Source organism: Urocampus carinirostris, chromosome 5 (assembly GCF_059441175.1).
Source record: "Urocampus carinirostris isolate Australia breed hairy pipefish chromosome 5, RoL_Ucar_1.0, whole genome shotgun sequence".
NCBI lineage: Eukaryota > Metazoa > Chordata > Actinopteri > Syngnathiformes > Syngnathidae > Urocampus > Urocampus carinirostris.
This window is the reverse complement of record NC_142353.1, coordinates 4,167,450-4,239,538: the sequence shown is the minus strand read 5'-3', so window position 1 is coordinate 4,239,538 and position 72,089 is coordinate 4,167,450. Positions and strand designations below refer to the sequence as shown.

General features: G+C 39.2%; 2 protein-coding genes across 4 annotated transcripts; both read right to left on the bottom strand.

The window, feature by feature from the left end:
• Positions 1-27,932: 27,932 nt before the first annotated feature.
• Positions 27,933-63,106, bottom strand: gapvd1 (GTPase activating protein and VPS9 domains 1). 3 transcript variants are annotated; one of them, XM_088335409.1, is made up of 29 exons: positions 62,961-63,106; positions 57,112-57,336; positions 56,749-57,016; positions 56,082-56,654; positions 54,694-54,777; positions 54,484-54,618; positions 48,384-48,579; positions 47,740-47,820; positions 46,182-46,339; positions 45,875-46,004; positions 45,638-45,763; positions 44,572-44,745; positions 42,003-42,140; positions 40,489-40,623; positions 40,012-40,131; positions 39,700-39,777; positions 38,842-39,185; positions 37,859-37,946; positions 37,144-37,176; positions 35,922-35,993; positions 35,701-35,829; positions 33,224-33,350; positions 33,022-33,134; positions 32,572-32,731; positions 32,318-32,505; positions 32,003-32,216; positions 30,865-30,937; positions 29,984-30,181; positions 27,933-29,838 (listed from the first exon to the last, which is right to left on the bottom strand). In XM_088335409.1, exons 2-29 carry the CDS (start codon positions 57,294-57,296, stop codon positions 29,698-29,700), a joined length of 4,461 nt encoding a protein of 1,486 aa, XP_088191535.1. In that variant the 5' UTR covers positions 57,297-57,336; positions 62,961-63,106; the 3' UTR covers positions 27,933-29,697. The 3 variants fall into 3 exon arrangements, with proteins under 3 accessions (XP_088191535.1, XP_088191532.1, XP_088191533.1); XM_088335406.1 differs by lacking the exon at positions 37,144-37,176; XM_088335407.1 differs by lacking the exons at positions 37,144-37,176; positions 47,740-47,820.
• Positions 63,107-65,284: 2,178 nt separating this feature from the next.
• unm_hu7912 (un-named hu7912) lies at positions 65,285-71,258 on the bottom strand. The gene is made up of 2 exons (XM_088335405.1): positions 71,076-71,258; positions 65,285-69,644 (listed from the first exon to the last, which is right to left on the bottom strand). The coding sequence occupies exon 2, from the start codon at positions 69,595-69,597 to the stop codon at positions 66,412-66,414; it is 3,186 nt and encodes a 1,061-aa protein (XP_088191531.1). The 5' UTR covers positions 69,598-69,644; positions 71,076-71,258; the 3' UTR covers positions 65,285-66,411.
• Between the last annotated feature and the right edge of the window lie 831 nt (positions 71,259-72,089).

Genomic DNA, 72,089 nt, shown 5'->3' with positions numbered 1-72,089 from the left:
TAGTTGATTACGACTGACAGCTGCAGACACAGTCCGCAAACGAGTGTCAGCATGTGTTACTTTTATCTACTTAGTTACCCCGCGGTTTACCCCGCTTCATTGAATTTCTTCACTTAGACATTCAGAGCACTGGGCAGAAATCACATCGCGGCATCACCCTCTGCGGGCCCTCGCGATCCTTTGTTTTAATGAAACAGTCCATTTCCCCTCGTCTGCACCAGTTCTAAACCAGATGCTGGGTGCAGAATAGGGCAGGGAGCGTCAATGTGGGACCCTGGCATGCACCTAAGCTGGGGAGATCCATGGTAAGGGACAGGCACGTGTACAAAGTTGCTGTTGACACCTTTGCAACCATCCGCCCTGAAATTATTTTTGGGGGAAAGAATTATCTGCATCGTTTAGTTATCCGCAGGGTTAAAACAGGCATGTCAGAGTCATTTTGGCTCGGGATGCGGATCCAGACTTTATGTTCCCAGGTGGGCTAGATCAGTAAAAACCCCAGAACTCCAAATGTTTAGCTGTTTTTCAGCACTATGCTCTAATCATTCCACCGATATTTGTTGCTTAACCTACAAATTCTAATCGGGATCTCTTATTTACACAAAACATTTATTCACAATGAATGTATTTTTAATGTGTTTATTTTAACAGATAAATGAATGCAGCTTTAAATCTGAACCACCAACATGACAAACATAAAAAAACTCAAATAGTAGCTAAGAACAAAAATATGCTGCCCTCAATTGTCAAACTGCATTGAAATAGATAAAAGATAGAATCAAAATGAGAGGTTTAGCGGTGAATGGGTAAAAACACCTCATCAAACTACTACACTGGGCCTGCTGAAGATGAGAATATACTGTACAACATGGTCTTCAATGCCATTTTTTGCCATTTTGACTCATTTTTGAACGTCTATGGATATTTTTGTTCGGTAGCTATATAGATTTAGGACATATTTAAAAAAGAAGCTTCAACCCTCATTTTTCACCATTGTTCCCTGAAAATGCTCATTTCCAAGAAAACTGAGAAAAACAGCTTTTTGCGAAAGGATACCTTTCAAGCAGAACATTCTCTATGGTGCTTATTTTCATTTGAATACCTTTAATATCTGAACAATGCTTTCCGTAAAGACAGGGGCACTTTGCCTGAATAATGCATGAAATTTTCAGCGTCTGATGTTTCCAGTGACATGATCACACAATTCCAGGTCACTCGGGAAGCTGCCCACACTGGACTACAACTCCTGGATACAGGACGCAACACAAGGAAGTATGGGTTTGTCGATATGTGACAAAGATTTCCTCAAAGCCAACCCTGCCTTCTATTGGTGATTTATCATTCTGTAATCCTTCCCAGAGGTTTGATACTTACTGATCAGCAGCGCCAAACCCTTTAGCATAATTATGTTTTGGCAGTCAGGGACAAAGCTTCTGAAAACGTATTTATACAAAAATGGCACTAAATCAGTTAAAAGAAATCATAACTTTTGATAGAAATTAGACTTTGGACACCTGTTTTTTTTTATTTTGACATACTCAGAAATTTACAGCTGTCCGGATTAAATCATCTAACGGGCTGTATCTGATCCGCGGGCTATATGTTTGACATGCCTGGTTTAAAATATAGAAAAGTGTTTTCCGCAATTTATCTTATGTAAACAAAATAGATAGATAGATAGATAGATAGATAGATAGATAGATAGATAGATAGATAGATAGATAGATAGATAGATAGATAGATAGATAGATAGATAGATAGATAGATAGATAGATAGATAGATAGATAGATAGATAGATAGATAGATAGATAGATAGATAGATAGATAGATAGATAGATAGATAGATAGATAGATAGATAGATAGATAGATAGATAGATAGATAGATAGATAGATAGATAGATAGATAGATAGATAGATAGATAGATAGATAGATAGATAGATAGATAGATAGATAGATAGATAGATAGATAGATAGATACTTTATTCATCCCCGCAGGGAAATTCACATTTCCAGCAGCATCCCTGAGCTGAGAACAATACAATAATAAAGCAAAAAGAATACAATATACAAATACCCAATGTGACGTGCAAATGCCCACTGTGGTGTGTTATATAGAATATCTAAATAGTGCTACACAGAAAACATATTGTAATAAAATTCAGTAATATGCAATGTAGGGGGTGTGGTCTAATGTGGGCTTTTACTCTGCCGGGTAGAGTTAAAGAGCCTCATGGCATGAGTAAGAAAATATCTCTTCAGTCTGTCCGTAGTACAAGACAGTGACAGCAGTCTGTCGCTGAAACTGCTCTTCTGTCTGGAGATAATGCTGTGTAGTGGATGCGATGGATTGTCCATGATGCCCACAACAGAGCTCGCTTTCCTCACCAGTTTATTGAGAAGAGAGGCATCCTTCTTCTTGATGCTGCCTCCCCAACACGCTGCCGCATAGAAGAGGGCGCTTGCCACAACTGTCTCATTGAATAGTGAAACCAGATGTATAATGATACAAAGACTCATTCTTACCTGTTATAAGAATAGTTATAACCCTTCATTACTAATTTACAAAGTTCCCAATGAAATGTTAAGTGCAGAAACAAAGTTTAAATCCATACGATTTGAGTGCAATAAAACCAGCCGTTAATTGTGATCTGTCATGAAGCTTGAGTTAAACACTGGAGTGCAAGTCGCTCATTAGAGACGCCGGGGCCACTGGGCCCCAATGAGTGGCTGCGTAAAAGCTCTAAAAGGCAACTCAACAACCTCCTTGATAAGGCTGCGGCTTGCGTTGAGCTTGTTTGTGATGTGCAAGCCATCAGAGACAGAGGAAGCGGGTGGTCATTATTTTCCCTGCAATTACCTGAAGTCCTTGATAACGAGCAAAAAAAAAAAATGCCATATAATTACAAAAACACCAGCGACACCATTATTGTCAGGAGAATGCTGCGGTATAATGAAGCAATTATAAATGAGCCGCTTTGTGCTCGTCATTAATTTCTGCTTTTAAGGATGCGGCGACGAAGCATGGATGAGCAAAACTGGTTCAGATTATGTTTTGGGTGGGGGAAGGAACACTGGGCCAGGCTTTGTCTGGGAGTAGGGGCAAATTGCTGATGAGTCCAAGCCTCACCCCTCAGTGGACATACTGTGCTTTAAAGAGCTTCTATAATGCAGTCTTTTTTTTACAGTCTTGGGTTGCAATGAAAATATTTAGTTGCAGATATCCGACCTCCATTGTGGTGGATTATCGTATTTATTTGTGTAAAACGTGCTCCCCTCATATTTGATTAACTCATTCATTGCCATAACATATACATACATTTTCAGAAACATTTCCTTGAGTGCCAAAATTTAAATGCAAGTTTGTTTAAGTTTTTTTTGTTGTTGTTGTTGTTTTTGTCGTTTTGTAAAAACTATTCTAAAGGCTTTGGCACCGCTGATCAGAAAATATCCAGCTTCTGGGAAGGATTTCAGTATGATAAACCACCACTAGATGGCAGGACAGTCTACATAACTACATGGTCAATGGGGATTTTCATATAAATGAACTATGATGTCTCTATATACCTGTCAACCTGTACGGTTTTGCCGTACAAAGTACGTTTATTATGCATTTTAAGACGTGTACGACATCTGTGCGGAAAAACGAAAATTTCTTAATTATGGGTACCATCCGGTATATACCGACTATCACAAAACAGCAAATCAATCAAGTCAAACGAGTTCACCGCGGAGGCCTCTATCTCGGTATCGTTTTTTTTCGTTGCAAACGAAGCGAGCGGTTTGATATAGTGAAAGGTAATCCGTCTCTTTTTAGAGAACCGTCTTTTTCGGCTCAACTCATTAAACAGAGCCGGCTCTCAAACTTGATGCATTATTTTACAAATTATTATGTTGTATAAAGAAGTGAAGAAAAAAAGGAAGTATAAAAGGAGAAAATGAAAAAAGACAGGTTTATGGTTATCCCTTTAATCAGTATATTACCAAAAATAATTTAATGCAGAAAATGAATTAATAATTTGAATAAGAAAATGTATTATTCGACTTAATTATATTTGCAAGTATTTTTTCTTTCTACAGTGAACGTTCAAGCTACTAATGTCAGGAACCAGGAATGGTTACAGGAACCCAATTGCGTTAGTTTCTTCGTTTTATTGAGAAGGAGACGTAAGCTTGCACCCACGATTCAGTGATCGTTGATTGTGGGGAGCAGGTTGCTTGGGACGCGGAAGTGGCACTTTTCTGGAGAGCGTTAGCGGTGTCGAAGAGGGAAAAGCACGTCGGGTTGCCGGGGCGTAGGAGCAGAGACGTGATCAAACGGAAACGGGTCGAAGCCGGGAAACGCACGAGAGTCAAAAAATAGGGAGTCAGGTTCGGAAGTCTTGTCTTAGCGGGAGCTGAAGGTTCGCAACGATCGGACGCCGGTAACGGGGGGTCAGGGGGTTTAAAAATTGGCAAGGAGCCAATCAGCGACCAGGGCTGTTGGCGCCACCGGCGCAGCCGCAGGTGCCCCGAAGCAGTAATCATGACAACTTTAATTTTTGAACTTTTTTATAATAAACCTCATTCATGTCGAGCAACTCAAGATCTCACAACAAAATGTATATATATATATATATATATATATATATATATATATATATATATATATGTGTGTGTGTTACAATATATATGATAACAAAACACATGCACAATATAACATGTTAAACTACAAAAATAAACTCATTGAAAAAAAATATGGTGTAAGAATATTTTGTATTTTTGTAAGGGCATGGAGCCATGGAGGTTCGACAGGTATGTCTTTAGTTCACAGTCAAAGTAAAGATTACTGAAAATGTCATAGTAAAATATTGCTTTATTTATCTAATTACATTGGAATATACTTGTTTCAGTAGTTTCAGTTTGCGTCACTAAAATATATACACTCCATTTTAAAATGTTTCAAAACTTGATCAGTCTGGCCCTTGGGTTGTTGTCTAATTTTCTTATTTGTTCCATCCTCCTTGGACACCCCGATGTAAAGGATCAGTACAGGAAGTACTGGATAATTGGTTTGATGCCTTATGTCAATCAATAGACCCCTTTCCAGACTACATGATCACTTGGATCGCCACAGGAAGCGTTTGTATAGTTGATCCAAAGCAGTGGGAGTAGCAGTACGAGTTTGAAGGGAGTGAGAGAAGATTTGTATGTTGAGTCGCATTTTTTGGGTTGCAGTTTTCAAAAACAACATCCCCAGCTGTTGTGTGTTTGGGTGCACAAATTGCAATTTTAAGGAACATATATATACTTTTTTGCAGTTCCCAGAAGAAACATGCATTTTCAAAAGCCCTGTAGGCTGCAAGTACCTAAAACAACTGACTCAACCAAGGACATCACTAGGCATGTCTATGTTTCTGGTGTCAATATCACATCTGTTTAATTATCGTGGTGATCTGAAAGTCAAATGCCTTAGTCAGTTTAAGTAAGATGGGTGCCAGGGAATTGTAACTGTTTACTCCCAATGCCGACTAAGGACTGTAAGTTCACTACTTCTGGTAATAGTCAGTAGATATTTTCTAATAATAATTCTAACAATAAAATAAACATTATTATTAATTAATATTGTATATAATATATATTAAATAGGGCAGCACGGCGGCGCAGTGGTTAGCGCATGTGCGGCACAGTTCATGTCTTGGGAACCTCCTGCGTGGGTTCAAATCCAGCTCCAGACTTCCTGTGCGGAGTTTGTATGTTCTCCCTGTGCTTGCGTGGGTTTCCTCCGGGCACTCCCGTTTCCTCCCACATTCCAAAAACATGCATTTCAGGTGAATTGGCCGGTCCAAATTGTCCCTAGGTGTGAATGAGCGAGTGAGTTGTCTGTCCCTGTGTGCCCTGCGATTGGCTGGCAACCAGTTCAGGGTGTCCCCTGCCCACTGCCCGATGATTGCTGGGATGGGCTCCAGCACCCCCGCGACCCTACTGAGGATAAGCGGTGTAGCTAATGAGATGAGATGAGATATATTAAATATCAATACATTATATTGTAAATAATAATCATTATTGATTAACAGTACGTACTATTAGGGATATTATTATTTTTATTATCATTATTATTATTATTATTATTATTATTGATCCCACCAACAATTACAATGTATTTAAGTTGGATGCAAGCCAAGGAAACTCAAGTTTAACATTCGTGTGAACTAAGCAACTGTAAATATGAACTGGTCATATGAGTCACTATTTTCATCAATTTAACTTGCCGGCATAAAAAGGTATTATACTCGATATGGACGGCATTGTGTATATGAGGCGAAAAAGTCCCACACCAAAACTCATCAAAGTCTCCCACACAATCTATATGTAAAGCCGATCAAAATAGCGTTGTTTTTTGTTTCTTTGTTTTTTACTATGATCACTCAAATTAAATTGCTGTGTTGCCCTGACAGCCACTGTTTTCTGTAATAAACCAGTTACTGGGTTTAAAATGTAATAAAAGGCTAAAATGAGTGTAAGTTCATTAATAAGCGTTTTACATAGGGATGGTGTGTTTATTTGAGCTTTAAGTTAAAAAATATAGCGAAGTAATACTATTACAATGTTTTCTGCGTCACTTTCGGTTTTGAGATTGGTTGTCATCATGAGTCTATTAAAATGGTTGCATGTCTAATACATCTCCATCCATGTTGAAGTAACAAGGCATTGATGCAAGTTTCTTAAACTTTTTATTATGTCTAAACAATTATACCTTGTAATAGTTCAAACAGACATAAAGTTAATGGACTTTTGTTTTGTGAACTTATTGGCACATGTTCTCATTGCACTGCATTGTATTGTTGCAGGTTTCACCATCCAGAGAAGGCATAGCCTCAATTACACATCCCCTGTGGTCAGGGTCCTCCTTTGGTGGTTTAGTTTCGTATCATATGGATAACACGACAGACTATCCTGCTGCTTGCACATACTTTGTCCTTATTTGAGACACGACAATCTACAATACATGATCTTATTCTGTCAATTAGCTGGTATTAAATGATATGAATTCCACAGTTCTGGCTCAATATTGTGCATGCAGCTTGGTTATGTCACTTTTATTTACCAACGAGAAAAAGACTCTATAGTCTTGGAAGTGTTAGAATCTAAAAATATGAAATAGATACTATGATTTCACATAGCTTGTGTTTATCTGCATGTCCAAAATGGCATTGGATAAACACCACTTGACACATCTGTTATGGAATCATGTTTACTTGTCGTTAAATATGTTTGCACAACAACGTTTGGACTCACACCTTGGCATAATCCAGCGCAGCCTTCAACATCAACGTTGTGACCAGTGAACACGGACAGAGCTGACAGCAGATATTGCAGCAATGCGTACAATTCCGAGGTTTGTTCCTCAAAGGCATCAAAAAGACCAAAAGGAAGCACAAGGAATGCAGTTGAATGAGTGAAGTCCTTGTAAGTGGCATCCAGTGAGAGAGAAACTCCAAAGACTGTCCTCCTCAATTACAAACGCCGTCTTATTAATAGATCCTACAGCACACTTTATCACATTGTCTCGAGAAGGCTATTGTAAGGAAGGGCCAATTAGGACCCAGAAGATTGCCATTATTTTAGATTTTAATGACCACGCAACACACAGGCCGTGTACAAACGAGGGCTCCAACGCTACAATTATGCATAATCTGCCAGATCTTACTGCACTCCCTTGCCCCCCCATGCAAGCATTGTCCCAGCCTTGAATAAATTTACATGGGAATGCAATTCTGCCTAATTTATTCGAAAAAAATAGAATATACATTACAAATATTTTCATGGACGACATCGGCAACATGCGGGTGGAAATTTAATTAATTTTTTTCTCTATATGCGGCCTTGTGGATTCGTTTGGAGCAAGCTTTTGGGGAAGACAATTCATTGGAGTGAGATACAGTCATTTATGTATTACAGTTGCTTTTAGGGTGTTATGTGTAGAAAATAAGCCTGCTTTACTATTGAACGTTGCTGAATATTGCGTCTATCTGCATGAATAAATGGATGGATACACACAGGTGTTTGAATACAGTCTGCACACTAATTATTATTTTCCTATATTTTATCTCAAGATAACGGGAAAAAATGAATATCAACTATATGTATATGTTTACGGAATTTTGATTAGGAGATGGGATATAACCAATGCCAGCAATTGGGATCAGATTGATTCCCATCGTTATTGCTCTTGTATCATTACTCGAAACAGTTGCTGATATCAGATCCAACCGCCAGAATACAAATTGTTTTCCCCATCTCATCTCATTAGCTGCACCGCTTATCCTCAGTAGGGTCGCGGGGGTGCTGGAACCCATCCCAGCAATCATCGGGCAGTGGGCAGGGGACACCCTGAACTGGTTGCCAGCCAATCGCACTGCACACAGGGAGAGAAAACTCGCTCGCTCATTCACACCTAGGGACAATTTGGATCGGCCAATCCACCTGAAATGCATGTCTTTGGAATGTGGGAGGAAACCGGAGTGCCTGGAGGAAACCCACGCAAGCACGGGGAGAACATACAAACTCCGCACAGGAAGTCCGGTAGCTGGATTTGGCCCACACAGGAGGTTCCCAAGACCTTCGAACTGTGCCGCACACATGCCGCCGTGCTGCCCCAAATTGTTTTTATTACATCCATTTTTATTGTTATGCACTTTTCTCTTAGAATAGAATAGAAGAATAGAATAGAATTTACTTTTATTGTCATTCTTTGTAACAATGCACACAGAACAAAATGTCGATACACCTGACCCTTACAGTTAAACTGTAGCGAGCCGATGCAGCTACAGTCAAACAGGGCACAGCCATTTTAGTCATTAGGTGACCAAACCCCCAAATTCCAACCCTTAACGCCGAGCGCCAAGCAGGAAGGCAGTGAGTACCAATGTTGTAAGTCTTAGGTATGACTCGGCCGAGGCTTGAACCAGCGACCTCCCAGGCTCAGAGCGGGCGCCCTACCATCTAGGCTCCCGAGCTGGTTATGAAATGATCTGCATTTATATAGCGCTTTTCGATTCAATGACTTCCCAAAGCGCTTTACAATGTGCTCCACATTTCCCAATAGCGGCCTTGCAGCCATGTAAGGCGCTAAGCTGCTTATTGGGGGTGTTAGGGGTTCAGTGTCTTACCCAAGGACACTTCGACATGTAACTTATCTTTCATTGTTATTGGATATAGGTATGGGTGACCACTGAACTGCTCAAAACTACTATTTTTCAGACAGATACCAATGCAACATATAAATACTATACAAAAATGAAAACCCCTTCCCTCTGAATAAAACACCTTTATATTCACACATGATCATAGTCATTTCCTAGTAATTAATGCACCCTATGATTAGCCATATATTCGATTGTACGCAATTGCTTATTCACCTCTTGTTTTATTCACTTGTCGTCAAAATATATTAATTTATTAGGTCGTCTATATTGTTCTAGTGCTCTTCTGATTTACTGTTAGGTGGCAGATTTTGAGTCTATCAAACCACCAACATGATTCATTCTTGATGAAGGACTGGTGTGAAGCTGGGCGCCCAATGCCGACTAATTCTGGTACTAGATCTTTTATAATAATAATTATAACAATTATATAAACAGGCAGCACGGCGGGGCAGTGGTTAGCGCGTGTGCAGGCACAGTTCTAAGGTCTTGGGAACCTCCTTCAAATCCAGCTACCGGACTTCCTGTGCGGAGTTTGTATGTTCTTGCGTGGGTTTCCTTTGGGCATTCCGATTTCCTCCCACATTTCAAAGACATGCTTTTCAGGTGGATTGGCCGGTCCAAATTGTCCCTAGGTGTGAATGAGCGAGCGAGTTGCCTGTCCCTGCGTACCCTGTGATTGGCTGGCAACCAGTTCAGGGTGTCCCCTGCCCACTGCCCGATGATTGCTGGGATGGGCTCCAGCACCCCCGCGACCCTACCGAGGATAAGCGGTGCAGCTAATGAGATGAGATGAGATGAGATTATATAAACATTATTATTAATGTATATTGCATATAATAAATATTTGATATTAATTCATTATATTGTAAATAATATTAATTATTTATTAATTGCCCATATTTTATGTATATGTATGTAATAAATATGTAATATTAATAGTTATATTTTAAATAATCATAATTATTGATTAACTATCCATATGCTTATTATTATTATCATTATTATTATTATTACTACTATCATTATTATTATTATTATTATTATCATTATTATTGATCTCAACAACAATAACAATGTATTTTAGTTGGATGCAAGCTAAGGAAAGTCAAATTTAACATTTGTGTTTATTCGATTCGAGTTTTAAGTTTAAAAATATTGTGAAGCAATACTACTCACTACTCACTTTCGGTTTTGGGAATTTTCCACTTACTTATTTGTTCTACCCCTTTGGCATATCTGGGATTGTCTGCTATTTTGAAAGGGTACTTGTGAAACTATTTCAGTCATTTTTCCTATTCAGACTTTTTTCCTATTCAGAAGCCCAGAATATTATCTTTATTTATAGAATTTATTTGAGTGTAATAAAAACCTCAAACTCCCAACTCCAGCGCCTACTTTTACCAGTCTTGGCTTACGACCTGGATGTTGATTTGAACACACTGAGGAAGAAAAGGTACTTACTCAATCAATAGATGGTTGGATGGATGGTAAGTGGGTTGTATTTGGTAGGTAGGTAGATAGGAAGGTAAGTTGATTAGGTAGATAAGTACAGTATGTCACAAAAGTGATTACACCCTTCACATTTCTGCTGAGATTTCATTCCAATGTTTAAAAAACATCACTTAAGAAACATAACTTTAACACAATGAAGAGGAGTCTGACAACAAACTCTGCACCGATCCGTCTCATGAACAAGACCCTAAGATACTTGAACTCCTCAATTTAGACGGTAGGATCTCATCCCCAAACCGGAAGGAGCATGTTACCCTTTTCCAGCTGAGAACCAGGGTCTCTGACTTGGAGGTGCTGATCTTCATCCCTGCCTCTTCACACTTGGCTGCAAACTGCTCCAGTGAGAGCTGAAGATCATGGCTTAAGGAAGCCAAGAGCACCACATCATCTGCTTTTAGCAGAGATGAAATGGTGAGGGTTCCAGGCGGGATTCCTTCCCGGCCAAGGCTGCACCTAAAAATTCTGTCCATCCAAGTTATGAACCGAATCGGTGACAAAGGGTGCCCTGGTGGAGCTCAACTTCCAATGGAAATGAATGGGAGTTACTCCTGGCAATGCAGACAAAACTCTGGCATTGGGAATAAAGGGACCAAACAACCCTGATAAGACTGTGGGGTACCTCATACTCCCGGAGAAACCCCTAGAGGGCTCCCCGAAGAACACTATCGAATGCCTTTTCCACGTCCACAGCACACATGTAGACTGGATAGCCAAACTCCCATGCACCCTCGAGGACCCTGCAGAGCTTGTGTACTGTTCGACTGCCCGGACAAAAACGACACTGCTCCTACTGACGAACCAGTACCCTAGAATAGACCTGACCATGGAGGCTTCCCCCTACCCAAAGATGTTTGTGTTGTGCCTAAAGTCAAGCATGGTGTTGGGAATGTCATGGTTTAGCATAGCGTGAGTGTAACTTGGGGAGTTGCATTTAATTGAGGAAAACATGAACTCAAGCATGTACTGTGAAATACTGAAGTAAGGAATGAACCCCTCCCTTCAGAAACAGGGTCGCACGGCAAAGCTCCAGCCTGACAATACCCCAAATAAACTTAAAAGATGACCATGGCCTTTAAAGGGGACCAGGGGTAAATGGGATGGACTGGCCAAGTATGTATCCAGATCTAAACACAATAGAACATCTTTAGGGCATCTTGAAGTAAAAGGTGGCGAGGCACATGATCTCAAATATCCCCATCTCTGTCTTGTTGTCATGTAGGAGTGGAAGACCATTCCAGTAGCAATTTGTAAGGCTCTGTTGAAACCCATGGCCAGGAGGATTAAGGTGGTTCTTCAGAATCATATTGACCACACAAAATATTGAACTCCAGGAACTTTTTCTTTAGGGTACTTTACTTTACCCATTTTTGTTACCACGGGTTTAATTACTAATGGCTATATTCATTAGAGTTTTTCGAGGGGGTAAATCAATGTAAACTGGTATATAATCTTTCATTGTGTCAAAGTGAGGTTTCTTCAGTGTTGTTGAATTAAACACAATGATGAAATCTCTGCAGAAATGTGAGGGGAGTACTCATTTGTGACATCCTGTAGGTAAGTAGATTGGATGGGTAGGTGGGTCCATTAGGTAGCTAGGTCGATAGATATATAGATAGATAGATAAAAGCATGTGTTGTTGTATGCGTGTGTGCTCCCTTAGGTGTGTGTATAGATGCAGTAAAACCAAGTGGCGTTTAGTAGCCGCAGCAAGCACGACTCAGGAGCCAAAAGCAGAGATTATTGACATGGATGATCTGCCATTAATAAGCCGCCATATCCATTGTGTTCGGGGTCGCCGTCGCCGCAGTTAAGTATAACTTGTCAAGGCTTCCGGAGCCGCACAATGCCTACCTCATGCATCTCCTGTCAGCGGGCATAATTCCTGGATGCCGGCCCGCCGCTGATTTCTGCATAAGTGATGCGAGCCTTCGAGTAGAGTTAGGGGCGCGAGTCTGTTGCCATTGAGAGATGTTCATCATTCTTGATCTGGCTCTGTCAAGACCTGGTGTTTTAGTGCCTCTCACGATTAGGCAGAATTGACAGGCCAAGAAGGCAGTGAATGGCAAAAAATGTGAGTAGCTAAAAGGAGGTGGCGCGGGCTGCAGGGTGAAGTGGAGTGTGGCCGCCATTTAATCTGCAATTTATCAGTTTAGGCTGCACCGTGTAACATCAGGGAGATTACATTCCAGGGGAGCAGAGCTCTGTCTCCCCCTCGCCCTCTCCCCTACACCCTCCTAATGTCGTCTGACGGCAGAAGGCGCAGGCAGGACAAAGAGGGAGGACCGACTTTATTGTCAGTGTTATTGTTTGTGAAACCCATAATTAAAATATAGCATGGTGGACTCGTACGTGAGTGTGGTGCATCCACACAGACGACCTTTTTTTTTTTTTATCGACGCTAACGTCATGAAATTAAAGTTAAGCGGGATTAACAGGGGACACACACACACAATACCATTGACGTCTGTTCATGACCTTGGTCGGCACTGATCACATCGGGCCAATAAATGCTTAATTGCCATTTTTCCATCGGGCTGCTTTATTGATGGAGTTTCCAAAGTGATTAATATGAACCGCTAACAAGATGTTGTACTCGACTCTAAACAAAGCTGAGCCTGCATGTTGGTATGAATCGATTTTTTACTTTTTGGCGAATAGGAGCAATTACTTTCAAGAATTTATCATAAATTTCTGTGCAATTATCAAATACTTCAGTTACACAAAATAAACACACAATTTATTTAGTATAGGTCATTTATAGGCTGTGTTGGGATTTACAGAGGAACACATTCCTGGAACTCAATTAGTTTTCTTGTTGCCGAATACTGTAACGGGTTAAGAAAATTCTGAAATTGAATTATGAAGTATAATTTATTCGGAATGCTCAATACTCCTGCATAACTTATGTTGTCATAATAACCCATGAACCGCCAAGAAGACCCCTCGAAGTGTGTATAGATTTACCTACAGAGTACAACTAAATATCGTTGTGTAGGAACCATATCAAACAGCGCACTAATTTTTATTTCATAGAGATATTTCCCTTACCGTATATACTCGCATTTAAGCCTACCTTAAAAGTATAAAATAAAATACTAAAACCAGGGGATCAGCTTGTATGTTCAGATTTGGTGGTGTGTCACCATGGCGAATGGCAGGCAGCACGTGGCTTTTACAGGACCAACAAACCAACTGGAAATCAATAAGGTAAACGTGGGCACAGAATTTACAGTAAAAGCGTTGTGTATTTTTTATTTTTTTTTGTAAAATTATGTTTGTAATACACCATGCCAGGAGAAAAAAGAAAATATCTTGACCAGTAACCAAAAATGAAGGAGGGGATCATCGAGTGAAGCCCAGCAAAAAAATGTACCTAGAGTGTCTCGGTTAAGTGTTCATTTACAAGCTCTCAATATTGCACAAGCCAATAAATATGAAAAGGTTTATTACTTCCACAGATTGGATTACACGTGTTCCTCCTTTCCCCCTTTTAAAGCAGTTTCAGGGGTTTGGCTCCTATGCAATTACCTATGGTAATTTGTAACTAGATCAATACTTTCAGAGTAACGCATTACTTTTTGGTGTCAGTAATCTGGGGAGATTACACAACTATTTTATAAATCTGATTAACTGATTACAGTTTTTCAGTAACGCACCCAAACTGTTCATAGGTTAATGGACTCCAAAATAAGTGCAGCAACATATTTCCTCCTAGCAGAAATATGAAGACAACGGCTAAAAAGAGGGGAATGCCACACCAGCCTGATATTAAAATGGTTCAGGAGTCAAGTAGAACAAGTCAAGCTGCTGGAGGGCAAACAAAGAAAGGAAAGAGGAGGTCGTTCTTAATCTCTAATGGACTGTCAATGGTCCTATTGTAATATGTCGAATGTTATGAAATACGGCTGCAATGATGTGCCATTGGCCATTTTTAAATATGTGCCTAAAATGTATAAATGATTCCTGCAAAGGAGATGAAGCCCTTTGCACCCCGTGGCCAGATCACTAGTGACTGGATATAAATGATTTCCATGGTGGAAAAGATCATCTGGGAATGGATTTTTTGTATTTTATGCAGTTCGTTTCAAATGTATTTACCTCAATGGTACCCTATCACATCCATTTGTCCCTCAAAATCTCAATCTTTTTCCATGCCTACTGCCCGACTCCTAGCAATAACAACAAAAATCAAAAATTAATTAAAAAATTAAGAATTATGTCAAGTCAAGTCAAATTCAATCACAAAAATGTCTCAAAGGACTGCACAGGATTACAATTACCTGATCTTAAACCAACATGCGGGCAAGGAACAACTCAAAACCTCAGCGTGAGGAAAAAGAGAAACCTTGAGAAGGGACCTAACAAGTGGTATCCCCCTTCCAGGATGACCAGGGTGAATTACATTTAGCATTATAGTACACAAACATAGTAAACACTAGGTAACATGTTGAAAATTTGTCCGGAAAGTGCATGACAGTAGGGACGCCCCCAGCCTGTAAACTAGTCCAGAAAGTCTATGACGGCCACGACGCAGCTTCCCATCTCTGCCAGCTGGTCCATGCAGGCGTTCACATGCATCAGGTCAAACACTGGTCCGCTGACTCATCTCAAATCGTCCTTCTCCTTCGTATCACCACCAGGCAGGCAGTCGGAAAAAGACTGGACAATATTCTATATTTGTTTATATCATTTTAACTATGTTTTCATGATATCTCATTATCTCGTGTTTTTTTAAATAGTGGAAAACGTGGTTTGAAAATACATGGAAAGATCTCATATGTAACAAATGACATATAATTTGGATAATTCTAATTATTGTTTCAATGGCATTAGCTCAGGAGGCAGAACGCTCGTCGGGGATCAAGAGATCGCAGGTTCGGTTCCCGACTCCTCCGTGTTATATGTCGAAGTGTCCTTGGGCAAGACACTGTATCCCTAATGCCCCCAATAAGCAGGTTGGCGCATTGCATGGCTGCACGGTCGCTATTGGTGTGTGAGTGTGTGTGAATGGGTAAGTTTGAAGCATTGTAAAGCGCTTTGGGAAGTCTTCATTGACTTGAAAAGCGCTATATAAATGCATATCATTTCTTTCATTTCATTTCAATGTTGGGCAGCTTAGCGGCGCAGTGGTTAGCGCATGTGCGGCACAGTTTTGAGGTCATGAGATCGAACCTTCCTGTGTGGAGTTTGCAAGTTCTCCCCGTGCTTGCGTGGGTTTCCTCCAGGCACTCCGGTTTCCTCCCACATTCCAAAAACATGCATGTCAGGTTAATTGCCCGGTCCGAATTGTCCCTAGGCGTGAATAAACGAGTGAGTTGTTCTGTCCCTGTGTACCCTGCAAATGTCTGGCAACCAGTTCAGCGTGTCCCCTGCCCACTGCCCGAAGATGAACAGGATGAGCTCCCCCGCGACCCTAAGCGATGCGGATAATGGATGGATGTTTCTATGTTTTTTTGTAAGGATAAAATAAAATCTGCCATTTGTCATATACAGCTACTTAGCTGGAAATGTTAAAATATATTATTCTACCATATTTTTATAGTTTTCATTAAAGGAAAGGGTAAAAAAATAATAAAAAAAGACGAAAAAAATGCCCTAATGTTAAATATACTCTTCAGAGGATAGATGTCAGATACTTTTTATGTTTTTAGAATAATAAAAATACAACACTAAAATGATTAAAATTATGTTTCAACTGCCAAAAGTGTAAGTAGTTTAAGTATGTTTTTTGTCAAGGTTAAAACTTGAGATTGTAGTAGAATGAAGAAATGAACACAGTCTAAGTCGGAGATTCATGTTTTTGATAGCCCCTTCCATTGGAGGTGCGTGTTTCCAGGATCTTATCAGGAAAGAATCACGCTCCTCCTCTGTCAGGGGGCTCATTTATTGGAAAACACGAGAAGAAAACTACACATCTGATTGGTTTATATGAACACAGGAAATGAATCTGATTGGTATAGACAGGAATGATATAGATGCAGTGTATAATGTCGGTAGCTAGATGGCGTGCGAGTGTGATAAATGAGCAATAAGGATGACTTGGAATGTGGGAGGAAAGCTCTCGAACGAGCTTCCCGGCACCAAAAATGAAACTTTGTAAACACAACGCGTCTCTGTTTGCCCAATATTTTTGGGGGAACGTAAATAATTTTTTCCATAATGTCTACAAGATGGTGTCTAAGTATCTTGTAAAGTGGACTGTGTCCTTAATACGGTTTTGCAATAAAACCGCAAGATTATTTAAAATCATAATTTGACAGTACAGATATTATTTGTAAAAATCAAACCATTTATTGAGTACAGTACTTTATTTTGTTGAACAAATACTTAAGCCTGTAAATTGGATTTGTTCTGGAGTATTCAATAAATAAAGATAAACAAATAAATAAATGTTCTACTTTGCAAAAAAAAAAAAGGGTTGCCTGAATTTTTTAATGGCATCATACCCTTTGACCATAAAGCAGGCTACAGCTGAAATGGCAACGTAGACTTGCATTTATAACAAGTCACACTAGTTTTTACTCATTCACTGCCATTGATGGTTACAGACGTCAAACAGACATTTCAAGTGAGCCTGTCATGAACAAGTTATCCAGCACTGGATGATTTTTACATACCAGCTTTTGTGTTTGGGGACAGAGGACTTGATCTGTCTTGAAAGGTGGATTGATAAAGACGTGACACTTTTGGTTCCCTTGATGTCAGAGATAGGACAGCTCACTTTAAGATTGGGCGTTTTGCCAGCCGGCTCTCTGCGGGTCTTGGATGTCGTCTCCGAACTGAGGCCAGAAAGACGCATGACTTTCTGGGAAAGCCGTCACCTGTTGCTTAAGGACGGGATAATCATACAGGCGGGTAGGGGTGAGAAGGTGGGAGACCTGTCAATGCTAAGCCACGAAATCCACCATAGTGACAGAAATGATCACCATCATCTGTTCAAATCATGTCCACAGCAAAAGGTCATGCCAGGCACTGACACCACGACACTGTCCACTTGGTACATACAAACTGCCGGAATCTGTGTTTGTTCCTCCAGGCTAGAAATAAGACCAGCCCTACGAAATCAATCCCGGCCTAGACCCATGGGTATTACAGCCTGAGCTCTTTGAGACTTCTTGTGATTAAGGGCTGTACAAATAAACATTACTTGACTTTACATTTTTATAAACATATAAAAAATCAGTGAGCAAAAAGGCCAGCCCGACCCAATTTCAGCGCAGACGTGGGACAAAATTCGGTTCGGGCTCAGGCTTAAAATCTTACCTGTGTTCTAAAATATTTAATTTGCCGTTGAATTTCTGGTAGCACACGGGCAGCGCTTGTATTTATTGCAGGCTCCACCTGTGCTTGTCAAGGTACTCAAGTATGGCGGATAATTGGCCGTTGATTGCTGCCATTAACATCTGACGGCTAAGTGCAGCTAATTCCCGTTCCATTTTCACGGTTCAATTTGATGTCGCCACCCACTCGTTCTTTCATAGGTGATTAGCCGTGCCGATAGTTTTCTCTCCCCCTTGTTTTAATGATATAAGCACAATATGAAAAAAAGGTAACACAGTTATTGACACGTTTCAGTAATTGAAAGTATTTGCCGTGAGCAGTAAAAGAAAGTACGAGTGGTGTCGTTTTTCTTGATGTTTCTACTTTTAAAGACCCAAGGACTCAATACGTCTGTCTCTCGCGATTAGCATGTCACTGAAAAAAAGTCATAAGTTACAGTTATTAGTTACTTCATTTAAAATGTAATTGCGTTATCCCCCAGATTACCCAAAAATAGCACGTTACTCTGAAAGTAATTATCCAGTAACAAATCACACATATTGAAACCAACCCCCTAAAACTGCTTTGAAATAGCAGCATAATAAAATAAATAGAAAGAAAAAGCGCACACCAACCTGTAGAAGTGGTAAAACCTTAATATTTCTTGGCTTGGCTCTTGAGAGGGGGGCTACAACTAACAATTATTTTACTAATTGACGAATCGCTCAATTTTTTCCCCTCTTCTTTATTTAAATATTGAAGTTTTGAACAGATGGAAAAATGTCACGCAATACAACAGAATAGTTGATAATTTAAGCTTAACAACAAACAGAAATACTGTATATACAAACGTATGCTGTACACCAGGGGTCGGAACCTTTTTGACTGAGAGAGCCATAAAAGCAAAATTTTGGGAAATTTGTTTCAGTGAGAGCCATATAATATATTTTAAGACTGAATTCAATTAAATGTGAGCATAACAAGCGTCCTAATTTATTATTTTAAATAATGTTGTTATAATACTCACCATTAATGCGACTTCTGGTGTTGCATGGATTTGATGATGGTTTTGTAGTCTGGTTGGTACTTGGTGAGTCTAAGCATCATGCGGGCATTGAGGCTTTCATTTGTTAAACGTGATCGTAGGTTGGACTTGATGTTTTTGAGATGTGAAAATGACTGCTCACATGAATATGTCGATCCAAACATTGTCAATACACCAATACTCACACGCCTCAGTGTGTTGTATGTGACTGGAAGCGCGTTCCAAGTTTTGAGAATCAGCTCGTCTCGAAGTTTGTTCAGTTCTGTGCAAGTACTTTGTCAGATCAAAAATAGCTTGTGCATGAAAATACAGTCTCAAACATACAATAATGCCGACGGATTAAAAAAAAGGCCGCCTAAAAGCATTCCTGCGCCAATCCTTGTCACAATCAGTTCATTTTGCTGCATAATTTCCCTTTGGAAATAAACCGACTCGTCAGATTATTTCCAATACGGCTGTAAGCCTCTGACCTTTTGATTGACACCACTCTCAGCCAATTGCAAGCTATGAGGGCCTACATTGAAAAAACATGACCTACTTCGGCTTCAAATATCTTTAGCCAGTAGTAACCGGATCAAATGATGATTGACACGTCATCTAGCCAATGAAATCTGAAAAGTACAATACGTAGATATACACTGTGTTTTCAAATTAAACCCCAAGATAAGCATGCGTAATGTCACTCATGATTTATTTCTACGCATCATTAGTACGCACAAGTGTGCACAATCGTTAATTGACATCTTGAAAGAGAAGTCAAAAATTGACAACTCTTTCAAAATGTTTAAAACATTGACCGGAGTAAAATTCACAGTTGCAAAGGTTTTAGTGCTGTAAAATGGTCATCTTCAAATGGCCACTTTTAGAAATGCCTAGACTTTAGACCATCAGAAAAATGTGTAAAATACAATGTTTATTTTTTCAGATTGTGATCAAATTTGACAAAGTACCAGGTGAGGCTTCAAGCTATTGTCTCACCTGTTTCCAGCTAAGATGCTCATTCTACACTCATCTGGAGGCATTTGATTGCAGAATAAAAATAAGGCGATTAAAAAAAAGTCCTATTTTGTGTGTTCCGAGTCGGATTACTCAACATCAGTAGTACTTGCAGTGTTACCTTTCAAAAGAGATCAAAACCATAGATATTCTCCAAACGCTTGAATTTACTTTAGACATTTTTTACAGGAACGTTAAGAGGTTAAGAATTGATTTAATCAATTTGCTGTTGCAGCCCAAGTTGAGAGCTTGTAAACCAACAGAGCGGAGACACTCCATATCCATGTGGTCTTTTGCCTTCAAACCACACACAGATTTATTCATGGGTATTGTCCAAGATGTTCTCTTCCAATCTTCAGGCATAGTGTATTGAAAAAATAGTTTTATAGATAAAAATGCCACAATTAATAAGTCTTTTATCGTGAATTCTGTACTGTAACTCACCTTTTGGTTTGGTGGTCATTCATTGACTCTTTTGTAACGTTCCAAGATTTTTGACACAGCCTTGTTGTTTTCCTGTGTACCGGAACCTTGCCTCCTTTCCTGACCACGAATACCGCCTGTCGAACATTTGGACTGTTGCCATTGCCAAAGTGAGTTCACCCCTTCACCGAGCACTTGCCTGCTTCTTGGACCACGACTGCTGCCTCGGGTGATCTTGATACTGTCGCCCTGATTTTTTGACAACCCGTATATCAAACCCTGTCCAACATAACAACACTCATTGCTGCACTAATCCTTGTTTCCACACTGTGCTCCCATGCAGAGTGGGTCCTTGTCAGATTTGAATATATATGTTTTGGAGAATATCAGATTATCAGTTAGGAGAAATTACATGTTCTTGCACTCTGCTTGATGCGACACCACCGTAACTGTTTTCAGTTGTATTTTTTCAATACATTTATACACGACCACCTTTACTATGTTTAGATTTAGCACTGCGTCGCTGGCTTATTGAGGGTTACTTGATACCTCATGAGCAAAAGAGAAGCTGTCAAAAAACAGTTCGTTTTAATGCATGCTTTTAAAATGTAGCAGAGTAACGCACAATGCTGTAACGACAGTTGAGTTACAAAGTCTCATTAATAATGCATTACAGTACTTGTTACTGCGAAAAATAATTGAGTTCCAGGAATATGTTACAAATGAACATGTTAAAATCAACACTGTTTGCAAAGATGCCATATGATTTTCATTGATTACTTACTGTACCTCCAGCGCGTACAGAAAGAATGGCTTTTATATTTCTGGAAAGCTTTCCTTTTCCACTCTTTTGTCCTGCCAGTAAAATTGGCGCGCTGTTTGCATGTTGTGTAGCGTCGCCACCTCAGGGCGCCGACACGCCTCGCCATCACATCCCTTTGAGTTTTAATCTCCTCGGCTGCCTAAAGCCTCGCGGCTATTTCATTTTAGTTTTAATATGTGTCTTTGACGTTATGTTGATTTGGACCTACACCGCCTCCCATAGAAGCCTTCATTTAATTGTTGTGGGGGTTTTTTTTGCCTTATGTTGTTTTGTTTTTGTCCTTAGTAATGAGATTTGGTCAGTGCCAGTATTCTATTGAAACCGGATAGTGGGTAGGAGCTAGTTACATATTAACTAGAAGGTAAAACAATGCCCTTATAAGTTGTGAATGTTCATGGACTACAACCAAAGTTTCTGGGTTTTTTTCTTTTTTACGCACACTGTCTGTTTGTGGCGTGCAATGACATTCTGATTTCATTCCTTTTTTCTTGTCTTTATACTGCAATTAAAGTAGTTACTAACCATTGAGGTAGTTTCTACCACTATCACCACTCGACTACCTCGTTTACATTCCTAACTAATTCCCTTTTATGGTGTAAATGTTTGATATTTACCATAATACATTATTTCAAACTATCATATTTTATTGATGTTGTGCATTTTATATGTTCCAATTACATTCAATTTTATTGTATTCTATTCTATTCTACTACTACAACAAATAACATGATTACAGTAACAATATTGTCACTCATTTGAATACGGTTATTGCAACCATGCTTTGATGAGGATTGTACAAAAATGGCAAGAAATTATTAAGTTCTTTATGTTTTGTTCATTTGTTTTATACTAATACCCTTAACTCATTTTAAACTTTTGTGTATATGATCTTGAAAATTTTCTTGCACCACCACGATGGCACTTTTAATTTCTCGTTGTGCAGTTTACATAGTATAATGACAATGAATCATATTCTATGTATATTCTTTTACACTCAACTTATTATTTTAAACTGTTATATCGTATCTTGTAAATTTCTCTGGAACATCAGGACCTTTTACTTTTGTTAGCATTTTACATGTTACAATGACGACCTATCCTATTTTAATTTACTACTACTACAAATAAGAATCATGATGAAATGATAATAACTATCACTCATTTGAATGCTACTCAAGTGACCATGTTTGGAAGGAGATCATTTATTTTTTACTATTACCCTTGTTTTATTATTTCAAACTGTCATGTCATGTATTGTTTGGCACTTTTTTTTTACTTTTGATGTGCATTTTACAAGTTACAATGATCATTTTTTTCTAGTCTAGTTTAGTCTTGTCTATTCCTCTACTGCTACATACCTGTCAACTTCAACCATTAATGATTGCAATTCCCCTTATTAAGCCATTATAAACCTTACAATGTGGAACCTATTACCTCACAGCAAGACAGACTATGTAGAATATAAACAAATATAATTTGTGTAAACAAATATATTTTGTTATTTACCAAACAAAAAGGGCAAACAATTATTTCAGCATTTTTTTTTTAGTTTGTTTCCCAACTTGCAGTCAATGCAGTCTTGCTTATTATACAGTACGTAGCAGAATTTTTTCCCCCGTATAAAAATTATACAATTTTGAAATGATCAAAAAAACGTAACAAAATCGAATGTTTTTGCACTTAATTTAGACGTATTTCATATTGTCACATTTGTATATGTTTGTGTTTTCTGCTCTATGGTGTTTATTGTCGGCAGTTGTAGCACTACTGCTATTAATTTGTTTGTTACACTATCAACTTAAAAATTAAATTGGTATGGTCTGCGATTTCCCATTATCACAAAAAATAATTGAAGTTATTCTTCTTCAAATAGAAAGTAAATCTATTTTACAAATAATGCCTAATACAAATAATCAATGATGATGATAATAATAATATAAAATTTTACGGATTTATTATTACTTACATTTTGAAAAATCGAAGGAAAAAACATTTTTTGTGCCAATCAACTTAATCCCCTTGTTTCAAATGTTCTTTTGTCTTCTGCTGCTCCAAGATGAACTCGACCGTGCTGGCAAATGGTGCGTCTGCCATCTTCAGGCTGCTAGGGGAACAGCAAGTCCAAAAATCAAATCGAAATAAATCTGTATAGCATTTTTCAGACACCAAAATGCAACAAGTTCTAGATAAAGGTATCTAATATACAATAAGAACATCTCTAATCCCCACTTAACATAACAGGACGTTAAATACACAACGCACACACTATATGGGTAAAAATATATATATGTCTCTCCACATATATCATATCATATTATATTATATTATATATAGTGTGTGTGTGTGTGTGTGTGTGTGTGTGTGTGTGTGTGTGTGTGTGTGTGTGTGTGTGTGTGTGTGTGTGTGTGTCTGTGTGTGTGTGTGTGTGTCTGTGTATCCATCCACCCATCCATTATCAGCTCCGCTTAACCCCAATAGGGTCGCAGGGTGCTGGAGCCCATCCCAGCTATCTTCAGACAGTGGGTAGGGAACACCATGAACTGGTTGACAGCCAGTCACAAGGCACACAGGGACAGACAACTCTTCTCATTCACACTTAGGGACAATTTGGACCGGCCAATTAACCTGACATGCATGTTTTTTGAACGTGGGAGGAAACTGGAGTGCTGGACTTGAACCCTGAACCTCTGCACCATAGGGATGCGCCCTAACCACCCAGCTGCCGTGCCACCCGCGTGTAAATATTATTCAATATATGTATGATTGTATGTATGTATTAACGTTAACGATAATAATTAATGGATTTGCACTTACATACGTACGTATGTATGTCAAATCAATCAGCATTACAGAAATTTAAAAAACAAAAGTCCTGTACTTTTATCTCTTAACCCAAATACTTGAGCCATTATTTGTTCCTGAGAAACAGTTAATTAATTTATTAAATAAAGAAAGAAATAAGGGATTACTGTAAAAATGTTGCCTTTAAAAGGACAGTGTGTATTGTTTAGCGATCACTAGTGGTAAATAAAAAACATTAAGAAATAATAATTTATTTAAGTATTAAGCAAAATAGATGTAATACTTATAAAAACACATTTAGAGAAAAATACTATATAGGATGAGAGGATTTCATTTGTTTGACCTTTTTTCTTTTGTTCTTGGTTTTTATATATATATATATATATATATATATATATATATATATATATATATATATATATATACTGGACTGTCTCAGAAAATTAGAATATTGTGATAAAGTTATCTATTTTCTGTAATGCGATTAAAAAAACAAAAATGTCATACATTCTGGATTCATTACACATGAACTGAACTATTTCAAGCCTTTTATTATTTGAATATTGCTGATTTTGGCTTACAGCTGAAAAAAACTCAAAAATCCTATCTCAAAATATTAGAATACTTCCTCAGACCAAGTAAAAAAAATAATTTTATAACAGCAAAACTAAATCAAACATTTAAAAATGTCCATTGATGCACTCAGTACTTGGTTGGGAATCCTTTTGCACGGATTACTGCATCAATCCGGCGTGGCATGGAGGCAATCAGCCTGTGGCTTTGCTGAGGTGTTATTGATGCCCAGGATGCTTCGATAGCGGCCTTCAGCTCATTTGCATTTGAAGGTCTGGTGTCTTTCATCTTCTTCTTAACTATACCCCACAAATTCTCGATGGGGTTCAGGTCAGGGGAATTAGTAGGCCAATCAAGGACAGTGATGCCATGGTCAGTGCACCAGTTACTGGTGGTTTTGGCACTGTGGGCAGGTGCCAGATCATGCTGGAAAATGAAATACTCATCTCCATAGAGCTTTTCAGCAGATGGAAGCATGTAGTGCTCTAAAATCTCTTGGTACACAGTTGCATTTACTCTGGACTTGATGAAACACAGTGGACCAACACCAGCAGCTGACATGGCTCCCCAAACCATTGCTGACTGTGGGAACTTCACACTGGATTTCAAGCAACTTGGAATTTGCTCTTCTCCAGCCTTTCTCCAGACTCTGGCGCCTTGACTTCCAAATGAAATGCAAAACTTGCTTTCGTATGAAAAGAGGACTTTGGACCACTCTGCAACTGTCCAGTGCTTCTTCTCCATAGCCCAAGTCAGACGCTTCTTCCGTTGTCTTGAGTTCAGAAGTGGCTTGACCATGGGAATACGGCTATTGTAGCCCATTTCCCGGACACGTCTGTGAACTGTGGCTTTTGATACCTGGACTCCAGCTTCAGCCCACTGTCTTTGAAGCTCCCTCAAATTCTGGAAGCGGCTCTTCTTCACAATTTTGTTAAGGCTGCGGTCATCTCTCTTGGTTGTGCAGCGTTCGTTTCCGGCCACATTTTTCCCTTCCAACAGACTTTTTGTGGATATGCTTTGAAACTGCACTCTGTGAACAGCCCGCTCTTTGAGAAATTTCTTTTTGTGTCTTACCCTCCTGATGGAGGGTATCAATGATGGTCCTCTGGACAGCAGTCAGATCAGCAGTGATTTAGTTTACTGAACCAAGCTGAGTGTTTTTAAGGATCAGGAAACCCTCGGTAGGTGTTTCGAGTTAATTAGATGATTCAGGTGATTAGTTGAATAGCCTACTTGTATACTTTTTCATGATATTCTAATATTTTGAGATATGATTTTTGAGTTTTCTTAAGCTGTAAGCCAAATTCAGCAATATTAAAATAATAAAAGGCTTGAAATAGTTCAGTTGATGTGTAATGAATCCAGAATGTATGACATTTTTGTTTTTTTAATTGCATTACAGAAAATAAAGAACTTTATCACAATATTCTAATTTTCTGAGACAGTCCAGTATATATACCAGCGCCATATCCCCCTAGTGGGAGGTGGCTAGAGTCATTTCTGACTCTTTTTTTGGGGGGGGAGATTAATTCAGAGGAGGGGATTCCCAGCCCCCTCGCTCAACCCAACTGAGTTGTTTGGAGTCATTAGGTGACCAAACCCCCCAATTCCCATCCCTAATGCTGAACGTCAAGCAGGGAGGCAACAGGTACCAATGTTTAGGTCCACAACCTCCCAGTCTCGGGGCGGGCGCCATACCCCCAAGGCCACCGAGCTGTTTTTTTCTTCTACTTCTAGTATTTTTCTTCTTTGTCATATCTTGTTTTCTTCTTTTTCTGTTTCTTTGTCTTTTGTTCTTTTTTCCTTTTCTTGTTTTCCTTTTCTTCATTCTTTTTATTTTTCCTGTTTTTCTTTTTTGTCCTTCCTCCACGAAAGCTTTGCAAAAAAATTATGCTTTTTTGGTCACTTAGATTCTCCTTGGTTTGTATTATTTATTGTGCTTTTTAGCACTTCTTGTCAGTTGCAGTATACTATATAGCAGGGTTGGTAATGAAATCAATATCGCTTCACTTAAGTAACTTTGTCTTCTAGGTAATAAATCCCTATCCCAAAAGTTCTTCTCTGTTTCTGCGTTTGACTATGCTCAACAGATGTAAACTACTATTCTTTTTAACCTACCTACTAGTCTTTTTTTTAGTTTGTGTGTGTTTTTGCTACTTTGTCCCTTTTTTTATTTTAGTTGTTTTTGTTTGTGCTTGTCTTCTTGTTGGTCACCCCTCTCGAGGGATATGACCAGGGTAGATGGATAGAAAGAACTAGTCTTTTTTAACCTACCTGAGCACCATGTTTCACAGGCAGTCAGATAGGTTACCCTAGGTGTGAAAAATGCAGCAGCAATAACAAAATGCTGACTCAGCAGTTTTCCCAAAGACATTCGACTCTTGAGAGCACAGCTGTGATTAACATATTTCAATAAACAAGTGTTATGATCTCATGCCGCAATTTACCTCAAATATTTAACCCAACGGTGGTTAGCACGTTGACAGTTCTAAGGTCATGGGATCAAATTCAGCTACCAGCCTCCCTATGCTTGCGCGGGTTTTTTTTCGGGCATTCCGGCTTCTTCCCACATTCCAAAATCATGCATGTCAGGTTAATTGGCCTCTCAAATTGTCCCTAGGTGTGAGTGAACAGGCGAGTCGTCTGTCTCTGTGTGCCCTGCAAATGACTGGCGACCAGTTCAGGGTGTCCCATGCCCACTGCCCAAAAACAGCTGGGATGGGCTCCAGCAACCCTGCGACCCTACTGAGGATAAGCGGTGCAAATCACGGATGGATTAACCTTATTTTAAAGTGTGGCATCTAAGACAAAACATAAGACTTATTTTTTTACTAAAGCCTCGCTTCAGTCAAAAAGATCAAATCTCCAAGTCTAGCCATCGGTCTGTGCTACTTAACTCCCACCTCCAAAATTTGAATTTAAATTAGAAGTTGCCAGATATAATCAGGGGATAGATAACCCTCCTGCAAAGAAGAGTATCCAGGAAAGCAATTGAAGTAAGAAGGACCCAATATGAAGGGATATTTCCAATTTTAATTTGCTGCACGTTTGTTACCAGTAATAAAATGTTTGCAGCTGGATTGGAATTTGTGGCTGAATGCTGCTGCTCCACTGCCTACAACTAACAATTATATTGCGTGCATAATTTCTCTGCAATTACATCTATTGTGTGAAACACAGCCCAGATGTAGCAGCTACTGTCCAGGTTTCTGAATAGTAAAAAAAAAAAAAAAAAAAAGGAAAAATCTCATTTGCATCAAAAGCAGGTGTGAGTGATAACTGGCACAAGTCAAGCAGGACATATTGGGAATAAGGGGAAAACACCATATTATTTTATTGTTTCTAAAGAATCACAACGCATTCATCACAGTAAAGACAAACCCACTGTCCCTGTATGTCATATTTAAACATTAAAATTAGATGCAATATTCTGATCTACACACTCGGCTCAACCATTAAGCACGGGTGCACAGGAAGCAGAGCAAAAAATCTTTAAGATAAAAACTAGTCTGGCATCCTTTTTATTTTTAAGCATATATTAGGGAAGTTGAAATACAAAAACGGCTTTGAACTCATTTCCTATTAACCCAATTTGTAAAGCCGCAACATTTACATCAAATCGCAAATGAGTGGTTCTTCAGGAAATCAAATGTGTATGCAAAGATCATGTGTAAACTAGACCTTATTCACAATGAAAGAAAAAGGTCTCGAATTGGACTAATCAGTGCCAATTTATTTAGGGAATATGCATGTTTTGTGCAAAATAAATCATACGTCAAGGTCACAATTAACTGGCCTGTTGCAGGAAGAGTCTTAATGTGCAGACCACTCGCATATACAATGTAAGGTAAGCAACCCCCAAATAAAACAGAGCATAAACGTACAGGCAATAACAAGTGAAAAGTGTTAATGATTTGCTCTCTCTATCTAATGTTTATTGTACTGTCAGCTCATTAACCATAGAACAAGTAATGGCTTTGCAAAACTCTATGCATGGCACATTAGTGCACAGAAAGTGAGCCAAACAAGCAAATAAATAAGTCCCTTTTCTTGAATGCAAGGGGAGAGGTAGAGGGCGGAGTTCCAATTTGGTCATCATTTTTTATTTTGTAGATGAGAAATCAAATTGCTTTGTTCAGCTAGGAAAAATATGCAATTTTTAAGGAGAGCTTGAGCACCCCATGCTAGAAAAGAGGGACATGAGTGCGTTAAAGTGACTGAGTCTTGGCAATCAGTAACGTTGGCCTGGCGAAGGGTGTACATTGGTGGGGAGCATGCCATCTTTTAGGAAATTAGATTGTAAACTTTACTGGGCGCCCCACATAAAGGCACTATTATAAATACACAGGTGAGCACAAACCAACCCTGTATGTCCCCATCGTCCAGTATCCCTTGCCCCGAAAACGGGCTTGATATGCATATTTGAATTGACAGTGAGTTCAAGCAAGACATGACATGTTTCCAAATTCACACATTTGGGTTGAAAGTGACCTGAAATCAGCTGCCGCACAATCTGCCTAACAAACTGGTTATTAGTCGGTTAAAAGGAATTAACCACAATGAAAGTTGCTGAAGCTTGTGTTGCCTGTTACAGTGCTAATGAACACAATTAAATAGACAATCAAAGCTACTTTCCTCTCACTTTTGGGGGAGGGAGTATATGAGACAATCACACAAACATCTGGTCCCTTTAAATAAGTTTATCATTTAGAGTTTTACCATTTCGAATTAATGTGTTAATTTCTTAAATATAAAAGTCTTAATCGATACATCGGAAAAGTGAAACATGATTCGAAGACAGATTAAAAAAAAAAACAACAACTCAAGTTCAAAGTGTTAAAGATTTTTCCCATGGCCGTTTTCTCACCACGGCTAAAAACCTGCATTTGTACACATACGAACAGTAATATATATTCTGTCATCTTTGAGTGTCTGTGGCTATGTACAAGCTATACACGTGGCTAGCGGGCTGAGGGCCAGCTTCCAAACGATGTGCTAGTGGGAGCAGTTGGTTGGGAAGGTTCCTGGCCCACCCCCCTTCCCCACAGTCTGCCCATACAGGTGGCTGTTCTGCTTCACTTGCGATCGTCGATGGTCTTAATGAATTCCACCGCCGCGGTGAACTGCATCCACCAATAGCACTCCTCCCCACTCAGCCGGCTGGCATAGAAATTATTGATGTACTGAACGGTGGACAGCAGGCAAGGCGGGTTTGCCTGGAGGGGAGGAGACACAGGGATGGGCTGATTAGCTTGCGAGTGGGGAAATAAAGAATCACGGTACACTGATGTTGCAAACACACATATCGAACAAAGGAAGGTGGTATCAAAAACAAAAAGGAAAAGAAACCTGGAGACCCACCCGAATGAGGACAAAGACAAGCACAGGGACAAAATCATCGGCTCCAGGTACAGAATCTTCATTAGCCAGGCTGAGCAGGTTCATGATGGTGGAACACATGCGCAAGATGCACTGGACTTTGTCTCTGGGCGTCTTGTAGGCATTGATGGTCTTAATTTCAGCCTGTGCAGAGGGCCAAGGAGCCTCCCTCAAGTAAACCTGAAACCAAACACAGCTGAGCATCTTTGGTCCCGGGCCATACAGAAAGAACAATCAGGTTCTGTTTTCTATTATTTTACAGACACCACAGCGTTACAGACCGGCTTTGAGGTGCTACGTTTGAATTAAAAGCAGTTTGGTTCGCACAGACGAGTGAATGGTTACGTTGGAAACAAGGATTTCTGCACGGCAGGGATGCAGTGAAGCATAATCCCCCCCAAAAAAGTTTGCGCTTATAGCCAATCAGCATGGAGAATTATCATCCACATCGTCATAAAAAAACTTTCTGCTATTGAAAAACCTTTTGCAACGCAGTTGGAAGATGTATGGATTATTAAGTCAAGAACGCAACACAGAGACCACATAAAACCAACTACAAGCTTTTTACAGGGTTAGTTTATGTTAAGATAAGCAGTTCGGAAAACAAATGAATGTGATTTTAGTGTGATGTGACGAGGACATTAATTGTTCCATATGACGACCGTACAAAGTGGATTTACGCTCATCATTATTATTATGTTATTAAAAATGCTATATTTTTTTGTTATTATCATCATCATTATTTTAGAAAAAGAACAGTATGTTTAATGCTAAGCCGTGAAAACATCAGACAATTAACTTGTCCGTGGTACAGAACAGGTGCAGACCACTGCCGTAAAAAACTTTGTTTTCAACATTCTTACCTCTGGGATTTGAAGTGCTTTGTGATTAGCAGTCACAACTTTGGACAGCCGCTGGATATGTTCATGTAAAAGCCTGTGGGGGTAAAGAAAATTGTGTATTCAAAGGTTTTCTGTTTTTTAAGTAACGGTGCTACAGCAGTATTCTTGAGATTTCAGGAATGACTTGACAAAACTATCGATTTATTGTTTGTGCTATTGTTCTGTTGTGTCTTCTGTAAGAAGTGTTTACAAACTATTTCACAGAAATTGTGTACAAAAAATAGGCAAAATGACACGTTGGTGTCATGGAGCAGCACTTTTTCTTACAGTATTTGAAATATTGAAACAACAAAAAGTCCTAATTTTTAGAAGTTTTTTAATGGTGAAGGTGAGTTGCGTCGTATAAGTATGCGTTAACAATGTAGAACGAAAGTTCAAATAGCTCTTATTTTTTTCCAACGCTTTTATCCTTATAAAAGATTTTTGGGGTGGAACACACTCAGTAGGAGGAATGAGGGTGGGGGGTGTGCTGAAGAGTGATATCACACTGCCTCCTCACCCCCCCTTTCTTTTATTTGTATTTTTTAGTGAGGCATGAAATGTTGAAAGTAAGAAATAGTCCGTTTCAAGTTCAGTCAAAATGCCAACACAAAATCTAAGAAAGGTGAAAAAGGAGAGTTTATTCGAGCATGTGTAAGTCATACACATACTTGCATGCACATCATAAGGGGCTTGACGGAAGCTGCAATAAAAGCCCAGGAGATGGTGGCAACAAGTAAAAAAAAATTAAAAATCCAAACTCCGTACAGCTCCTTTGAGTTGTTGATAAACTTACTTTCTGAATTACTTTTTAATCACTAAAATTGATGAAGAGCGAGTGACATCATTTTTTGCAACCAAATCCCATGAACAAAACTTGCTTATCGTGTTCTTTTTGTTTCAATATTTCAGTCCTTATTTTTAGATTTTGTTTGGATTGTTAAGGTATAGTTGATATACTTACTTTTTGAATGATTGAGTTTTTAGCACGGAGTTAATACAAGTAAGGACATATTTGATATATTTAAAGCACAACAGCATGGGCAGAAATGATCCTCCCACATGCTTGACTGCTTGTGGTGCACAGCATCGTGTCACGAGTGAAAGCGCAACTACTAACTGATCTCTGAGAATGTCTCCATCCTGATTTGGGTAAAAGGCCAGCTTGAAGATGCGGTTCATAACACTGCGCTCGATGGCCATCTGGGCGTCCTGCAGCTGGTCCTCGCTCGCATACTGCCAAATGGCATCACGGGCCATGGCGCCGTACAAGTAGCGCAGAAAATCCTCCACAGCTGCAGTCTTGTCATCTGCTGCTGTGCACTTTTGGAACGCTGAAACCGAGAGGGAGGGAAAATAGTGACTAGTTTCTACTTTTATTTTTAGTCAATATTGGAAAATACTACCATAAAATACTATTAGAAACATTAGGTACCTTTGATAAAGTCAAGCATCCTCGATTCCATGTGTTCAAGGAGGAGGCGAACGCATACAGTGGTAAAATAGCGGTTGGCAACCTCCTTGTCTCGCAGAACTCTTTGGAGAAGCCTCTCCAGATGGGCTTGAGAAGTCTGTAGGCCCTGGCGGCATCTCGTCAAATAAGCGATGTAAGGAGCTCGCTTTCTATACAAAACGAAAACAAATAGTAATAAGAAAACAATTCTTAACTTCATGATGTTAAACTCTAACCTGTAATCCTCAGCAATCGCTGTAAGAAGCTTGCGACAGGTGCGAGAATCAAAACGACTGACACAACGCGTAGTCTCTTGGATCTGGGCCATCTGATTCTTGTCCTGGAGGTTAATGGCTTCCGCTAACTGGACCTTGAGAAAGCAGACGATCTCATTGTCTGAGAGAGAGAAGAAGATTGTTAGAAACATGGGAAAGTTTATTTTAGCATTAAAGTTTGAAATATGATTGGGCCCACTTAATACAGTATAACTGACACTGTCAACTATGAAGTCATGTGGTTTTACAGTAAGTCAGTTAAATCTCTAATATACTTCCTATTCAGCATGTTTAAACATTCGATTAAATGTATCATCTCTATATCACAAATACTGACAGTTTCTGAAGTAGTTTTCTCTTGTATGTTAATAGAAACTGCGAGGATGATGACTTTATTTCATAATTTGTCACCTTCAGGGTCCATGTGGTCAGGCAACCCATTTCTAGTTGTTGTAGAAGTCAGCATAGGCAAAGCTACAGAGTCTGCAGAGCATAATGCCAACCGCAACTTTTTCTTGGCATCACTGGAGGTCAATTACAATCAGTTAATAGTATTGTATAGCTTCTTGGAAAGAAAAAAAAGACGTGCACATGCTAAATGACAATGCCATACCTAAATGAGAACTTGGAGCCATGTTGACGGGCTGTCTGACTAGCTGAATCTGGGAGGTCATCAGTCGAAATGTTTTGCAGTGGATCTTCTCTTGAAGGGTCATGAACATTTTCCTCAATACACATATCTGGGGAGGCCAAATGAATGGATTGTTAACTGCTTTGAGGACAACTTACCAAATTCTGGATAAAGTAAATTCTTTAGTTTGGTAGTTGTGCTTCTCAGTTGCCTAAAAGGCCACAGCATCATTCTGTGTTACCGTACTGTAGCGACTTTTTACAAAAATTGTTCATCATTTAAAATGATGAAAGGATAAATCCATAGTGAGTAGCAGTGGGACAAAAAAAAAAGATTATTTTTGGACATTTTTAAAACAAGACGTATTTCCCCGTAATCAATTTTCATGATGTCATATCCAGTATGTAAAAATGCGAAAAAGCAAATGGAAATGGAAAAGTTGACATTTCAGTTTGTGGCTGTAAACCAGTTGCACACAAGACATACAGTGAAGAAAATAAATATTTGAACACCGTGCTATTTTGCCATTTCTCCCACTTAGAAATCATGGAAGGTCTGAAATTTTCGTCGTAGGTGAATGTCTACTGTGAGAGAGATAAACTAAAAGAAACTTCCAGTAATTACAATTCATGATTTTTTAATGATTTATTTGTGTGATATAGCTACAAATAATCATTTAAACACCTGAGAAATTAATTTTAATATTTGGTACAGTAACCTTTGTTTGCTATTAGAGAGGTTAAACGTTTCCTGTAGTTTTTCTCCAGGTTTGCACACACTGCAGGAGGGATCTTGGCCCACTCCTCCAGGAAGAACTTCTCTAGATCAGTCAGGTTTCTGGGCTGTTGCTGAGAAACACGGAGTTTCCCTCCAGAGATTTTCGATGAGGTTCGGGTCTGGGCACTGGCTGGGCCATGCTAGAACCTTGATATGCTTCTTACGGAGCCACTCCTTGGTTTTCTTGGCTGTGTGCTTCAGGTCTATGTCGTGTTCACGACCCTTTTTTCAATGCTCTGACAGAGAAGGAGGTTTTTCCCCAAAATCTCACAATACACAATCCTCTCTTTAATGCAGTGCACTTGTCCCATCCCATGTGCAGAAAAACACCCCCAAAGCATGACACTACCACCCTCATGCTTCACAGTAGGGATGGTGTTCTTCGGAATGTACTCTTCATTGTCTTCCTCCAAATACGCTAAGTGTAATTATGACCAAAAAGTTGGATTTTGGTCTTTTCCGACCATAGAACTTTCTCTCAGGACTCCTCTGTATCATTCAAATGGTCATATGCAGGGAAATCTTTCGTGCCGTGCATGATTTTAAATCATGATGTCTTAGTGTATTACAGTAACCTTGAAAATGGTGGTCCCAGCTCTTTTCAGGTCATTGACCAACTTCTGTCGTGTAGTTCCATGCTGATTCCTCACCATTCTCAGAATCATTGAAACCCCACGAAGTGATATCTTGCATGGGGCTCCACTCTGATTAAAATTGACTGTCATGTTTAGCTTCTTCCGTTTTCTAATGATTGCTCCAACAGTGGACCTGTTTTCACCAAGCTGCTTGGCAATAGCTCTGGAGCCTTGTGAACGTGTACAATTGTTTCTCTGGTGTCTTTGGACAGCTCTTTGGTCTTTGCCATGTTACAAGTTAAAGTCTTACTGATTGTATGGGTTGGACAGGTGTCTTTATGAAGCTAACACTCTCAAACAGGTGCATCTGATTCAGAAAGATACATTGAATGCAGGTGCCGGTCTTCTGGTGATCCCAAGAGCAAAGAAGTGTTCTGCTGGTTCGAGAGCGTTCTCCATCCGGGCACCGGTGCTGTGGAATGCTCTTCCCCCTGAGATCCGATCTGCAACCTCAGTGGAAATGTTTAAATCCAAACTTAAAACTCACTTCTACTCCATAGCATATGAATAACCTACTCTTCTCGTCGGCTGAAAAATAGTCTGTGTAATATAGTGTAATAATCTGTGAAGCCCTTTGAGACTCTTCGTGATTTAGGGCTATACAAATAAAAATGACTTGACTTGACTTCTAATGGGCGGACTAACAGGTCTTTCAGGGTCAGAATTCTAGATGATACACAGGTGTTCAAATACTTATTTTCTTCACTGAATTCTCATTGTCTAAGTTGAGATAAATGTCAGCTTCTGGACTGACTGACGCAGACTAATGTGCATTGTTTGAACATCGCTCATGGTTTATTGTCTCAGAAGTGTATGATTTAAATGGTTTGTTTTTTTATGAAAGAAAATTAAATTGCATTTATCAATTATATCGAATTGCAATACTTGTAAAATGGCTATTATTGAGAGTCGTGAAATAAATAGAATCGGGACCTCCGTATCGTGATATGATTTAAAGCATATCATCGCACCCCTAATAATTAATAATTTTTTTTTTAAAGTTTGAGACAAAGCTAGGACAAATTACAATCTGGTGTTAACACTGACCTCCAGCACCCTCATAAGCAGTTGCTGCAGTGGCTCCATCACTTGGGCTGGTTCGCTTAATATTGCGGTATTTATCCAGGATGTCCTCTGCTGCTTGAGTTTGAGAGCTTTGTCGAGGCAAAGGGTCATCTGTTGAGTTCGCAATTCCACAAACACACGCAAATTATAATTCAATTTAAGGAGGATTCAACACATTATTTTGGGAAATTTGATGAACAAACCTTGTGGGATTCGGTCTGGAGCAATATCATCTTTATCATGCTTGTCACGTTTTCGAAATGCAGCAATGGGAGCTGTGAAAAACACGATTGAGAAATTTGTAGCGTAAACAAAGGTTTCAATTTAACTGGATGACCATGTGCAGCTTCTTAACTATTAAACACACAAAAGCAGGGGGTGGCCAACTGATGAAAAATCTCATTCCAGTTAAATTACCAAAAGAATTATAATTAGAATTGTGAATAAAATTTCAGAATATCATTAAAGTCCACAAAATCTCATTATGGGTAATTAGGTCTATGAAGTCGAAATGTCTATGGGGGCTTATCCAATTAACACAAATGGTGAAAACAGGACAATTTAGGAACAAGAATCTAACATTTGAAGAGACACATGGGAAACACTGGCTCAAAAGTGTCATATAAACTGATATTCTGAATTGTCAACAAAGTAAGGTAGCAACAAGATGCAATGAAACATAGAATGAGCAAAATGCATGGACGATAACTACTCTAAAAGGAAAATACGAAGCAGCATGGCAAGCAGCCAGTTCAATAAAGCAGTCGTCGGCAACCTTTTCTGTACCACGGACCGGTATAATGTCTGACTATATAGTTGTGACCCAGCTCAAAAATAACCTTAGTAATAACATTTGTAATAATTATAATAGGCCCAAATCCACTGTGTCATCACTAGACGACTAGGGATCTACTTGACGGAGAAAAAGGCATTAGATTTTATCTCATCATCACACTATTTCTATTCACGGCACCACGTTTTAAAACGTTTTGGCTGAACTCTTTTCCGTAATGCTCCAATACATTGATGTACAAAGTGGCATTGTAAGTAAAAAAAAATAGCTTGATTATGAGATAAAATGTCATGTATTTTGCCTCATTCCTAGTAGCCTAGTGGTCAGAATTCGGTGCTCGACGCCACGATCAGAGTTTGATTACCATTGCATGAGCAAATTAGATTGGCGATAGTGGTCGACTGATCAATCATTGCTAGGCTACAGTGATATACTATTGTAACATTTCAGTATAACGCACACCAAACTGAGTTCATATTGAGTAAAAGAAAATTGGTACTCACAAATTATTTAGTTACAAGCAAAATTAAGGCCTTTTTTTTCTTTCTGTGTTGCCCAGTACTAAACGACACATTGTGAGGTACCGGTTGCAGACCACTGCACCGAAGCGAACTGAATGGCAACAGTGTTACCTGAGACTTCACTCTCGACTGTCCAATACAGAACTGTGGGGGACACAACAAACAAGAATGGCCTTTCCACAGGACAACCAACTGGGTTGCCAGGCAGAGCATCAGGACAAATACAGGTTGGCAGCAGACTGCTGGTCAGGCTCCGACAGCTCGCAAGTCAACTGTGTGTCGCCCGGTTTATGAATACCCATTTAATGTTTACTTAAGAAACACAATTATCTCAAAGAGTAATGTGCAGTCACTATGTGTGGGCGCAGCTCATTATTTCCCAGACAGATGCATGAGATATGGCAGTATAGTAGAACTGCAACAAGAGATGTGCCATTTATCAGTGGTGATGACAGAGAGGTCTATCTAATGACCATTAGCTGCTAGATGACAGCACAGCTGGGAGGGCTAGCGGCCATACAATCAACAAGGCGAAAGCTCCTCTGATGAGTGATTAGGTTAGAACACTATATAAATCTAAAGGCAGTGAGACGTGAGCGAAAAGGGACTGGACTTGTCTGTAAAACAACTCTGACAAACATAACATTTTACAACTGGAACATTGGCAATATATAACATACATTATTCTTATGTTACAAATGGATTTCCATGCTGCTTTTCAAAGAATAAGATTCTTTGTCAATTATTATTAGAAAAGTGTTTTATTCCAAAAGTATGTCATGAAAAGGCATTACTGTATTTTTTAGAGAAAAGACAGTTGTATTACCTTTAGGGATGGCTGACACGAAACGCTTCTTCCACCACGGCTTGTTGCGATCGGACTTCTCGTCATCACTGTCTTTTCTGTCCTCAGCCTGTTATGCCAATGCCCTACATTAGCATGTTGGAACACGCTACAAGCAGGCCATATTCTCCCACATATCCAAGTAGTCCCTTTATCCTAATACAGTAATCAATCGTTTTTCGCAGGGGTTTCATTTCAAAATCGTCGTGCGATAGTCAAAACCCGCCGAATAATTTTTTTAATGTATTTATAAGGTACTCTTTTGTATATTGAAACCAAAGAACAAACCCAATTTACAGACTCAAGCATTTGTTTAGCAAATAAAAATACTGTACCTTATAAATGTTTTATTTGTGTTAACTATTTTAAACAAATTATGTACTGTCAAATTATAGAATAATCTTGCTGCTTTTATAGCACTCCTGTATCCACTTACGTCACATATATTTTTACCATCATGACAACGTTATGGAAAACTGCATTCACTTTTATTTAGTGTGTGAAGTGCAACTATGTTGGCAACAGAAAGCATGTTCCTCTGCCTTTTGAGACCGGCCGCAGTATGTCCAGAGCATTATGTCCACATGATGGCTTTTAGAGAAACTTGAAATTGAAAAAGATTTGCACTCATGTAATGTAGGTTCATGAAGCGTTTTACATGTACAGCTTTGGCTGCAAAGTAATTGACGGAAAGGCAGACACTGGCAGGAAAAAAAGCGGGGGGGACCGATACAGAAGGCAGAATACAATAAGCGATGAAAATCCGCAAAAATAAACAGAGATACAGCGAAGGATTACTGTATTTAAATCACCCCAAACCTGTGACATAAGCAGATGCAAAAGTGACCCCTAGGACACAACCCCAGCTATGATATCAACACTTGTTTTAATATAAAAATGGATCATGTAGAACCATTAACTAATACAAAATGAAGAACACAGTGATCATGTTACAGAATAGTTACCTCTCCTTTCAAAGAATCTTTGCTGGGCGACGAGGACGGCCCTAAAGCAAAAGCCCCGGAAGAGTCGCGCTCTTCAACTGCACCACGGCGATTGAGGCCAGGGTCACTGGTGGGTCGTCGGCCCGGGCAAACTATGTCAGAGCTGCGACTGCGGACCAGTCGGTCAGGGAAGGAATGACGCTGCTTGTTGTGCTCAAACTCAGCCTGAGCAAAGCTGTGGGGCATGACAGAATGGCGTGTTTCCGGGCCCAGGGTGCTGGCTTCAGGGATTGGGGGATCTGGGGGTGGGTGAGCAGGCCTGGCATAGTGCACCTTGGGCCTCACTATTGTCCCTGTGGTGGAACCTTGGATAAAATAAAATCAACACACACAAAAGGGAAATTGATAAACTTTCAGGGCACTCCACTTTCTACGATTAATTTGATGCCATAAGCGCTTAATAGATTCATTTGGTGCCCTTTTATTTAGTAGTGACATTCTGAAATGTTTATGAAAAACAAACACGGGAATACAGACGGCCACCTGTTCCAAGGGTACACCGGCTTGTGTCCTAAAAAGGTTCAAAAGGTGTTTTTTTAAGCTTTATGCACAGTGGGGCAAGGAGACTGTGCCAAATCAAGGTGAGGTCTCTCAACTTGTCATCATTCACCTTGCCACAAAAGCACTATTCCTCTTCAAACAAGCAAGCCATCTTGTTATCAAAATCGAAATATTGAACAAAAAAACACAAACAATTGTACATGTTCTACTGCACTGAACAATTGAAAAGGTGAAAAGAGTAAAAAGCTTATCTTTGGATTCATTTGAGTGAAACATTAGTATTGGACTTAAATGACACTTATTTCTCATGAGATTTACCTTCACTACAGGAAAGAGGATCAAACATGACCAATAAAGAATCAGTTTGTGAAGCTGGCGAAGTCAGTTGGTGTGCGCCTACAATAATATGAGCAGATATAAAGTTAAAAACAGCAATTGAAAGTCATCAACTAAAAAAAGTGTGCAAATAAAGCGTATAATGTTTCATAATAAATGTGTTTATACATCTGAATACATAAACAGCAATTGAAACCGGCAATTACCCTGGAAGTGGCAGTTATTAATAGTACTGGTTGGTGTGGGCTAAACTAATGAATTATCAAACCTAATAGGGATGGGACAGTCTCCTACCATGGCCTGACTCTTCCCCATCTGGACTGGTCACAGAGTCCTTCCCTCCAAAGTCTGAGCTGCACTCTGAGCGCAAATCCTCTATCTTGTTTGGGATGTCCTCTGAGGTTGCACTGACACCTGCAGGGCAAAAAAGCTGCATCCTGTGTATGCTCAGGACAAACAATTTGGTGGCACCACGATCTAATGGGAAATGAGATAGTGGTCAAAAGACACCGTTTTTTTCTTTTTAGACACTTTGTTCTAAAGGAAACCAAGTGTTGGCTTTAAAGTGGTGGAACAAGCTTCCACAAGTTACAGATGTAAATATAATAAAGAGAGCATCCAATGGGTCCAGGCTACATTAGCTAATATAATTTTAACTTCTTGCAATGCCAGACAAAAGAATTATGGAATTTGGGCATGTGGAGTACAATATTGCTTCAAGCTACTGCACATTGTTATCATATATCTCCTCTATTTTTATGTAATTTGTACCTGAGACAACACTGAGGCCAGGAGTGCTTGGTCTGGAGCTGACCTCACGGACTTCTGTGTCATCTGATGTGCTGCCAACCCCTGAGCAACTCTCGAGTTCCTGGAGTCTTTCCTCCTGCTTCAAATCGGGTGCTTCTGAAAGTGGTACAAAGAATTTAAAACAATAAAGATGATTCTCAAGCCTTCACTTCTTTCTTCTAGTACAAAAAAAGGCCCTTTTGAACTAAGGTGTAAGCATACAGCACAATTTCTTCTCCAGATACAGTTGTAATAGTTATACAGCGGTCATTTTGTCAATCCACCCCATTATTGCCAAATACACACATATCCACGGAATCAAAGGATACATTACGGCAACGGCAAGTAATAAGAGCCAAACAAAACCATAAAGCTAGTGAGGCCAATTCTTTTGGTGCCCAATGGAGCTGTTGGTTTAAACCCAGAGGCTCCATATGAACAGCAGTACTAATTTGCATGCTCGTTAGTAATAATGTTCTGGTGAAGTGGTCTGCCGAGTGTAGTTTTCGGCTTCTGAACCATGAAACAAGCATAGTATTTGAAAAAAGATACCGCTTTAGATTGCTCTTCTACAGAGCTTAAAAAAAGCAAAAAGTGAAAAAAAAGAAATCAATCGTATGCACATAATCAGTGTCAGATAAATTAAATTAGTGTCCAAAGAAAAAAATGATTGTATCAAAATCTTACAAACATGGTATAAGTCATTTAAGAATTGAAACCTTTTGCTAAAGGTTACTTGTTTATTTAATAGTCATGGCTTAGAAATGCTTTGATATATTAAACATTTGACCTCCATAAAACATACTGCTCATCTAATCACTTAGCAGTGAAGATACAGCATGGATACCCTTGCAGTCAAATGTAAGTCCACAAGATCTGTGTATTTCTATCCAACCTTAATAAAGACTATGAAGATCATCTTTGAATGACAAGTTCCATTTTTCATTTAAATATTTAGCGTGCAATGTCAAATTAATGATTCTGTTCAAATAACATTTGCAGGTATAGCCAATAAAGTGTCAAGTGAGATTGCGTATTTTTTAAATTTAAGGGGACACCTGATACCCTAATGTGCTGATCAACACTGCACAATAAAACATACACAAGTCTAGAATTGACGCCATATAAAATGACTGAAGGCAGCTGCTGTCCTTGCGCTTCTCTCCCCACTGCACCACCACCAGGTGCAAACACACCTGGTGGTCCCTCTAAGGAAACCCAGTGCAGCTTTTTATTGGCACACAAGGATCTTCCCTGAAAGACAGGCAAGTGCATACAAATATCATGACAGATGTGTACACACATGTTAGGTGTGGAACACGTGCAACCACACCTGGTGTCCCAGCCCCCAATTAAAAGGCAGTCGGAACATGAATATGCATACAAATGCATGCATGAGAGGACATATTAATGACTGTTTTGGGAGAAAAATGCGAGCATTATAACATGGACTTAGGACAGGGAACAGTCAGAATGTGACAGCTGGATGACCCCACCTGAATCACTTGGCAGGACCTCCACACTCCATGCCTCGCTAGTGGTCTCTGAGATTGTGGAGCCATAGGGGTCCAGCAGCACTGAGCCTGATCCTGGGAGGCACAACAGGCTGCCAAGCACATTCTCTGCTGCTGCCCCTAGAACAAAGAGGAACAAGACATAATGTTTTTCTTTACTTTAAGTCAAATCTTTTTTTTCAACCCCAAGTCTTTTAAAGATTATTTTAAAGCAACGTTTAAATAAGGCTGTTTTGAAATGGGAAAAAACAGTAACAACTAAATTGTCACAGTGCATTCCAAAAAAAGTTTAAAAGTGCTGAAAAATGAGTTAACATCTGCGTAAACAGATGTAAACTGTACATTTTATGCTTGCAACAGCGCGATTATAGACTTCATACCAAGGTTAAAAGGTAATTGGGAGGAGCACCTAGGCTGCCCCCTTGGGTCTGAACTTTGACTCACAATCCTCATAAACAAATTGGGCTCTTGCGCACTGTCTGCTTCAATCTAGGAGAGGTGACAGAAACACGTGTCTCTGGAGCCGCATACGATCCATAGGCGCTTTCTAGTGGCTCCCTGGGGCTTTTTTAAAAATGTTTGACAATGGAAAAATATATTGTTTCAGTGAGCGAGAAACATTACACAGACATTCTTAACGTTTTATATATATATATATATATATATATATATATATATATATATATTACACAAATATATATGCAGTATATAAAAATATATACAGTATGTCATTTATAATACAGGGAGAGTAGTTTCCGCCTCCAGATGCCCGGCGCTTATGTCCATCATGCTTCCTTCCACTCAATACACACCCAAGTATGCAAGTACGTTGAGATGGCAGAGTCCAATCCAACCATCCATGTTTACAGTGTTCAAGAGAGCTTGTCTTTCAGGTGAATGATTGAATGAGTGGCACAACAAGAAGCGAAACAATTAGAATTTCGGCCTCATTATCATGGTAATCTTATCAGTGGGATAATGAGGTATTAATGGATATTTAATGTGCATCTCATAACCCAATCCCAGGGAGAAAACACATAAGGAAATCGCTGTAAATTCACTTAATGATGGAAAAGTCCCCCAACGCCATATTCCGAAGAATGAAAAATGGCACATGCAAATGAGAAGGAACCCAAGGTCAATAAGACTGCAGGGACCACATGAATGTCAAAGAGGGAAGAAGACAGAAGGAAGAGAGCTTGGTAACACAAGCACAGAAGCAGGCAAAGATGGGCACAATGGATTTAGATAGATAGATAGATAGATAGATAGATAGATAGATAGATACTTTGTTCATCCCCGAAGGGAAATTCACATTTCCAGCAGCATCCCTGAGCTGAGAACAATCGAGAACAATCGAAAATAACACGGAAGCTGCTGGAGTGGCTGCCATTCGTGACGGCGCCGGAAGAAAAGATTCAATTTGAATCATGTACAAACAAACAAACAATTGAATCATGTACAAACAAACAAACAAACAAAATATTCATGTTTCAATAAGTGGAGTGTTAATAAAATGGGGGGAAAATAATTTCTGATACTGATATAACCAGGTAAAACTAATTTTAAGTTACCTGTCCAAATGAATGTTGTGCCATCTCACCTTTCCCACTCTCTCTCCTCTCACCTTTCCCACTCTCTCTCCTGCAGTTGACTTGCTGCTGCTCGCTCCTGAAACTAATACTTACCCAGTCCCTTCTCAAGTTTCTTCATCTTCATTGACTTCATAATACAGTACTATATACAGTGACCGATTAGTTCATTGTTTAGTTACCTGCTTGGACCGTATTGTATCAGAAAATAGGCAAAGATGTTGAGCAGTATTTTCCAAAGTAAAGGCAAATTGCTGGACTCCGAAATAATTTGTTTTTAAGTGATCCCCAAAATTGTCAATATTTTTGTTTTTACTAATAACACCTACTCTTGCGTGCTGAGCAGTAATAGTAGATGACAAATATGAAATTGACTTTATTGCGACAAATTCATTGTATTACAACCATTAGCGAAAAGTTTGCTTTGATTTAACGCAAAAATAGCTGTACAATTAAAATTAAATTGAGAACATTTCTTTTTTTTGTAATTTGGGGTATATATAAACAATTATTTTACCATAAAATTGTTGATTTCTCTAATATCCCAGAACTAGTACAAGATTGTATCCATAAAATTATTTGAAACAATGCTTAAATAACTTAAGGATGATTAAATATATGGATTTACATATATTTATGAAATAATAACGATAAAAATGTGAGGCAATAGTAATTTTCCCATTTGGAGGTAAAATCAAGTAATGAAATTAATTCGTCCAAGCATCAAGGTTCAGTTCAGTCCAACACCTTGCCATTTCACCAATGTGCCACAAGGTGATGACATTTCCCTGAACCCATTTGACAAACAGAATCAGACCGAGGATGAAATGGAATAAGTACCTAAAAACCCAAAACAATCCATGAGGTTTGTTGCTGGTAACTAATTTCTACTTGAGTGATTTTAAATTAGGATTTTTTTTTTTAATTCATGTAATTTTATATCGTGTTTAGATTAATACCTGCCATTTCCTGCAGCCGGTCTTCATCCATGTTGGGGTCAAAGTCACTGCCAAGGACGTCTGTGCTCCAAGTCTCACTGACTGTTTCAGAGATGTCCCGGTCTTCTGTTAGGCCCATCATGTCTCTGATCTCAAACTTCCGCAGTTTATCATCCAAGTTGTCCTGAGTAGTGGCTGATTGAAAAAGGCCGTGTGGAATTATTTATATGGTGCCAGTGTCATCACAATACCAAGAGTATTACGCCAGTGAGTATAACATTTGGTATCTGAACCACTAAAACTTGAAAAATAATCAGACCATGAGAGATGGAAGCCCAGTGGTGTGATATACATACATACATACATATTATTTTTGTGACGGTGTTTATAATTGTTTGGCGCGATTAAATTATCTTCTGACGTGTTTTTCTTAATTTCTGTGTTTTATACACTCAAAGTTTTTCCTATAAATAAATCAGTATGTCCGTATGTTACACGAGTGTCAACATGGCAAGATACACAAATATGATACAAGCAACTAAATAATGTTGCACTCAAGTCTGCATATACATGCTATGTTCAATTTGGGTTGCTTGTACATCACTCATGAAAGGTAAAAACATAACATGAAATTTTACTTTTCTTTTTTATGGGCGGCATTAGCTCAGGAGGTAGAGCGCTCGCAGGTTCGATTCCCGGCTACTTCGTGTTATATGTCGAAGTGTCCTTGGGCAAGACACTGAATCCCTAATGCCCCCAATAAGTAGGTCGGCGCCTTGCATGTCTGCATGGCCGCTATTGGTGTGTGAGTGTGTGTGTGAATGGGTAAGTGTGAAGCACGTTGTAAAGCGCTCTGGGAGGTCTTCATTGAATTGAAAAGCGCTATATAAATGCAGACCATTTACCATTTACTTTTTTTTCTTTCCCTGATAGGGAATAGAAACTAAGTGTTTTCACCAGTTTCTACAATTCGGAGACTCACAAAGTTTTGGGAGAATCGAACTCATTTCAACCTCTAATTAGTGTAGTTAAAAAGCTTTCTAACACTCTTATCTAACTTTTTTGATGCCATTTAGAAAACGCACACCTTGCTCATGCTCCAAAAGCTGGAGAGCCTCTACTCCGTTGCTTCCTGAGGGCCCAGCTCCCAATTCCGAAACAGATTCTCCCTCCAGGTCAAGAGATGACACAGAATTAGAACGATTCGAAGGACCTGAGGAGCACATTTCAAACAGCATGATGAAAACTAAACTTTAAATTTGACCTAATATATACATGTTACTGATATGCTAAGAGACCAATGATGCAAGACAATACAACTAACCCTCTGAGATGCCTTCCAAGTTGTCACTACACAGTGAGAAGCGTAGCGTTTTGTCTGGTTTACCATGCAGCTTTGTGTCATCTGTATGGCTGTCACCTTGAGCAGCATCAGACATCTGTAAGTTCAAAACCTACAGTACAAAATAGTATTGTTAACAAATCTTTGTCTGCATGGGCAGAAATTGATGCTTTTGCTCAATAAATGCATACAATCTTAAACTAGTAAACCAATACTTCATACAGAAATTAGGGAAAAAACGTTTTTGTTTTGTTTTTTTGTTTGTTTTTTTTAATTCAAACCTCATCACCTCATTCTCTGACATCATTCCAGGCACAGTCTGAGGGCCATTTCCAAACGATATTACAAGGACCTCTTCTGGCAAGAGCTCTTGCAACGACTCTTGGGAGATGGCCTCTGCCTCCCCCTCCTGGGCTATGTTGGTACGACTACGACTTCGAGCAGTTGCTGTTTGGCAAATGGAGAAGAAAATGTTCAGATTGATCACATTTAGAGAGTAATCGAAACCATTTATGTTCAAAGTTAAGTTACTTGATGAATTAAGTGCAATTTTAAGAGATCGTTTAAGAGAATGATGAAAATGAGAGTTCTGAAAATGGTAAAAGCAAATGCCAGCTACAACACACATAATGAGGTATTAAATTGCGGCATCCCACTCATACCATAAGAGCCTGACTCACTTTTTGGCCGAATTGAGATTTTTGCCAAAATCAGCTCAACAGAAAGCTGCAAAATCTGCACAAGTGCCCAAGCCAGACAACCAATCACACTTCTGTTAACAAAAATCCTGTCTAACTTGACTTGGGTACATTTTCTTGGGTGATAAGATAAGCATTTTTTTCTCTCAAGTCTAGTCAAGTCAAATTTATTTATAAAGCCCTTAATCACAAAAATGTCTCAAAGGACTGCACAGGATTACAATGACACAATTACCTAATCTTAAACCAACATGCGGGCAAGGAACAACTCAAAACCTCAGCGTGAGTAAAAAGAGAAACCTTGAGAAGGGACCTCACAAGTGGTATCCCCCTTTCAAGATGACCAGGGTAAATAACATTTAGCATTACAGTACACAAACATAGTAAACGTTAGAGATGTCTAGAATATGACATAGCCCATAATGTTGTTAGTGTGAAAAAAGGATAAAAATCAGCTTCTAGGAAAAAAAAAAATCATTTAGTCCTGCATGGTATTTTGAAGGGGAATCACACTTCTCAGCCTCCATCGTAAGGTCTATTCGGGGGTGCGGGAGAGGAGGGTCCATCAGGAAGTCAAATCCCGTATTCAAGAAGAGCAGTGTGGTTTTTGTCTGGGCTGTGGAACAGTGGACCAGCTCTACGAACTCTGTAGGGTCCTTGAGGGTGCATGGGAGTTTGCCCATCTGGTCTACATATGTTTTGTGGACTTAAAAATGACAATCGACAGTGTTCCTCAGAAAGCCCTGTGAGGGGTGCTTCGGGAGTATGGGGTACCACAGTCTTATCAGGGCTGTGCTTTCCCTGTATGCCCGGTGCCAGAGTTTAATCCACCTTGCCGGAATTGTGTCCAGTGGAAATTGGACTCCACCAGGGCTCCTCTTTTAGTCACCGATTTTGTATTGAAGAGTAACACTAACCACTAAAACACAAACATCCCTGCCTAACTATTAGGGAATATAAGCAAGCATGGTGAAAGCATACAGAAAAGAAATGCAAAGTGCAACATGGTTGACCCTCTATTATGTTTGTTCATGCAGTGATATGGTATAAGCACAGCCTAACAGAAAGTGAGGCTAAATTTAAAAAAAAATATTTTAAAATGACTGAAATGACTGTCAACTACTAGTACGGATGTTACTGTTTACCCACCAAATGGGGCTACTAATGGAATATGAGCAGACAGGGAAGTGGTTGTAGGGTCCCAGGATGTTATCGCGGCAAAGTGTTGTCCTGGTCATTTGCAGCACAAAAGGTGGAGAAACGACAAGGGAAGAAGTGGGAAAAAGAATACGGAATGCATCCCACACTTCTATGCAGTATGTAGTATAAAGAATTTGGACAACAATCATCTTTCATCAGCAAGTGCTCCATTTCTAATTAAGAATGTGTAGAGTTGAAATCATTGCTCTTGGAAAAACTAATGGAGGTAGCCGAGGCATCTTTTCCACCCATTCCAATTAAACTTGAGTTCATTTATATTTGGTTATTTAATTGGTTGTCATTTATGTAATTGAGCCCTAATCTAGACCAAGCTAATTATCTTCTTAACAAACCAGGAAGGCACTCATTAACTTCCAATAAACACCTAAGCCTCTAACTAGCCATCACAGCCCAGCTTGTTTATTTTCCTCCTCGTTACAAACGATATGCTAATTGTTCCTCTAGCTCCGTTTAAACCTGCAAGTGGCACTCACAGCTGCACATCAAGAATAAACAAGTGGTTGCGTTGAATTCTGCCGGGTATACTAATAAATTCATTAAAAAAACAGGAGATCAGGCGAAGGAGTTGGTACCTATGGGGAGTCTGTTCTTCTTATTAGCAGGAGTGCTAGCAGGGGAGAGTTGGGGTGTGTTCGAAGGCGTAAGTTCCAAACTGTTGCTGCTTTTCCCGGTTTGTGATTGAGGCACATTGGCCAACAGGGTTTCCAAGGCCATGTGCTCTTCCTCCCTAAGGTGGTCTCCAGTCATTACCCTTCGTACAAAATCCACCTAAGCATGGAGAATAATGTTCTTGGTTAAGATTTGCAAATTTTGACAAGCAACCAAAGTATGTTGACTTTTGAACATCTGCCAAAAGCCCTATTAGAAAAATCTACATGTATATAAACACAAAGTAAAATGACTGAGAAGGGAAATTTTGAGATTATATTACAGTAACATTTACGTCCATCATATTTGAAAAAAATAACTTCTTCAATGATTAGTTTATATCTGAATAACTTTTTTAAAGGTACGCATGAACAAAATGCTTAATACTGTGTAGGAAAAAAATCTGAAAGATGTTAAAAGAAGAGTTTGATTAAAACAATAAAAAATAACTGCTTAAACCAGGGTACTCAAGCACAAATAACTACCCGTTAGACGTCCATAAAGGAAAACAAATGCCTGTTATAGTTTTTATTTATCTGTTCTATATTTATGGTCCTGTCCCTCTGGGAGGTGTGAGAATTCTCCCACCGCAGTCCGCTGAGTGTCACAAGAGGCGACTAAAGTGGAGGGAGCGAGAAGACTGGGGATCCTCTCTTCTATATCTCTACTCCCTAAGACAGGGATGTCAAACTCAATTGCACAAGGGGCCAAAATTCAAAACACACTTAAGGTCGCGGGCCAACCAGGATAAACATTTATTGAACACACTTAAACTTAATGTTTTTGGAACATAAATATGAATAAAAACAGACAAGAATATTAAATTTAAACCTTAAATGCCCTAATTGCTCTAAATAAAAATAACTTGGTAAATTATACAACTTAGAAGTTAACTTAAACAACTTAACATTAAAATAACATTCAAATTCCTTTGCTCCTATGTCAATGTATGTATGAAAAAAAAACTTAAATATCCCAAAAGATTTTGCTCTTCTTAATATATCTCCTGTCAAAAGTAGAAATATGAAAATGCTACAAAACCTGGAAATATACATAAAACATTTTTTTTTTCAGAAATAACAATTCTAATATTCCGTTTTCTTTGCTCCTATGACTCTATTTTGATCATTTGCTCTGATCGCAGCCGGACACTGTGTAGTTCTTTGCAGTATTGTGTTTTCAGCGCGGCGAAAAGGGTAGAATATATATATATAGTATATAGCAGGGGTCGGGAACCTTTTTGACTCAGAGCCATAAAGGCAAAATATATTACCGTATTTTCCACACTATAAGGCGCACCGGGTTATAGGGCGCACCGCCAAAAAATAATTTTTGGTCCTATATCTTCCATAGATAAGGCGCTACAATGGGAACGTCGACAAAACAGTCAGATGATTCAGTCAAACTGATTACCCCCTTAACATTCCCAAAGCTTGCAAAGAAGCAAATACGTGTCGTAGACGCGTGCAGATGTGGTGTCCGTACGATGACACTTAAATGCGTCATTTCAAATATCATTCGGAAGGTTAAAGTCTTGGAATTCAAGAAATGCTAACCATTCCTTACTTTCTATTTTCTTTTTTGCTCACAACTTTACTGTGCATATGACAATAAACACTTGGAATTGAGTTTAATTCACTCAACTCATCACAGCAACATCAAGATCGTTCTAAAACAAGATACCGGGAAAATATAAAGCCGCATAACTCACCTAAGTTCTCACGTTCAATAATGATACGCAATCATGGTCTTCTTACAACCGTGAGTGTAGTAAATCCAGGAGAGTAAAATGTTTTCAAATACAGACTAATGAAACATGTTTCTTTATGGCGAAGTTTAGCAAGCTTGCTATTCAGTCATCTTTTTCGGCCAATTGCAGGGTTTGTTTTGGCCGTCTAGCGTATCCGAGGCTCCGAATAACTTCAGCCAAAAGCGATCGATTTAACGGATGATTGAGACATCTTTTTCGGCCAATTGCATGGTTTGTTTTGGCCCTCTAGCGCAGGGGTCGGGAACCTATGGCTCGCGAGCCAGATGTGGCTCTTTTGATGATAATATATGGCTCGCAAATCTGAGGTTGGGGTTTAAAAAAAATTATCTTTTATTTAAATCCATCCATCGATTTTCTACTGCTCGTGTCTTGTGCAGAGCTCCAGTTGCATGAGCGATTGACTATTATTTTAATTGGATAATACCCTACGTTGGCCAATACTGGGCCGTTGCTGGGGGCACAGGTACATGCCCCCTTTTGCGTCCCTTGGCACTTGGCTGTTGGTCATTAGCTCAAAGCTAACCCTTCGACAGAGAAGATGGCGAAACGAGAAAAAAGTTGATGAACATTGTACATCTCAGGACGACTGGACCAAAGAATTTGCCTTTGTGGAGAGGTATGCCAAATTTGCAATGACAAAATTGTATCGATGAAACGGTTGAATGTAAAGCGGCACTTCGACACACGCCATCCTGCCTTTGCATTGAAGATGTGGATGAACAAGTTCAAATCACTGAATGAAGAGTTGGAAAGAATTGCACGACAGAAAGCGGAGTTGGCAAGCAAGCACATGTGGACAGAAATGAACAAACTTCAACCCGAAGACGAGTTGGTCCTCAAAACTTGGAACGCGCTTCCAGTCACATACCACACACTGAGGCGTGTGAGTATTGGTGTATTGACAATGTTTGGATCGACGTATTCATTTGAGCAGTCATTTTCACACCTCAAATACATCAAGTCCAACCTACCATCACGGTTAACGGATGAATGCCTCAATGCCTGCATGAAGCTTAAACTCACCATGTCCCGACCAAACTACAAAACCATCAGCAAATCCATGCAGCACCAGAAGTCGCATTAATGGTGAGTATTATAACAACATTATTTAAAATAATAAATGAAGACGCTTGTTACGCTCACATTAAATTGAATTCAGTCTTAAAATATATTATATGGCTCTCACTGAAACAAATTTCCCAAAATTTTGCTTTTATGGCTCTCTCAATCAAAAAGGTTCCGACCCCTGCTCTAGCGTATCCAAGGCTCCAAATAACTTCAGCCAATAGCGATCGATTTAACGGATGATTGACACATCTTTTTCGGCCAATTGCAGGGTTTGTTTTGGCCCTCTAGCCAATCCGAGGCTCCGAATAACTTTGGCCAATAGCAATCGATTCAAATGATGATTGACACATTGGTTAGCCAATGAAACGCCGGTATATAAATCCCAGCGGACTACTCCACGTTCGGGGGAAAATCGAGTCGGCGGCAGTTGCGCAAGTTGCGAGACCTTGCGAATTTAATATTGAGCCATATATAAGGCGCACTGTATTATAAGGTTCATGGTCAGCTTTTGAAAAAAATTAAGACTTTTAGGTGCGCCTTATAGTGCGGAAAATACGGTAATTTTGTTTTGGGAAAGAGCTACACCATATATTATGAGACAAATTTACTAAATTGCTAAACCGGCGCCCCAGACAAAAGCTTAGTCTTCAGCACATTTATTTTTGATGATTTGATTAAAAAAAATTGAAAAGAGAATAATGCCCGTGTCATAAAATCAACAAACATACCACTTTAAACTTGTCTCTTTCTTGCAATTACTCAAGATCGGTTAAACTCATTTTGACCCTTTTTTCCCTACATATTGGTTTCAAAACCAGATGCAAGCATTTATTTTGTAAAAACGTCACAACATTTTGAGAACAGGGAGCCTGATGTGCTTACTTTTGCCGCAGACAGAGTAGGGCGAGAGATAGGAGGGAGTGCTTGCACTTTTTGCATAGCTCCACCCATCCCTTCCACTCACCCAATCAAATAATTAAATTATCTTCCGGTGTTTTCGCGTAATTACAATTTGTTCCGTGGATTCATCAAAAAGTTTCTGAACACTGAACACAGATTATATAGTGAGCTTTTATCTAAAGGATTCTTTAGCGTTGTACAGCCAAAACGAGTTTTATTTTGTGTGGCACCTTGAATGTAAATAGTGAAAACGTGCCCTATATATTCTGAAAAGTACTGCTGCAAAATTCAGTTTTGGTTTGGCTTTGCGTGTATCTGAACAGGATTAATGGTTCAAGTTTTGAACGAGATGGAGAACGGGCCATTAATAACAATAGTGTTAAATGGTCTTACGGGCCGGATATGATCACACGGCGGGCTGGACGTGGCCCGCAGACCGGGAGTTTGAGAGATAGCAGGGCAAAGAAAGGGGGGGGGCGGGAAACCGAAAGGTCTCGCAAACCCTAGTTATAGGGTCACTAAATGTAAGAGGATGTGGTAGTAAAGCGAGTGAGTGGAAGAAAGAGGAGATTGGAAGGATGGTGACTAGAAGGAAGGTTGATGTGATAGCCTTGAGTGAGACAAAGATGAAAGGAAAGGGTGAATTACAGCTTGAAGGCAGGGTTGGGTAGGGTTACTTTAACTTGATTACTTTCAATTACTTTTGGATTACTCCAATACCAAATATGCTAATAAAAGACAAAAGAAACTAAATATGAATAAAATTATGACTCACAACACGTGGTAAGGTTTCGCTCCTGCCTTTATCTCTTTGAACTCCGGCAAAACTGACATAAAATGCGACAGGAACAAAATAAAAATAAATCCAAACAGCTTGGCAACATCATTTTTGCCATTCCATTTATTTCATTACTCCCCAAGCCTGCACAAAATTTAGTAATTTTATTCATATTTAGTTTATTTTGTCTTACTAGCATATTTGGTATTGGAGTAATCCAAAAGTAATTGAAAGTAATCAAGTTAAAGTAACCCTACCCAACCCTGCTTGGAGGTATGTATGGTAGAAAGTCTGGAGTTATTGGTGGACATGCTAGAGAAGGAGTTGCTGTGCTTGTGAGTGAGAAAGCAAAGGAAAAACTGGTGGAGTAGAAAGAGATATCTTCGAGATAGATGTGGGTGCGATTAAAGTGGGGTGTAGAAGTATGGATGTTAATAAGTGCATATGGACCAGGTTCAGAAAGAAGTGCTGAGAGAGAGGAGTTCGGGAAGGATTTGTCCGAATGTGTGGCAAGTGCGAAAGAGGAGTATTAAGTGGGAATACTAGGTGACCTGAATGCTAGTGTGGGTGATGGAATGGTTGAAAATGTGGTTGGTAGATATGGAGTGCAAGGAAGAAATGAGAGTGGGAAGAAATTGATTGAGTCATGTGTGAAAAACGAGTTGGTGATTGCAAATACATTGTTTAAAAAAAGGGACATGAATAAGTATACTTTAGTAAGAGTGGATGGTGGCGAGATGGTGGACAGAGCACTGTTAGATTATTGAGTGGTTAGGAAAGGGATGTTAAGTAATTTGTTTGGACACATGGAGAGGATGGATGAGGAGCGAATGTTGAAGAGGATCTACAGAGCAGAAGTAAATGGAAGAAGACTAAGAGGAAGGCGGCAAATGAGTGCACTGGAGGAAAGAGGTCTAAATGTAGTGGAAGCTAGAGCCCTTGTTGGTGATAGGAATGAGTGGAGTGGTGTTGTGAAAGGACAGTGGAATGTTTGGACGCATTCTAAGAGATGGGCAGGGCACCTGTATGATGCCGCAGGGGTTAACCAGTGAAAGCTGTCGGGCCCTGCTGTTAAACAGAAGAGTGTTGTGTCACCCTGACCCGAGTAATATGGCTGCTTTCTTGTGTCCTGTTTAATCTGGAGGGACGAAAGCATGATCAACTTGGGTGCTGAGGTGCTTAACTTGTTTGGGCATTTGGGTTGGCCATGGTCAATTTTTTTGCTACTTTTTTCCTTTTTGTGTATGTGTTTGTCTTGCTCTCGGTCACCCCTCTCAAGGGATATGAGTGATATGAGGGAGATGGATAGATGATAGATAGATATTTATGGTTTACAACCCTTTCATAGATGTTTTTTATTTTAACTTTACTTCCAACTTTAGGGTCAGGTCGACTCAAAATTAAATTAGACTGCATTTGTATGGACAGAATTATATCATGAACTGAGGATCTCATTAACACTTAACAATATGGATCAATATTCCATAGTGGCTGCAATCGTTTTTACCAATGCTGTCAGCTGAGGATGAGTGACATAGACTGCAGTCCTGCTTAGGCCTTCTAGAAGGTTCATTGATGACATAGGTGGCGTTTCAACTGCTCTTCCACCAATCACTACATCCAGAAATGCAGCGACACAACTCTGTAACAAATGTCCAGAAAAAAATCACTTTATAAAATGCTATATTGATAGGATAAAAACATTACTAAATCTTACTTTATCAAATTTAGACAAACAGCTCTTCCGTCTAGGGTCTGCATCATCATCAGCCATCGCAAGCTGCTGCAAAAGCTGGCCAACCTTCAAAATTAAAAATAAAAATTAATAATAGTCATAATATTACACGCGTGTGTGTGTGTGTGTACAGACGCTGCCCTACTTACAACCGAGATAAGTTCCGGACGATCATTCGTAAGTTTAATTTGTTCTTAAGTTGCTCCAGTGCTATGTTTTGTATGGAATGTATGTTTAAGGTTTAAACAAGTATGTTTAAGGCTTGTATAAGTAACCTGTATTTTTTTTAAACTGAAAAATAAACGTTTAATAAAATAATATGCTCTATAACAGGGGTGGCGAACACGTGGCTCTAGAGCCGCATGCGGCTCTTGGACAAAAATGCGGCTCTTTGCCTCATCATATTTTCTATATACTGCGGGTCTTTGCCTTGTTTCATCTTTAGTTGTTTTTTTTGTGTGTATTGAGGGTGGACAATTTCCTTGAAATCAACACAAGAACAATACTACCTGTTTTATTGCAAGGAGAGGAGTGTGTTATGGGAAATAATATGTTTTTAGTTGTGTGTTTGTGTGTGTCTGTAGGTCATAGCAGGTCAGTGCGTCGTGTGGCTCTTTGACTCTCACAGTTAAAAATTTCGGCTCTTTGTGTCAAACTTATTCGCCACCCCTGCTCTACAACGTTACAAAGCAGGCTGAATGATAAAGCATAGTACTGAAAAACAAAGCTACACATTAGGCATTGACATTCTGTTGTCTGTAAAGAACTTTGAGACTTGTGATTTAGGGCGTCACAAATGAACATGACTTGACTGTAAAGATAAATAAAGTTGAGTATTACTTACTTTTGGAAGAGTTAGGTGACTTCCTCCACCATGGTAAAAAGTGGACGAAAAAAAGCAATCTAACAATTTTTTCAACAGCATCAAGCTTCCTTATTCCACTTTCATTTCAAAAGAACCGTCCCGCCTCTTCTTTAATCTTTACACCAACCATATCGAATGGATGCACGAGATATTAAACAATAAAAGCGTCAAAGTAATTAGCGTGCAAGAGATACAGTGCAGTGTGTATACACACAAACTAGGAAGTAGAAGCTGGATTTCTTCTTAGGGGTGACTATTGGGTGACCTCTCACCGAAAGCACTACAGCACTGTCCTCTACTCGGATATTAGGTGCACACAATACAAAATCTAACTTAAAGCAATGTCCGGATATTTTTTGACATCCCTAATAAAATGTTTGTATGTACCGTTGTTCATAACTCAAATGTTCGTAAGTAGGGGAGCGTCTGTCTGTGTGTGTGTGTGTATACACAGCATGGTAATACCAAATTGAGCTTTGCAAAATATGGAATTCCCATCACTTACCTGCATTAAATTGAAGCGAGCCACTTCATTAATGGGGGCATCTGAGATAATTCCATACTGTTCCGGGTTTACAATTGCTGGGCAGATGAAGCAGGTAAGCAAAAGGTCAGTACACATGGTGCGGACCTCGCCTACCTCTAGACCTTCTACACAAGACAAAGTCTTGTACATCTGAGACACAATCCATCGCAGGCTATGGGGAAAGCAGTAGGTGTTCTGCTTTAAATAACAGATAAACTTGTTGACCAGAGTGACTAACTTTGCCTCATTGGTCTCAACAGCTGCTTGTACTCTTTGTTTATAGGCTTCAGAGCCCTTCTCTCCGAATCTCTCCTGCTGGACTCTAGTCAGGCACTCGGTCACTTTTCCTGGGTCTATCTCCAGGTGGTCCTCATCTTCCACCAACAACTGCATAATGGGTTCATGGAGGGTGGCAGTTAGGAAGAGCTTGGCTGAGTAAAGGCCCTCAGAGAAGAGTTTGAAAAGGATGCTAAAGGCGCATGTGCCCCGCCGCAGTAGCCGCCGTGGGTTGTCATTCTCTTTTAGCTCAAACTCGATTAAGTACCGCAAAACCTAGGGAGGAGTGAAGAGCGCAGACAAAATGTTTTCTTGAATCTTTGCTTGATGTCAAAACTGGTTAATAGGAAAGTGAGGATGTAGGTCATACCTGTAACAAGTAGCTTTCATCTTCTCGCATAATGCAGTTGCCATAAAGTGATGTGAAGACTGTGTGGATGACACCTTGAGTGTGCTCCTGGTTCAGCCTTTCGCCTGCCACGAGACATGATGCCACAAGCCTAGGGTTCTCTCTCAACCGTGCCAGGAATTCGCCATAGATGGTCTCATTGAACCCAAGAGTCTTGTAGCCATCCACAAACTGCGTGTCTTCAAGCATTTTGGCATGTTGGCAACATTCAGCTGGTGAGGCTTCCACACTTAAAGCAGGGACGGGGGATTGAACAAAACTGAACATTATCATCCATTCATTCATCTAACTGTTTTTAAAACAATTTATATGAAGTGGAATTACCTGGTGAGAATGAGCCGATCGAGATTGATCCGTTGCTGCTTGGCAATCCATGCGGCCCTGTACAGCCTCTCAGCTGTCTTGAGGACATCACTGTTGAGTCTCTGGATTAACTGCTTCTCAGATGCCACATAAAGTCGCTCCTGCTTCAGGTGGTGGGCCAGAGTATGAATGTCTGGCTTCACCATCTTCAACAGCTCTCACAGAATGAGTCCAAGATCTAATGCACTGAACATAAAAAAACAATTATCAAATTCCAAGAGGGTCCAAGATAAATATAAAAAATATAAAAAATGAAACAAGATTCTAATGCTCACTAAAAAGGAAAAATTGTACCTTCTGAACCAAACAAAACAAATCATGTTTGCATTCATGCAGATTCTTAATCTATTATATTTTATCCATGCCACCTTCAACCATCATTGTCCAATGCCACATACAGTGACTTGCAAAACTATTTGGCCCCCTTGAACTTTGTGACCTTTTGCCACATTTCAGACTTCAAACATAAAGATATAAAACTGTAATTTCTTGTGATGAATCAACCATAAGTGGAACACTTTATTGGATATTTTAAACTTTTTTAACAAATAAAAAAATGAAAAAGTGCAAAATTATTCAAACTGTATCTTCATTCATATGACAGGATAGCAGACACTCCAAACCGATATAAATCCTAGCAGCATGCCATTTTGCCCAGGATTCATGAAGACCTCACTGAGACCTGTTTTAGTTGATTGTGAGTAAAATGTATTTTTATTTGTTTTTGCCAAGCTAATCTAATCTTTTTAGAAAAGGGGGGAAAATCTGTGTTTCAAAAAAATAACGTTAAAAAACATGCATGTATTTCTTTCACAAGCAACTGAAATCACAACTCAGTCTAATCATGTTCCTTTTTTCATTTCAAGCTATATGAAGCTGAGGCAAAAAAAAACAGTAAAAAGCAGGAAAATTGAGGGAATCTTCTGCACAGTGGTAGCTCTTTTTGGCTGGTTAACAACATAGTAAACACAGTTCGAGTTCTGGGGAGTGGAATGAGACAAGGCTGCTGAAAACTACCTTCTGAATGGATCAACTAAAAGGCAGGGAAAATTCCTGCAAGATATTAGACAACCAAATCATTAGAATTGATGTGCCTAACAAATCCAATTGGTTATCCAGATTCAGATACATACTGGTGAGCCATGTGTGGACCTTCTTTTGAATTTTAATGAACAATACTGATCTAACAAAAGCATATGGAGTAGATTACAGTTTGTCAATTCTTGTAAAAAGACATGTCATCAAAAATATACTATATAATCCTGAACAAAATGTTTTAAATGTAATCAGTAGTGAATATTGTTGGGAAACAAATACTTAAAACCTTTTAAAATTAGAACTTTTAGCATTCTGTTGTTAGCCCAAAAAATGAGGTATGCACAAGTACTGTTAGTTTAGCCAGCTGGTGAGATTTAACAATCCTAATTTGGATCATAACCATGTTATATGACTGCCAGTCACAAGGAAAAGAAAGTCAGACAAAGTCAAAATTCAGTTTTTTGACAAACTTTACAAACCGCACTGATGTGTAAAAATCCCTTTGTCTGAACCTCCACAAAAAATGTAATGCCTACCATGTGTTGTGGAATATCATCTTGTTTTTTTATATTACTTGGCCTATTATCATGTTTCACATAAATAACCCTTTTTACAAGTTGTTTTACTCTAATGTGACAACCAGGTAGTCAAGTGTTTTCATGACAAGCAGCCAATTCAGAGCTCATCAAACAGATCATTCCTCACATATTTCGATGGAACTGGATGTTAAAAGCGTAACACGATTAAGTGAATTGCTGTGATATTACCAATGGATTAAAAGATATAACATTAACATTGAAATACCAGAGAGGAAACTAACCTTCAAGACAGAGGAAATACAAAGCAGAAGAGAAACTACACAAGTGGGAAACCCAATATTTAAACAATTAATTACAATAACCATGCTTGTGGTAGTAAAGTAGATAAACCAAACAAGCCTACTAGCAAAACCAATATCACCTTGCAATTGCTCTATGAATTAAAATATACTGTATCACAGCATAATATAAGTTGTAATATTTCTCAAAAGTAGCCAAGGCAATACTCAAACATCCGCTCCCCACTTCCCTTTCAGAGAAATCATGGCACTGCCCTTAAAAACTACTCAATACAAGTTAGCGCAAATGGATCTTTGGAAACTGATAGACACCACTTACTGAGCTCTATGAAGTGGTGCTGTACTAAATTATAAGACTTAAAAAGCTGGAACACTTTACTTTTCTTAACAGTTATTGATAGGATAATACATTCTTAAAATATATGTGACTGACTTAATAAAGTGGTTTGAAAAAAGACACGGAAAAATGTTCAGATTATATGAGGTTCATTAGGAGAAAATGCATCCTGGCTTCAACCAAATGGAAAAATAAGCCTACCATAAAAAAAATCTTAGCACATCATACAGAGGAGTAAATCACAACCTGCTGCATCAAATTAAGCAGCAGAATAGTACCAGCTAGACGGAAACAATGACTTTGAAGTTTGGACTATGTAAATTGCTGTTGATGTGTCTGTAACAAATGGATAACAGTACAATTTTATAACCATTTTAAAGAAAGTAGTAATTTCAATATTTGATTGTAAAATTATGTTACTTGTAGCAAAAAAGCATAAGAATATTTGGCAACACACTAATGAAGGGGGAATGGTATATATACAAAAAAACTCAGGGGAAAAAAAACATGATCGGGATCGGGGCTTGAAATTTAATCAGTGAAAAGCCATAGGAACTGAATAAGAAAATTACAAGTTGATCATGAATTCTTTAAGAGTGTTAGTAACTATTAGTTTTAAGTTGTAATAATTCGCAAAGATGGATGAACAGACAGAAGGATGGACGCATAACCCAAATCCCAACTACAACCCCGAGCAAAAAATATGGAATCATCTGTCATGGACAAGTAATAACTCCAAAAATTTTACTCTGTAGAACAAATTCAGATTAAAAAGCATGAAAAAAGTGAAAATTCTTGGCATTGAGAAACACTAAAAGAAATGAATTTAAAAAAAATGATGCTGGTCAATATATGCTACTTTTACAGACCAAGCACAGGGAAAAAATATGGAATCATGAAAAACAGACAAATAAATAACATTCAAAATATATCACTACAGTAGAATTGAGTTGCATCAATTTTGGCTTTAATGACAACTTGCAGTCTCTGAGGCAGTATTCTTCATCAATCTGGTGCCAACTCTCTTTGACTGCAGTTGCCAGATATTCTTTGCAGGTCGGAACCTTGCTGTGGACATTTTTTTCAATTTCCACCTCAGGTTTTCAATTGGGTTGAGATCTAGGCTATTTGCAGGCCAAAATAAAATGTCTGAGTGAGAGCTTGCCCAAGACTGGTGATTCCATACTTTTTGCTCCGGGTTGCATTTGTCTAGTTTACAATAGTTTTGTTGTCTGGAAATATTAAACTGATTAACTTCGTTTTCTTCCAAACAGCAACTGCCTGTACAACAATCGGATATTATATGAGATGAAGGAAGTAATCTACCTGAAATAAGACACAAGAACTCCATGTCTTTAGATAGATGGTAATGACCAACTCAAATTTGTTGAGTTAAGCGTTTACAATCGTGTTTGGGGTAGGTAGGGCTGCACGATTACTGTGATAAATGGTCTGCATCTATATAGCGCTTTTCAAGTCAATGAAGACCTCCCAAAGCGCTTTACAATGTGCTTCACACTTTACCCATTCACACACTCACACCCCAATAGGGAGTCAGCCATGCAAGGCCTGCTTATTGGGGGCATTAGGGATTCAGTGTCTTGCCCAAGGACACTTCGACATATAACACAGAGGAGCCGAGAATCGAACCTGCGACCTCTTGATCCCAAGACAAGCGCTCTATCTCCTGAGCTGATGCAGCCTAATGCATGATCAAATCGATATATCTATGTGACGTTTTACGATTGGTTAATAGCAACACACAGCGTTTTTTTTACATAAAGTTCCATGTTTGTAAGTGATGGAGTGCTTGGCCAAACAGAATTGTTCTAAGGGTGCCGGCCAATCAGAGGCAAGTTTCAACGACTCCAGCCGATAAAGATGATGCAAAGTTTGAAAGCAGTGTCAAGTCAAGTCAGTTTCAGTTTTCCACATTCTTACAATGAGATTCTCATGGGTCCATTTGAACCGAACTGATATGTTGGGAGTCATTAGGTGACCAAACCCCCCAATTCCAAACCCCAATACCGAGCGCCAAGCAGGGAGGCGATGGGTACCAATGTTGTAAGTCTTAGGTATGACCCGGCTGAGGCTCAAACCGGCAACCTCCCAGTCTCACGGCGGGCGCCCTACCCGCAAGGCCACAGAGCTGGTTTATTTGTATAGCCCTTAATCACAAGGAGTATCAAAGGGCTGCACAGACCACAGATTATTGCAAACCACAGACTATTATTACTCCATCCCCAGATCTAAAACCACACAAGGGCAAGGAAAAACTCAAAAACCTCAACATGAGTGAAATTAAGAAACTAACACTCTCAAACAGCGGGCCGATTGCTGGTATTTTAGCGGCTCGTTACATTCAAAATAAATCAATAAATCAAATCTGACGAGGAGGACACTCAGGAGAGCGCAAACAAATCGTGATTACCAGCAGGTGTTTTGTGGATTGTTACTGCACCTGGAAATCAACTGAGATAACGTTGAGAAAGGGAGGTCTTGCCTAGGGCTTGGCTAACAACTCTCTTAAGACACCCCTGCGGAGGCATTACCCATGAAACGGATGACATGAAGCTACAGCTCGTGGGACAGCGCTACATTCATGACCCTTGTGTTTTAATCATCGAGGAGACCTAGCTGGAAGTCACGGTAACCTGATGCTAGCGTGTACCTAGCCAGCCGTTCTCTAAATCACCTTCTTACTCTGAAAGAATTAAGTACATTAGCGAAACTGACACCACATAATGATACGATTACAAATAGTATTTCTTACCTCTGCTGTGAATTGTATAAATTAAATAATAGTAACTAGGAGAAAGACAATCATCAGTATTGATATTCTAAAATAAGGCTTGTATATCATCTTATAATAGTACTCGTCCATGCGACTAAAAGCAAAAATCACTTTTTAAGCAGATTACAGAATGAAATAAACTCCAATACTGACATCTATATTTACCAATCGTACTATCCGGCTGAAAGGGGAACTCTTAATATAGAGTACTTAACAATACTTTTTTTCAATGCATTGTTAAATGATATAAATTCCTCCACTGTTTTGGTTAAAACTTCCTATACTTAAGGCAAATTATTTGTAAAAAGAAATTGCGTTTAATGAGGCAGTTCGAGTAGATGCTTCACTTATCAAAAAATTGATCATTATAACTGCTTTGGCGCAGATTACATTTAGAAGGTGTTATAAAGGGGGATACAACTAAGGCCATTTGCTTAGCTGTTTTATTTAATTGGTTTAGTTTCAAACATTAGTTGAACATCTTAATAAAACCATGTGAAGCAAAATACATTGGGCGGCTCTCACACAAGCTTTGAAGGACATCGGCAGGCGTGAAAATACAATAGTGTATCCTGTCATGTGGGTTCTGCATTTGTTGAAATTTAGTAGAGGTACGACAGTCAAAAACATTAGCCTGCCAGTGTTTACCAAGTGAAGTTTGCTAACCTCAGCTAGTCAAGTGCTAAATGCTAACGAAAGGCTAACAACCTCAGTTGGCAACGTTAGCTTAGCTTGTAGGTAGTAAGCCAAACAATAAGCATTTTGAGCGCAGTAAAAAATGCAACCATAGTCAGGTAACTCACCGAACGTCACTAGTTCGTGTTGTTGTGAGCAGTTGCTACCAAACGCAGCGGATGATGATATTATTAATGCAGCAGAAAATGTTCGTCTGCTGTTGTCCGTCTAGTTCTGTTAGCTGCAGGAGCGAACTGTGCTGTGACTGCTGTCATTTGCCGTCATCAGGAGCGGAATCGCGAAACGCGCATGCGCGATTTTAGTTAAGGGCAGGATCCACAGGACTTTCAAATACATTTTACAGGGCAAACGCGAAATATAAAATTCTATTATTACCGCATTGTGATGTAATTGAATCGTTAATGAGATGGACTTGTGAACGGGGTTAATGTTTTTACTCACGACGCGTCATACGGTTCTATAGGCTGTAATAAAAGCTTGTTTTTGCTAGATGGCAGTATAACAACAATCAAAAATTTATAGCAAGGGTCACCAACCCTTTCGAAGCTTTTTTGTATAAGATAAGCGCAAAGGACTACCAATGCATTTTTAAAATAACATGTTTTTACCATGTTTGTAATCATTTGAGATAGGGTTAGAATAAGCACAGTTAAACACTAAAACGTATTTTTAGTATAAGTAATCATGTCAATGATTTCTCATGCCAGTTGGAAACACATTCCCTAGAAAATCACTATGACTCATTACCTTGAGCTAATTTCAGAACTATTCTGTGGGCTACTAAGAGGGTCTTGGGGCAGGTGTGTCAAACTCCATTTCAGCTCAGGGGCCACATGGTAGCAAAACAGTCACAGGGGTGTGGTGGTCGATTGGGTCGGTGTGTCTTAGTAGTAAATTGATGGTATAACGTGTGCCTCAGGTGGAGGGTTTCGAGGCTCAAAAATAAATAATTATTTAGGGATACTTTTCTTCACTAATATTTCATCTCCTGTAGTGTTTGTCAACTGTGCATTTGGGGGGGGAAAGCAAAACAACAATTAATTCATTTCCACTACAGTTTATTTAACATGAAATCATGCAGACTGCAAAGTAAAAATAGCATATACTGTAAACACTAAAAATAAAAATGATTGATTTACGTATTTAAAGGTCTTTCTGCTTTTAATATGTTCATTGTTTTATTTTTCTTGTTTTTGTTTTTTCATGAAAATGTTTACCTGAATATGGGAGCTTTACTGTTACATTTTATATCTATCATAGAGAAAGGAGCTAAAGTGTATCTAGTCTTCTGCAAAGACACCCAGGTGCTATATTTTTAAATTTTGCCTCAAACACTGCGTCCATGACTATAATTTTAGGTAAAATAAAATCAATATGGGTTTCCTCAAAGTTCTCTGTTTGATGAATAATTGTAGACAGCAAATACAGCAACAGTGGATGCTTTGCGAGTGTCACCTGGCCTTGGCGACATCCTGTGGATATATTAAGAACTGTGAGTCATTTTTCTCTTGTGTTTCTCTCAGTATATTCTAGTGGGCCATATAAATCAACGTGGTGGGCCACATTCCGCCCGTGGGCTATGAATTTGACACATTTGTCTTAGGGGCCACCTGGTTTTTAACTAATGATTCATGCACAATTGAAAGGGATGTATTAACTTCGACCTGATTTTTTTAACTGTTCTTGAATGGAATGTTTGAGTAATCCAAAACAGAAGCAAACTAAAACGAGTCAAAAAAACAAATCAAAATGTATTTGTATAGCACTTTTAACACACCAGAATTCAATTCAAAGCGCACAATAAAAACACACAACATACAATTAAAACAACACATGTTGTCCTCATCTAATATCCCACAACGTAAAATACACACACAGAAAATGGTAAATAATTAATAATAGGATGTAGTTGATATATGTGCAGAGGAACGGATCTGTGGTTTAATTTGACCAAAACATTTTTTTTTATACAAAAGCAAGCAAACATCACCAACGCCCTCACAAAATAAGGTAAAATATGTTTTTAATCTTCAATTTTGTTGTCATACTTGATAAAAAAAAGTGAAAAAAAATACTATTTTCTTTTACAATACAAAAAAAAGCACACACCTTTCAGCCTTTATGAAAATGTGAAATATTATCATTTTTCATTTTTTTGTTAATATTTTTTATTTCTAAATTTGCTGATTTCATAAAACAAACCAAAAATCATGTCATCTGTTCACAACCTTTTTTTTTAAAATCTGTTCGTGTTCAACAAAACTGGGACACTACAAAACAAGATCAGATTGCCCCACCTTCCCCAAAATTGATATAGATATTCTTTTTAATATGTTTTTTATTGCCAAATTTTGTACATTTTAAAAATAAACTGAAATCATGCCGTTTGTTGTTTAATCTTATAAAAACAAAAAGAATGCAAGCCAATGAATCCCTTTGCTCAATTCCATTTATTATATATCTATATATAGGTTATAAACATCACAAAATATAAATTTCAAATCTTGCACAAAGATATAATTTTGTAAAACAGCAATCTTAGTTTGGTAAGCAATAACAACTGGTGCAGGCATATCTATGCAAATGTAGCATTTTCAAGAACATTTTTACCATTTACCAGTCAAAGAAAATACGTCTTCACAAAACAGGGTTCCAAGGAACAATTCCATAATGATACTGATAATAAAATATCCAACCCTAATCTTTATTCTTTCTTTTGCATTGCTTGTTGTCCTAAACCATATTGCACTGTTAGTCTAAATTATTTAAGTAATATTATATTCATTACAATAATTTTATAATGTTAATATAATGAATATGCTTTAAAAAGACTGATAATTAATATTTATAACATACTTGTGTTACAAAAACATGAATTTTCAAGCAATTTAAAGTATGATTCAGGAAGTTGACAAGACGACCTGTTAAGCCGAAAAGAAATATTTAAAAATTAAACCTTGTTCTATGCAAAATACATATTTTTAACTAAAGGCCACTTCCAAACCAAACAATGTACCCAAGCATGTTTCTTCTATGACACGTGGAAAAGGCAAATGCTATCTTGATTGTACTTCATTTTCTTTCAAACAATAATATAAAAATAGCTACCCAAATACAATTTACTCGATGTATGTACTGTCAATACTTAGTTACTATTTGTCACTATTTGTGATAGAACTATAGAACTTGTCAATATGTTTTTGGTGGGGTTAGGCAATTCTGCTGGATTTATTCGTGTCTAGGCAATAATATGTGCATATAAAAAGCTGTGAAGATACTGTGTGCTTTATACAATGTAGAGCAGAAACTGAATAATACATACATGTTCATTGTTGTGTCATGCCCGCTTTCCATTGAGTCAAGAAATGTTTCTGAGTGTCAGTAAATTAAAGCAAGACAAAGCTTAAACTCAAGTGTGCTTTCTTGTGCGCTCTACGTGTGCTAAAGGTCAGAAGAACAAGGAGGAAATTGGCTGTGTGCAAATTAAGGTATGTTGTTCTCCACAATATTTACATTTAGTGTAGCTGACATCATTATGATTTCAAATCCAGTGCTGTCTTAAATAATGTCATCCAAGAGATTGGGTGCATCCACCCAGTCTAATGTTCTTGGCTCTGATGCAGCCATTATCATGCACATGAATTGTTTCCCTGTTCTCTTATCAATTGGGTAAATGGTTGTCGGTGTGAACCTTTTGTTGCTCTCCACAAACTCACACAGCTGGCTATAGATGATGGGGTACTCGTGTCGAAGAAATACTCCCCTAATCCTGAGCTCACGCTGAATGTTGACAAAGCACACCTCCCTGGCTTTCCTTCCCTCCTCTCCATCCTGGTCGATGGCCTGCGTCCCTGGAGGCGGAGTGAGGATGAGAGTTTCCATTTCACCATCCTTCTTGAGTAGCTTTTTTTCCGGGCTGGAGGACGCCAATGAAACTTTTGCATATTTTCTAACCGTTGGCGTTTCAACCCTTGGCGAGGGTCTGTTAGGCACTAGTTCACCAACAGCTACAGATACATTCAAAAGAAAACATTCACTTGGGTCATACTCATTCCCTGCCAACTGCAGCTCCCTGCAGTATTCACCTAAGTTGTCTTTAAAGCTCTCCAGCTCTCTGAGGGACAGGTAGGTGGGTGACATGACGAGGCTCTGGAGCCCAAGCTGGAGAAAGTTATCAACCATGTCTGGGTTGGCAAAACCAAGAAAGAGGACACCTCTTCCCCTGGAAAGGTAGCCGGCCTTCGCAATACGGGAGAAGGCTTTGTGAATCTCGGGATTTTCTCTGCAGAACTTGATGGCACGTCTACACAGGCTGTTCACGCGGCCGTAGAGGCACGTATCTTTATGGGATTCCCAGTCGTCCCTCCTACAGTTCCGCGAGCAGTAGAAAGTGTAACAGCTGTGACATGATTTGTAGTACAAGAAAGCATTGAACGTATTTTCTGAATGTTTGCACATCTTGTTAGCGCACACCATAGTTTCATCTTCTTCTACGCTGTGGTCCGGAGAACATTCTTCCGCACTCCTTTGTAAAGCATCACACCCACTATCACGGTCTTTGAGCATGTCAGGACTGGATTTGGAAGGTGTGGTCAGGCCATCAACATTTTCAATGTCAGGAGATTCCCGGACTTTTTCATCGTCTTCAGTAATCAGTTGTTTAAGCTGATCCAGAAAGTCCCCACTAGGCTTCCCGCTGTTTGGTGGCTTATAATCAACCACTAAGTCAGCCAACAACTCGTCAAGTTGCTCAAGACTGTGCTGAAGGGAAACGTTGTTACGCTTTCTTTCTTTGGTCGTCTCTGCCACATCCAATGACTTTTTGACATCAATATTTCTCGGAGAAGATTTATTTTGACTTTCCAACGTATTCCAGTTGACGGCTTGCACACCACGCCGCTCACGGTTGCCTGCGCATATGTCATTGTCAGTTATAGTGATTTCAGGAGTCACAAACCAGTGGCTGCTCTTGTTATGCTTCCAAGGGTTGCTCGGACTGCGCTCTAAAGATGTTTCGGAAAGAGAGAGGGCGGCGTAGCGCTTTGGCGAACTTGAAAGGTTAAGAATAACGGGTTGAGAAGAGACACTCTGAGATGCCCCTTGCCTTGCTTGGGAAAGTAAATTTTCATAGCTTCTCCCACGAAGTACCGATTGCTCTCTGTCATGACCTGGGTAAAGAATATTATCCCAAGACTTGGAGTGGTTTTTTGCCTCTGTTCTAAGTCCAGTAGTCTCTGTGCCGTATGTTGAGTACCATGGGGGTATCCCTGCATCCATCCTCACTCTTGGTGGGGTAAACTGAGAAGACTGGTTAGAATAACCTGATATACTTGACCGATGCCAGTCATCTGAAAAAGCCTGGGACATGCGGGGGCGTCTTCGACCTTCGGTGTGGTATTGCCTTGGAAAGTACTGTTCTTCGTTAGAGTTAAATGGCTTGTTGTAATATATATCTGAGCAACTTTGGTGGTATGGATTGAACCGGGGATTGTCCCCAAAGCAAGTGCTTGATGGGGTTTGAGAGAAGCAGGACCCTGCCTCGCTCATAGGGTGGGGGGTACTATACACAGAGTGGGAGGGCACTTGATTTGAAAAATTATCTGTGTAATACGACCTATGAGGTAGTGTATGTACCCATCGATTCTTTGGATCATAGTGACTCGTCATAATGCTTCCACGGCAAGCTAAGCTGGACCTTTCATCTTGAAAGTATCCCCGAGAGTAGGGATGGACTGGATGGCAAACTGGATCCTCTGTATAGAAAAATTTTGTTGGGATGTTTGGGTTTGAGTAAGCTCGTTGTTCTTGATTGAGATACATTGCTGTTTGTGAGGGTGTTCGGTACATATCAATATGCTGGTAAGAGACAGGAGACATGCTCGTTTTGTAGTGATAGCTTTGTCTTAAATCTCCGTTGTAGCATTCATTTGGAGTTGGTGTGGGTGAAGAGTACTGTCGTGGTACATACAAACCTCGACTGCTACTAGCCTGAGAGTATCTTTGCCAAGCCCATCGATCAGGTCGTAAATTTGGAACTTGTCTGGATGTGTGTTGGAGGACAGCAACATCTGGTTTAATGTCCACACGGCACCTCACATGAGGTGTTGTGCCTGTTTTTTCTGATTTGTCCCCATCAAAACAATCAGAGACATAAAGAGGCGAATGGGGTTGTAGTTTAATAGGGTGCACCTCATTTAAAAAAGTCCTGTTTAAGGAATGTGCTTCTCTTTGCGATTCAAAAGTCTTAGAAGTGTCCGGGACGTCCTTGGCTTGGATGGCTTCCAAAGGAGACACAGAGATGGGAACAGGGGTGAGAGTTGGTTTGATCCGGGGAGCACTTCGAGATCTTTTTCTATTTACAGAATCCGACCAAGTGGGGTGTGTGCTTTTGTGTTGAGTGGTGTGTTGTTGGATTTGCCTGGAGTTAAACAAATCTGGAGAGGAGAAACGAAGATATCCTGGTTGATCGAGTCCATTCCATGTTAGATCTTTGTCTAAGGTCTGCTGTTCCGAACGATTGAAAGGATACTCCATTGGGGAAGAAGCAGACTGTGGGTCGTCCAGCGATTCAAGATAATCAAAACTACGGCAATGTCTTTTATTGATGATTTCTGCTTTATCGATCATTTTCAAGTTGCATTGCAAAGATGAATGAGCCGAAATGTCTTGTTCTGTGCTTGGATATAAAGGAATGTCCCGGTATAGAGTGGACGTCAAAATATCAGGGGGATGCGTCCGGGTCATCTTAATTGAACTTCAATGCCCTCCATTCAGTGAAATTTCCCCACAACCTAAAAAGAAAAAAATATGTTGAGCCAAGCACTAAAATGCTTAATGAACATGCAGTCTTGTACAGTCTCTTTCTCTATCTCTCCATTTCTCTTTCTCTCTCCCGATATACACATATATCGGGATATATATATATATATATATATATATTATTCCTGCCTCGGAAAAATACCGATTTTGAACAATTGTTTGGATACAACTTTTTCAGTAACAATTTTAGCACTACTACAGAATTATGTTTGAAAAATGACAAAAAACAATAATGCAAACGAAAACAATCTTTTACTTATCCCATGTTTCCGATATGTCCAAACTGACCAAATTTCCGACCCTTTCATGTCAAATACACAGGGCCTCGTTTTGTTGGCCCTCACCCACAATTTAACCCTGAGCTACCATCTGTTCGTTGTGATAGAAGAGAACTGACCAGTCCCTGCCATGTCCCACCAACAAGCCTAAATACACACTGAACGCTTCACATTTAAAGGAGTGTTTTGTTTTTTAAAACATGTCCAATTAAATCGCACATATGATGCTCAATAAAATAATTTTGCATATGGTACAGTATTTAATGTCTTTGTTAAAATAATTATATGCATGGCATAACTCAGTTTAGCTCAATCAATCCTTGTCAGCAGTACTATACGATGCCATTTTGATTATGAGAATGATTCCTGACATGGGTGAATACGACGAGCATTAATAATGTATGTTTAAAATAATAAACGGGGGGAAAGGCAAGCTTCCAAATCCATGCAGAGTCAGTTTTAACTTTGGCTTTGATTTGTGATGGTTATTCCCAAAACTATAAGAAAAGGGGATTATATAACAAAATTTCAAAATGCAAAGTTTATTTAACGCTTAAATACAGCCCCTCAAAAGAAGTGCAGCCTCTTTATTTCATTCTCTCCGTTCTCACCACTCAAGTTTTCAAATGGCATGCCACGTCCTGTCTCCATAGCTACAGCACACAGAACCATTCACCACACAAGGGCCACGATCTCTGACAAAATGGACACTGAATCAGCATATTGATTCCGGCAACACAATCATGTTTGTAAATGAAACAGACCCTAATTTGCTAATACAGTACGTGGATTATAGCTTTCTTTAGTTGGCTGAATATTTTTGAGCTACCAAATGAAAACGTCACAACCATTATTTCTCTTTGCAGGATGAAGTCATCTGTTCCTTTAGGTTTGGTATTGAGTCGTTTTTTTTTCAATGATGTCGAATTAATTTTGTGCTGCGGCACCAACGGGCCCGATGCGCATGATGTGGTCCGAATGACATAATTTGCGCAATAACTGGGGGGGTGGCTGGTTGTAAGAGAGAATAACGGGTTTGAAACCGGACGAATAAAAAGAAGGGTACACTTTTGTCTTAAGTTTGCAGAAATTGTACCTAGCGAGTGAAGGTCGTGCAAGGCTTACCGCTTCACAAGCACTTGAGATGAAAATATGAGGAGGAGGAGGAGTGAGGCGAAGATAGATGAGGAGATGCCTGCTGCACCTGCCGAAAGCTTCGATCGAGCGGCTCTCTTCGAGACTTTACATCTCTGCTTTAGCTTAAGACGCTCTCTCCAGTCGTATCTGATGTAAAACAGAGAGTGCGTGGGTGTGTTTGTACGCGACAGACGAAGAGGACGAAACTGAGTCTGCGTCGAGAGGCGTGGTTACGTTCTGTGTGCGTGCGCGTGGAAGTGCGTGTTTTTTAACCTTTTTTTTTGTTGAAAATTGCATCATTACAAACACATACCTGTCAACCTCCACGGCTCCATGCACTTACAAACTGTCGTGTTTTCCCTTACAAAATACACAATAATCTTACACCATATTTTTTTCTCAAACGTGTATTTATGTAGTTTAATATGTTATATTGTACATATGTATCGTTATATCATATATATTGTTAATTAACATTTTGATGTGAGATACTGAGTTGCTCGACATGAATGAGGTTTATTATAAAAAGTTCAAAAATTAAGTAGCTTGGACGTTCACTGTAGAAGGAAAAAATACATGCAAATACATAATAAAGTAGAATAATACATTTTCTTATTCAAATTATTAATTCATTTTCTGCATTAAATTATTGTTGGTAATATACTGATTAAAGGGACAACCACAAACCTGTCTTTTTTCATTTTATCATTTTATATTTCCTTTTTTCCTTAACTTCTTTATACAAAATAATAATTCGTGATATAATGCATCAAAGCAAGTGAACCGTTTGAGAGCCGGCTCTCTTTAATGAGGTAAGAGATGGACTTCCTTTCACTGCATAACTACCACATGAAATCCGAGGTGGCAGATGCATGCGCACAGTAGCATCAAACCGCTCGCTTCGTTTGCAACAAAAAAAAAAAAACCGAGATAGAGTCTACCGCGGCGAACTCGTTTGACTTGATTGATTTGCCGTTTCGTGATAGTCGGTGTATACTGGAT

Excerpts from the sequence above, each read along its gene's own strand:
- gapvd1 (XM_088335409.1), bottom strand. The coding sequence starts at position 57,296 with ATGGTGAAGCCAGACATTCATACTCTGGCCCACCACCTGAAGCAGGAG. Across the intron at positions 32,506-32,571 it reads GCGATTGCTGAGGATTACAG|AAAGCGAGCTCCTTACATCG; the intron begins GTTAGAGTTTAA and ends CGTTTTGTATAG. Across the intron at positions 32,217-32,317 it reads GATGCTTGACTTTATCAAAG|CGTTCCAAAAGTGCACAGCA; the intron begins GTACCTAATGTT and ends TCTCGGTTTCAG.
- unm_hu7912 (XM_088335405.1), bottom strand. The coding sequence starts at position 69,597 with ATGACCCGGACGCATCCCCCTGATATTTTGACGTCCACTCTATACCGG.